Source organism: Cyprinus carpio, chromosome B23 (genome assembly GCF_018340385.1).
Source record: "Cyprinus carpio isolate SPL01 chromosome B23, ASM1834038v1, whole genome shotgun sequence".
Taxonomy (NCBI): Eukaryota; Metazoa; Chordata; class Actinopteri; order Cypriniformes; family Cyprinidae; genus Cyprinus; species Cyprinus carpio.
Window position 1 is genome coordinate 8,917,183 of NC_056619.1, and position 72,089 is coordinate 8,989,271.

Consider the following 72,089-nt stretch of genomic DNA (forward strand, 5'->3'; position numbering starts at 1 on the left):
TGACCAATCAGAATCAAGTATTCCACAGAGCCGTTTAATAATTGTACTTGATATATTTTTATGTTAGATATGCAATAGCTTATAGCTTTAGTTGAAATGATTAGTTTTGTTTTATATGCATTTTAATTTTTTTGTTCACCCTCTTTTGAAGATTTCTGATCAATACACTATTACAAAAGTATACCAATATGTATACAAAAGTATGCAAAAGCATATTGAATGGCCAAACAACCATCAAGCTAATTTGCTGTCTACTTCACTGAGTCTTGGCCAGTGTGTTTTGTATGTAGTGATCCTGATCTGCTGACTCTCTTATACATGTTTTGGTTCTTCCCAGTCAAGTGAGACGTGTTCAGGCCCATCAGGATGTGCTTTAACACTGGCTCTAATTGTAGAGGTTGTGCCCTCAAAACCACTGTGTGTCTTTTAATTGGTGTGCCGCTGCATTGTGGAGATGCAAGGTACAAGGTCAAAGGTCATAAGGCACTCTCCTTAAGAACGTGTGTCAGCTTATTACTAAGGAAAAATCTTTATCCACAACTCCTTTACTGGAAGCAGTTTACCTGGATTTCTGATGCATACTTCCAAGTTGTGCTGGTATCACAAACTGCTAAATGCTAATAATGAAAAAAAATCTCTACTATATAGAGCCAAAATGTTTCTATAAACTGAAAAATGTTTCGATAACTTATTTAAAAGTCATTTTTATTGCCCTGTGTGTTTCTGTGGTGAACACTGAAATCTTTTAGGTTCATTGTAGCAAAATGTGTTGTAATAGTCAACATTTCATTGTATTGTGCATGACAAATATAGCAAAACATAGCAAATGTGGGAGTAAACATTTTTTCAGGTCTGAAGATACAAGGACGAACATTTTGCACAGAATGTTCTGTAACAAAACCTCCTGAGTCTTTAGCATAAGCAATTTTTCAGGCAGAATGAAATGCAAAAAGAAAAACTTACAAAAAATATTATCTACAGATATATATATATATATACAGGGCAAGGACAGAAAAGCATTTTAAAAATAAAACAGTCTCTACAGTGGATCTCTCAACTAAATATTTCTAAAAATAGAAAAAAGAACTTACAAAAAAAATTGCATGTCATATATCAGCAGAAGGGTTCTCGCTCTCAGTAATAATAAATATGTTAGCAGGATATCAAGCTGGATTGACATTACATTGGATTGCGGCCCGGACATAATACATTATTAGGAACATGGATTTTGGAGGCAAAACAGAATTACAAAATGTAAAAGATTTGCTGAAGACACCAAAAGTATATTGAAGGACTTGATCATACTCGAGTCTCATAGTTTAAAGAAGCTAAGGCAATCTTAGTACATTATTGATAACATAATCCCCCTTATGGTGGTAGCTTGCACTAGAACATATTTTTGCATATTAGTGCAAGTAGAAAATTATGGGATCTAACCATTTAGTGTTGACCTTTCTCGCCGATTTCTTTCCCATGGCAGTGCCAATGTCAGTTATAATCAAATATGTGGTTAAACAGAAATATGTTTTTTTTTTAGATATATTGAAGAGTCAGAACATAATTGTTTTGTTTCATTGTGTCAGTATCTTGCTGAGAGGCGTGCAGAGAGGTTACGTGATTGCCCACACAAGAGAACATGTAACCGAAAATTGTGCTGTCAAGATATCAGTTTTGTGACAGGCTATGAATTATTTATTTCTTCTTCAGCAGGAATAGTGAAAACGTTACCTAATCTAACCACAACCGTGCAATCCGCATTAATTCTAAGGTGCACAAACCTGATTATTATAAATAATGTTTCATAAAACCAAAAATTATGTTAAAATGATTTGCTTATCCAACAATGTATATTCTGTCTTCATTTACTCACTGTCAAGTAAAACTGTATGACTTATTTTTTCTTCCATCATTGATATAAAACTTGATACACAAATATGAAGTGAGATTTGAGAGTTGCAGCAGATAATCAGTGAGCAATGACTTAAATTTCATATTGTATGGAAGACTTTGTATACCCTTGTGAAAAAGAAATGTGCTTAATTGTAATTGTAAAAGTACATTTTAAAATATTTGATTTTCTTTAAAATTACATTTAAAGTTAATATGTTTTAATTGCAACTTTATCATTACAAATGTGTAATTACAAATATATTGATATACATGACAAACAAGTTTCAAAAGAAATGATGCTAAAGTATATTTTAGTTTACCATAAATGCTTGTCAGTATTTTCAACAGTACACTTTAACCATATTTCAAAGAAAACAGAATTCTGAAATTACATATAAAGATGTACTACTTAAGTGGGTCAAGAAACCCTCTTAAATTTAAATAGATTTAATATAAATTTAAACTAAAACACATTTTATTTCATTGCAAAGAACATATGTGTCCATTACAGTTAGTTTGCACTTAAGTATTCTTTTAAAGTATATACAGTATATTATTTCCATAGTAAGTTCTTTTTTAAAGTATGCTAAAGTGTACTTCTCTTTCACAAGGGTATACACATATTTTTGTCCTTTTTTAGGGCTTTGCAGTCCTTGGTAACCATTTATTTTTACTGTAAGAAAAGAGCACCATGAACATTCTACTAAATGTCTTAAAAAGTCAGTCGTATCAGTTTGAAACAGTACGATGAGTAAATGATGGCATAATATTCATGTTGCCGAAACTATAACCTGTCATCACCCTTCAAATGAATACTGTAAAGAAGTGGCCATTCACACAAAAGCAAAACATAGGCACATTCATGGCACATCTTACAAACAAACTTCTCGTTCTCCCTGTAAAATAGTTTCAATGTTCCTCAGGTTGAACCAGCATTACGAAGTCACCGGGGCATGTCCGTTCACCTCTGTGGACACCCTACGCTTATACCCCGAGTACTCGCCGATGAATGACCCGTCTTCGTTGAACTCGCAGTCGTCGTCCTCTGACATCACAGAGCTGTCCTCACTGCTATCATCCGCTTTGATGTCTGTGAACAATTGATGGCTGCTCTTCAGCGGCTTCTCGTCATTGTCACTGTCAAACAGCAAGAAAAATGAGTCAAATTCAGCTCAGAGCGACTAGGATGATGATACTAGTTGAGGCTGGCAGACAGAGCGGGTGAAGAAGGGTGCAAGGGAAGGATGCAATCACTGCTTTTTGCTAATTACTAATAGCAAAGACTTCAAGGCCTGATGGCAATTCTCAAAACTAGATAGAGGGAGAAAATTGCAGAGTGCCGGTCATGCCAGCCAATGAGAGAACCGACTTAAGAGAAGCTTTGTGTGCCTGTAGACAAACAGCCTGTCAGGTTACTTTAGTCCCTAAGGAATGATGGTACAAACCAAAATTAGCTGCCAATTTGAGAGCAGGCACACTGCCAGCAAGCAGATGTCTGTAAGGAGACAGGGGGTCACCTCGTAAGCTCCCGGTCACATCTCAGACAGCGATAAAATAAATCCAGACAGAACATTTATTAGGATAAACTGACATTTGTCCTCTTTTAATTTTGGAAATAATAGTCCTGCTGACCACAGGAGAACAATTCACAGTAGGGAATGTATTGCATCATCTCTCCAAAATATTTAGAGTTAACAATGTGTAGAAATAAGATGCTTTTGCTGATTAATTGGTGCAGATTAAAACAAAAATAATTTTAGCAGAACCAGCATTTATTTGATCAAGAATTACAGCAAAAATAGTAATATTGTGAAATATTACTATAATTTAAAATAACTACAATTTAAAATAAGTAAAACAATATGCTCATAATATGCTGATTCGCTGCTCATGAAAATTTTCTTCTTATTAATGTTGAAAACTGCTTTATATTTTTGTGAAAACCATGATACAGTTACAGTACTATTCAAAAGTTTAGGGTAATCAATATTTATTTATTTATTTTTGAAACCAATACTTGTATTCAGCAACATTAATAATAATAAAAACCTTTATTAATAACTAAGCACCAAATCAGCATATCAGAATGATTTCTGAAGACTGGAATAATGATACTGAAAATTCAGCTTTACCATCACAGAAATAAATTACCTTTTAATTTTATTTTCATTTGTGTATATGTGTGTGTTCAGACTAATCTCAATTTCTTATCTCAGTTTAGTTATCAGTATTTGCAAAATCCTTTATCAGTCATCCTGTAATATCTCTAATATCTTAGGATCCTAGAATTCAATGTACTATATCATATTTCAGTGCATCAAATGAATATCACCAATGGTGTAACACGATAAACCCGCACTTCTATTCCCAAAAGTGTAATAAATCAGTAGCCTCCTTGTGTAAGCCAGAGTAAAGCAGTTCTGAAAGCCTCTGAGGCTACCGTCATACTCCACAGCTGGTACGGGACACACTTCCCTATCTGGTTTCTTCAGTTAGCAGATGTTTGAGTGTGTCTGGAGCTGTAACTCCCCAAACAAGGGTAGCGTACAGATCAGACTCAGAGCCTCTGCTGAAGCTGCATTTCTTTCCTGAAGGAGGAATAAAACGGGCATCTCTGTGTCTAAATGTAATGAGATGGAAACACATTTATGGATTCAAGCTAGTCCATCTGCAAAAATACAAGTTAACTGCGCACAGCCCCCTTTTGCTCGCCCCTGGTCTGTTTTCCACACAGATTTTTAATGTGCTACTTGTCACTTCGCACCTGGTCTTAACAGTTTCAGGGCCGTGACTGGTTGTTGTTTTTCAACATTAACTACAAATATAAGAAAGAAGTCTCTTATGCTCACCAAGGCTTATTTAATTGAAAATACAGTTAAAAACAGTAATATTGTGAAAAAACTATTACAATTCCAAATAACTGTTTTCTGTTGTTATATCTTTTAAAATGTAATTTATGTCTGTCTTCAGTGTCATGTGATACTTCAGAAATCATTCTAATATGCTGATTTGATACTCAAGAAACATTTATTATTTTTATTATTATCAGTGTTGAAAACTGCTGTGCAGTTAATATTTTTGTGGAAACTGTTTTTTTTTCCAGGGTTATTTGATGAATAAAAGATCAAAAGAACAACATTTATTTGAAACAGATTATTATTATTGTTTTCTAATAAAGCAAGTCTTATAACTTTTGGTCAATTTAATGTGTCCTTGCTAAATCAAAGTATTTATTTCTTCCTAAAAAATACTGGCTCAATTTTTTTTTAATATATCAACGGATTTCAATTTGTATGTCAGATAGTAATCGTTTAAAATAATAGCAATTAGCAAATCAACAGATTCTGACTTAAAAACTCTCAAAGAGCAAAATTTTGCATATGCAGTATTTACATTTATCTAGTCCATGAAGAAAAACATATTTACATATTCACTAGAAAGTTTCATTAATTTGTCTCGACTTTTGTATTTACTTCCATAACATTTCCATACCTGGAAAACCATCTTAAAGGTTTACTTTTGAAAATTGCCAGATATTTTCAGGTAACTCTATGACTGAGGAACTCTTTTAAATTTGTACTACTGGCTAAACACAATATAACAACTATCAACATACACCGCTACACTAAAAATCTGACTTTTGTGCTAAACAAAGCTGCTGTTTACTACCTGTGTGCTGGCTAGTGAACACAGAGTCAGTTCAAGCTTGCAGAGCAATGCTTTCCATGTGGCTCCCCAAGTAAATGGCATACATGTAGGGTTTATTTGCAGGAGATAAAGGCATTAAGAAATGATTTTTTCAGGAACTCAGTGATATGAAGAACTTGTGTCGCTATCTAGAACAGAACTAGTGTGGCTCTCTGACCTGTACTCGCAAGGCGATTCTTCCCCCATGGCGTAAGCTTCGGGATCAGCGGGAGTTTCCTCCTTTTCCTTCACTGCAAAGAAAAAATGTAAAGATAATATTTATCATAAAATATTATACTAATCTGGGAGATTTGACTGCAGTGAAATTACAACATTCAAAGAGAGTGCATTGTGTACCATTTTCTCAGTTGCTTTTGAAATATCTTGTCTTAATATCATTTCAAAAATAACATTATTGTTATTCATAAGAGATAATATGTTATCCACTTGTTTTGCAATTGCTGAGCAAACATTCAATACATCATATTCTCCAAATTTGGGAGAATGTTTTCTATTTTGCTTTGTGGAAGCACATCAAGGACACTGACTGCCTTTTAGATAAACTAATGTGTGCTAAACTTGAATGTAAAGACATGGCCATACTGGATAAAACATTAATTCTTTTCAGCTTGGTAAGTCGTTAATAACCTATATGTAAAGCATAGCTAACAGCCACAGTGATGTAAGAACAAAGTGTTCAAAATGGTCTAGAAATGCCATAGGCTTTTTTCCATAAGCTCCATAAGGGCTCTTATGCATTTTAATTCATGCAAGTGTCTGTTGCAATAATCCAGTCAGGACATAATTTGTTCTTAAATCCATTAAAAGCATTTCATATTGGTTAAATATACTGTACATTGAATATACATGAAGAACAAAGGGAGACCAGTAGGAGCAGGTGAGGACAGGCCAATAAAGCTCACTGATCTCAGGTTATCCATCTGACACTGCTAGTAATAAGTCTATGGGTCGGTGTGACAGAGCCTCACAACACAAAGCTAACAAAAGCACCAAGCTAAGGTGTAAATGCTTTGACTACAGATAACTGAGAGCTTGAAAAGCGGTCTGTGTGACCTCTGAAGCTGTTTGTGTCTTACCTGCGTACTTGCCGCCTTTGTTCTTGAGCACAAAACAGCCGATAAGGACAAGCAGCGTTAGTAATGCCACCGTGCACATCATCACCACAAACCACTCCTGGGATGCCGTGAGTTGTTTACTAGGCACTGCAAGGACAAGAGAGAGTTTGTTTTTGGGTTAGAACAACAAATTTCAAATGACGTTTTTAAATACGGTTCCTGTGCCAAATTCTGTTCTGGTCTGTCAAATAAGAACAATTACAGCACAAAGACTATTTAAATGGATCATAAACATTTTTAATTACTTGAAGTTTACTCTTTATAGCCAAAATAGTTCACTTCTGAACATTTGATAAATTGAACACATTTTCCACCCATTCTCTGGCATAAATTGCTCTTCTGAGGCTGTGGATATGCTGACAAAATGAAATGATCAGGAACCCAGTTGCAAATAAATTTCAGTCACTTGTCCATCAGAAGCATATGCAGAGCAGTAGGTGCTACATCTAGCAGTCATACATAATTCATTGGCCTTATCATTAGCTCTTCTGGTGTTTATGAATAACTTTATCTACCCTGCTTCCTCTGTTACCTCACACTGAATAGATGGGCCAAGTTTCTGTCAAATACAGAGTAGGCATCGTTGCCATGTAGTTGTTGGCCGTCCAAAGGTCTGTCTGTCTGTCTGATATTAGATAAGTTGCAGGTAACAAGCTGTTCCCTTTCAGTCGGTCACTCTCGATGTCACATCAGTGACCGACGAATTGGGATTTCATCAGAGAGACCAATCCACTTTGAGTGTAACTAAATAAGCCAATGGACATTGGCATGCGGAATTTCGCATCTGGCTGCCACACCCCGCAGGGCAGGTTTACGAGGCAGCAGGTGCACTACATTCATTCATCTTTTCACTTCAAAGCTGAGCGGTGGTACATCACTACTGCTCTTCTCTTCGAGTGATTGCAGAAAGCGAGTGTGGGCGTTACATCAGACAGCAGCGGTGGTCATGGTCTCAAGGGAATCATCCTGCGTGCAGACAGCCACACCAGGATAGTGCTTCCAAAAAAAGAGCAACAGGGGTGATCACTTCTTTTTGAAGATGTCTTATTACCCGTGCGTTTCTGGATGTGGTCGTTACCTGGCGCCTCAAGACGGTCACGATCGCTGCAGGACAGAGTGTTCCACCCGTATCTTTTTGTGCTCCCTCTGATGACCAGATGTCGATTACTGCATCGGAGGGCTCTCCCTCCGGGATGATGACTAGGCTGCGTTGCCCCTTTCGGGGAGAGTGGCATTGCACGAGTCACACCCAGAGATGATGGCTATGCTTTCCAAGGCTGCAGAGAATGTCGGGTTCATGTTGAATCCTCCATCCCATCCTGGTCCTTCGAGGCTGGATGAGTGGTTCGTCAGTGGGGCTCCGGTGCCATTCTTCCCGGAAGTTGCATGAGGAGCTCATGAGATTGAGGAAGGCACCTTTTACTGCCAGAAACAAATCATGCAGCTCCTCCTCCCTCACCACCCTCGATGGTGGGGCCGCTTTGGGGTACATGGGCATTTCCTCAGTGGAGCGGTCTGTGGCCATGCAACTGTGTCCCACAGCCGCTACCACTCTGCGGGGTGACCCGTGTCTCATAAAAACACAGCTTAAATTTAATTAAATTTGAGTTGAAACTGATGTCACATGGATTATTTCAGTGATGTCCTTACTATCTTGCTGGGCCTTGAACATGTCAGTTGCATTGCTGTCTCTGCAGGGTCAGAAAGCTCTCGGATTTTATCAAAAATATCTTAATTTGTGTTCTGAAGATGAAAAAAGGTCTTACGGGTTTGGAACGACATGAGGGTGAGTAGTTAATGACAGAATTTTCATCTCCAGTGAACTACACCGTTAACATTATATCAGTTATTAAAATATACAGTTTTTGTTACCATGATGTACTGTTGCAACTATTTTTTGAGGAAAAATTCTGGCAACCACCTCTGCTGTTTTTCCTCCTTTATTTCACAGCTTTATTTTTAACAGCACATTCTATAAACCTATAATTGTTAAGTATGATATTAACAAAACTGCTTGCTCAATGGAATGGGAGACCTTTTTTATATACCCCTAGTGCTAATGAACCCACAGAAAGACTATCACATACTATACTATGTTAGTGATACCTCTAATGCTGTTCTACAGGCTAAATTCTCTAACTTCTCACCTTTCCTGGTCTTGAAAACCTCTTCAAAAATGCTAGGGACATCAACCCTGTGTGAAGCCTGCAGCCGGACTGTGTACACAGTTCCTGGGCTGAGCCCTTCAACGAGATGGAAACCTTTAGATGTATTTAAAGCCTCTGAAAGCTGCCAGATACCATCACCTGAAGGAATAACCGCATAACCAGATAGTGTTAGCCCACAACCCAGCAGAAAGAGGTGATATCTATGATAGTGAAAAGCCACACTTTGAAAGGTTAGAAAAGTTGACAGAGTAAGATTGATGAAAGGGCTGCAAATAAAGATCCACAATGAGAATAGCAGTGAATGAATTTCATTATCAGTTGGTCTGGATTTTTGTAACCTTTATATTTACATGTTTGCATACAATATATACAGTATATTATGCATATTTAAATTTGCACATTGATTAAAATGTTGAAAAGCCAATTAATGTAAGAAATCATCAGATTAATCAATTTAAAATAGTTCAAATAGTTTTTAGTTGCAGCCCTCAAACTATGCTACAAATATGTCTACAATTTACACAATGCTACAAACATTGGATCCTGACAGATCAGGTCAAAGAGTAAGATCCTTACTGTGATTCATTATGGCAACATAGAGTTGTGAATCAGAATGTTCTCCTCTGGTTCTCCAGCTGATTCTTGCATAGGTGTCAGTTACAAAGGTGGATATGTTGAGCACAACTGAGAGAAATACATAGAGAAGAAGATATAGAACAAAAGACAGGAAAGACTCTCAAAGGTTAGTTCCCGCAAAAGAATACAAGTCCACCCGTAACCACAAGAATGTGTTACAGAAATAACACAGTGATATAGAAATCTGAATGAAAACATTGTTAAAGTCAACATGAAATAGCTCTTCTGTAACATTTCAGAGTGAAAGAGGATATTTATTTTAGACAAAATCATAAGGCAAGTTTTCATGTTGACTCTAAATGTCCATTTCACTTAAGTATGGAGTTATGAAAATTATTATTTAGGTAGATGAATGGATGAATACCTAAGGTATGAAAGGTGGTATTGACAGAAGGAGTGTCTGTATTAGATGAGGTGAAAGAGAAAGGTTGCCCTGCAAGAGAGAGAGAGTTCAGGCCACATTCATTTCCCTGTAGAATTGACTGCAGCAGTGGACAATTTTAATGTCCCTATCCAGACTGTCCAGAAAAAGAAGCTTTTGCATATCATGAAATCCTTATTTATAGTGTCAAAACAACATAAATAGGAACTATTTAAATAATTTATGTCAGTTTATATCAACCAGTGGGACTCAAAAATGACCCATGTTTCTAATAGGGTCAAGGACAGCAGAGGAAAAAACAATGCTAAATGCAAATACTAAAATGCAGCTAATCATTGGCGGGACAGCAAAAAAAAAAAAAAAAATGGGCCTAACAAGGGAAAAGTACTGTCAAGGCTTGACAGTTACTAAATGTTTTTTTGCATTTGTACTATGAGTATACAGCTGGTCTTTACAAAATGAACACCGTTGAGTGATGTGTTCCTGTCAGCAGCAAGACTGGTTTTGTCAACCCTGATAAAGACAGCTTGTATTTGCTGTCTTTAGCAGGGGTTCAGGGACAGTACTACTGCCTCACAGAGGAGCTCTTAAAAGACAAAAGCAAACGCCAACAGCAATCAAGCTTAAGTAAACTTGAACCAGCTGCCACTATGTGGATTTTTGATGGAAGACTATGCTCATTTTGCAGAAGGTACATAATTATCTCCTTCACTGAATATAGAGTTATGCTGGGCCTTTTGAATTTCAACAACGATAACTGATGCTATTTGTGTGACTAAAATTAATGCTACAACTACTGACATTATTACTAATCTGACTAATGTTAAGACCTACATGTTTTCCCATGCCGTTATGAGTTTATGTAACTAATAACTTCATCTGGAGTTATTTTAGACAGTAATGTAGGAGTTAATATACTAATTCGTTTTTCGTTTTACAGAAATAGCTACAAATCTGCTGGTACATACTCAGCTCAAAAGATGTCACCTCAGATGTTGACAGATCATCTTAAAAAGACAATAGAGATGCATATAAAACAAATATAATAATAAGATAAATCACTTCAGGTTTTATGTCCATACGTTGACATATTTTACTGATAAATTAGCTTTAAATTGCATTTATCTGACTGAAAATGGCAGATGGCATTCGAAATGCTTCAAAATGTTACATTTTTGAAATAGAAACTACAACTATGTAAGCTGCAAAATGCTATATACTACATTATGTGATACATACAGTTCTCTGTTGAAGTTTCAGCTGAGACTGTAGAAACTTCAGGAAATGAATGTTCGGGCATTGCAACTAGTTCATGGGAAACAGAGTTGGTTGATAAGAAGACAGATCCGTTTAAACAAACCCATGGAGTATGAGAATATGAGCATAACTGAAAGAAATAGGCAATTCGTAACAAAATTGTGGCCTAGAGAAAAACTGTAACGATGATGCAAAATCAGTTATCCAGTAAGTAAAAACACATCAGTAGGCAATTGTTTTTACTAAGGCACCTCATTGATTGGTCAAAGTATTGGTCATTACACCCTTTTGTTTGTCACATCACTGTGAGTTTTGCATTTTAGCAATAATCTAATCATTCTCCTTTATGCAACAAGATCTTGCCAACAGCAACTTAGAGTTCCATAACTGCTGCTTAATCACTTTCGAACACCTTGCGGCTGTGCTAATTAGAACACAACTAACTTTGCTTGTATCAGATGTTTGTGTCTCAGCATGGGCACTTCAATTTAGATTCTGATACCAGATCCATTATAGCTCTTGGGACTCTGCTTATGGTTGCTGCCAGGCACACTTACACGCCTCAGAGACGGTGCCTCCTTCCTCACTGATGGCTGACCCGCAGCCCACCTGTGTGCATGCACTCAGGTAGAACTTATACCAGTTGTCCTCCTGCAGATCACGCAAGACCCACTGTGTTGTATCTGGTGCACTGATGTTCACAGATTTCAGCTCACCCAGAGTCTCATTACCTACAAGAAAAACAAGAAAATTGAGTTTTAAAAGATTTAAAACATTCAAAAGTGTGGGGTCAGTAAGAAGTTTTTAAAGAAAGTGATATTTTTATCCAGCAAGGATGCATTAAGTTAATCAAAAATGACAGAATGATTTCTATTTCAAATAAATGCACAGTTCAGTCAAGAAATTCTTCTGAGTAGCTGACTTGCAAAATCTGCCAGTCGATCTCTATTTTCTGTATACGCAACCTTATATATTACCGTCCAGCACGGTGATAATTTTCTTTAGCCTTCCTCCTCCCCAGCACCACTTGTCTAGATCTGTCATGGGGTTCTCCTTACTTTACGTAATTAAAAATTATGGATTAACTATCATATTTAGTAAAAACAAAAACTTACGTACTCCCTATCCTTATCAAAAAAAAAAAAAAAAGCTGTTAATTGGAGATTCAAGAAAACATTGTCATGCTTGAAACAATGTTCTTTAAACTTTATGCTCATCATGGAAATCTAAATAAAGACACTGTAGTACGTTTCCACTTTCTTTAAGCTTTAATTATAGTTAGAAATCAACAAATCAGAGTATTAGAATGATTTCTGAAAGATCGTGTTACACTGAAGACTGGAGTAATAATGCTGAAAATTCAGCTTTGCCATCACAGGATTTTTTTGAAGTATTATTGCACAATATTGCAATAATTTTTTACTGTATTTTTGTAATATATATATGCGACCTTGGTGAACATAAAACTCTTCAAAAAACATAAAAACATCTATAAAAACAAAACATAATGTTATTGACCCCAAACTTGAAGTATATACAGCGAAATATAGTACAGTTAAACACTGATTATATAAAATTCACTGAGATAGATGATGTAACATGAGATATATCTATGAAAGTCATACCTGTCTGATATTGCAGCAAGTATCCCGTGAGAAAGCCATTGGTTTCATGCGGAGGGGCCCACACCAGCGTGATGGAGTCTTTCTGAAAGTTTGTGGCTCTCAGGATGGGAGGTTGCTCGGGAACTGTGAGAAGATGTCAAGCGCTACTGGTCAGTATGTACCTTAAATTAGGAAAAACTGTTTGGCGTGCAAGAGTCTTAATTTAATAACCACCTAGAGTAACCTTAGTTCAACTGCTGAAATAGCATCGCATTGTATTTCAATTAAGTCAATGTCATTCTTTTCACACCTTCTGTCTAAATTAGTCTATGTTCAGCAGTACATTTGGGTGAACAACAAACTGTAAAATTCAACTGAATCTACACAAGAACTTAGCAAATGCCCAAACCGCTGAATTTCGAAACGTTTCTACTGTCAAAGCATTCTTGCCTCCCTGTGGAGTTGTGAAAGAGATGGGACTGCTGCTGGGCCCATTCCCTCTCCGGTTAAAGACGTTGACAGTCAGGCTATATTCAGAGAATGGCTTCAGTCCCGGCACCATGGTGTGACTCCTGTTTCCAGAGATGGTGAGAGACTGTCTCTCTGAGGGAATTCTCTTAGAGGTCAACAGACTTTGAGTTTGCCACCAGTGCACCTGGGAGCAAGAGATGGAAGAAAGAGAAAGAGGGTGTTGATGAGGAGATATATATATTTATGGAAAAGAAACCAAAAGTGAAAATAGAGGCAGAGAGAAAAAAAAGGCAATAAGGAAACACACAGTGGAGTTTATTAAATGGTACAAACAGCTTGTTTGTTGCTGAATGACCCATTTGCTTTTGTCCAGAACCACAGGACCTTTGAACTGGAGGGGTTGGGAACTCACAGTGTATCCACCAAGATGGCCCCTCAAGGTGGATTGGGGCACCGGTGACCAGCTGACCCTCAGCATCGTACAGTTCAACACCTCCACAGATACGTCTTCAGGAGCAGCCAAGGGCACTGGAAAGGGCAACAGATTTGTTTAAGGCTAAGCTCTCCCAACTGATTCAAGAGGGTAACAGCTCACAAATACACAAATACACACATACACAACCATTTCCTCAAGCATCTAGAGCTACCGAGAAAAGAAATGGAGTCTAATTTAATGAAACACTGACTGTTTCCAGGAAAAGTGCACATGCTAACATGACGCTATCCACAGGGACATGTGGGTACATGGGGAAGGCTCTTTCAGGGATGCAAACTCATTGGGCATAAAAAGTGACAAAGGTGCAACCCCCTTTAGCTTTTATAATGTGGATTTACAGATATATTGGGATATAGTGGTTATAGGATATAGTAAAAAACTCAACCTAGACTCTCTTTTACTTAAGTTGTCTTGTGTTTATTTAAGCCATTTAATATTACTATACCATAATAATAATAATAATAATAATAATAATAATAATAATAATAATAATAATAATAAATCTTATTAAATTATTATTAATAATAATAAAATTAAAACAATAAATAAATGTATTACTACTGTATTGAAAAATTACAAAAATAGTATTTATTATTATTATTATTGTTGTTGTAATACTAAATTACAGTAATAATTTATGTAAGACTTAATTTATTTGCTTTTAAACAATAACACAAAGAGCTTTTGTTTTGACAGAAACCGCAGAGAGAACTTTTTGTTGATTTATAAACAGATTTATAAACAATTTTAATTACAAATTTAGGAATATGGTAACGTGTTGCATTTTAAAATACATGTTATAACCGATACACTCACTCACTTGCATAGATGTGGGGCAACTCAAAAGTAGTGTTTCTCATTTTTATCCCAATTTCAAAAAACTTGTCAGATTTACATGAATCACACAAAGGACCTACACTGGATGGATGAAAAAGTGCAAAAAATTTTCCCTTTAGGAATACAACTGCTTGATACTGGGTCAGTACCCTCAAAGGGACACTTTTGCACCTTCTTTACCCATAAAGGGTTGTATGTTGTATGCTGTATGCTCCCTTTAGGGGTAAAGAAGGTGCTCCTTTAGTGGGTAATATGCACCCTTTAGGGGTAAAGAAGGTGCTCCTTTAGTGGGTAATATGCACCCTTTAGGGGTAAAGAAGGTGCTCCTTTAGTGGGTAATATGCACCCTTTAGGGGTAAAGAGGGTACCAAGCTGTCCCTTTGTGGGTACTGCCCCAGTGACAAACTGTTATACCCCTAAAGGTACAATTTTTGCACATTGTTTCTGAGAATATTTTGGATGCAAAACAGCAATTATCACTGAAAAGTGTCAAGTTTGCATCCCTGCTCTTTGCAACAACTGCATGAAAACTGTCAAGATCTACCTACAGCTAAAGCAACCATGCTTCTGTGTATCTACAGTGATGCAGAAATAGCAGGGACAAAAGCAGCCCAACCTGTTGCATCATCCTCAAGACAATGCCAAATGTAGACTAGAGACAAGGGCATGAAATGTGAAAAATATGAAAATGGAATAAAACAAAATAATCACATAAGTGCTTGGCAAAGAATGTGTCTGATCCCTAAAAGCACAATGTAAAAGCTCAGCAGAAATGGCTGATTCTGGTAGAGAGTGGATTAATCCACTCTCCCAACTAATCTTCTAATCTTAAGTGTTTATTTTTTTTTGCTAATCGCGGCAGTGTCACACGATTGTGAGATGAATGCATTAACATGCTGTTTGACTCACAGTCTTCTCCGGAATAACCAGTCACTACTCTGGGCTCTGGTGCCCACCCGTGACGGTTGAAAGCCTGGATCTTGACCTCATAGGGGACGAATGTTGGGGTGTCTCGCACCACAAATGAGTGTCTCTTCACCATCTGTTCTTTCCAACTGTCCTCGACACCCAGGAGCCTGTAGCTCAGTTTGTATTCCAGACTGGGTCCGTTGTGCTCCACAGGCAAGAGCGGCTGGTGATTAAAGGGAAAAGTGGGTCAGGGCACAGCAAACATTAGTGAGCATTTGGAAAGAATGGAAGAGTTTGAGAGACATTTGCTGATGGGTTTGTGAAATCTGGCATGGGAACCTAGTTTCTGGGCTGCTTCGCTTGGCTTTCTTTCAGACTTGCAATCTGAAGGAATTTTGACTCATAAATAGAGCATAAATTGGCTCATGAAAGGAGATTTGCTCATATACTTGACTGCCAGTGCAAATTTAGTTGTTACTGCTTTAAAACTACAAGACACCAGACTTCATAGGAGCTCCAGGAGCTCTTAGTTCCCAAGCCTCCTTGCGTGAGAGTATTTGCCTTTTTTTGCTTCTAAGCCATGCGTATATACATATGCATTAAGGTTGTTTGACAATGCTATGTGCATTTTATTACCTCCCAGCTGATGTCCATCTGATGTGGCAGGTGACCCTCAATCTTAATGTTTTCTGGGTTCCTGTCGGGAGCTGTACAAATGTGAATATGAATTATTTAACATCTGTCTCAGTCAATAATACCATTGCCCTCTAACATTGCCAATGTGTATAACACATAATGATGAGCATGCATTCATTGATAGTCTGAGGCAGCGCTTGCTTAAAAGAGCATTAAAATTTATGGAGCTTTTACAGACATCTGTATAATTATCTCAGGGTAAATCCCCACAAAGGCACGCTTCAAAAAAGTCCAAGGTGAACCAAGGACAGACTAAACATTGGATGGTAACACGTTACGAAAGCAAGTCTTCAAGGATCACAGGTATCCCTACCACAGGGAGGTGTCTTATATCTTTCGGAGGGCATGCTGGGACGGCTTCTCCCAATGGCATTAACAGCGATGACTCTGAACTGGTAGTTAATATGGCCGTAGAGCGTCAAGGGGGCAGAGAACTGGCTGCCTGCGACTCGTAGAATCTCCTTCCACTTCTCTGGCTCCCAGTGGTTCTCTTCATACTGGATGATGAACTCTAGTCATAGGAACAGAGCACAGCGGTCATTGAATATGCAGAGCGCACACTCTCAATACACTGTGGTTTGGCCCCAGTGGGAGCCCTCTTGAAATATTGTAGAGCAATGTTTTAGTACGAGCAACGTCCATGAAAATGACTTCAGAGGAATCTGCTTAAAGCAAAAGCCAGCTTCAGAAGCACTGAAAATGGGTACCATTACATATGAAGGGAACGCTAATGGAAGCGTTTTGCATTTGTTCTGTAACCCTGACAGTACAATACATTTGTAGGAGGAGTTTTACCTGTTATGGGACTGTTATGATCGCTGGCAGCCACCCATTGGAGCCTCACACTGCGGTCTTTGAGATCAGTGAGTTTCAGTTGAACTGGTGGATCTGGGACATCTGTGTCACATTTAGAACACAAACACTTTAAACTAGCCTTATATTATAACTTTTCAAAGGGATAGTTCACACAACATGTTGAACATGAAAGAAGATTTTTTTGAAGAATGCTGGTAATCAAACAGTTGATGGTCCCCATTGACTTAGTATAGTATTTCTTTCTTTCTTTGCTATGGAAGTCAATGGGAACCAACAACTGTTCGTTCTTTAAAATTCTTCAAAATATCTTATTTTGTGTTCAACATAAGAAAGAAACTTGGAACAACTTGAGGGTGAGTAAATGATGACAACATTTTCACAGTTTTGCATGAACTATTCCTTTAAGACAATTCAAAAGAGAATTAGTAAAGAAATACCTGGTGCAATAATGATCACAAAGTTTTTTTTGCAGCCCAACTTGTTGCATCATTGAGATTGCTACACTATTATTTGAATATGTTTTCCAAGCAGGTCTATTATTGTGGTATTAAAGTAATATCTAAACATAACACAATCTAGATGATATTCATTCTTGGCTCAAAAGGTGATTCAATCGTACCTAACACAGTTATGAATGCAGAAGCTGTATCTTGGTCCAGTGATGTTCGAACAACACAGGTGTAATTCCCTTGATCACTGTGGCTCACATTGACAATCTGGAGAATTCCATCATCTGTGAAATATCTGCAAATAACCCAAAATAGGTACAATATAAAATAACTGTTAGTTGGTAGTTGATTGACAAAATGTTGTCAAATTAAAATTCATGAATTCCTAAATGAGACATCGGACTCACAAATACTTTGTTCATGTAGTAGTTTCAAAGAATCTTACATTGGTTTAGATCTTGAATGAAACAAGCAATGTGCATTCCAGGAATATTTATTGTAACTTTCTATGTTGGCAGCAATAGTCAATGGTAAAACAAGGCAAGAAACAATGAGTCATTGACAAATAAGAGTGTCCAGGATGAAGAAAAAAAGTTGAATAATATGTGCCAAGTTCTTAGAAATGTATTCTTCATCTTTAACGTGGTTCTAAAAATGTTTACACCATTTTCAACTATATTTAAACGGAATGCCTATAAAATGTGATGTAATAAAGTATTAATTGAAGTATAAATTATTAAAATATTTTCCTTACACCCTGAATGTGAGTGTACAATCAGTGTTTTCAATGTAATCAGTATTTTTTTTAATAAATATTATGAATGATTAATTAACAAATAATCAGTAGGTTCTGTGGGAGTCGCACCACATGATTTTCATCATAAAATGTCAAATGACCTGATATTTTATAAGTCTTATTGACTATGAATCACAGATGAACTTCAAAGCAAAATTCAAAGCAATCAATTCCAAAATTTCTAGGCAGACCGGAAAAATAAAGTGGTTGAAGTCGCTATGCAGCCTTACAAAAATAGAAACCAGGCATCCGTCGAATGAAGCCGCCACTTATAGTGCAGACAGCTCCATTGATTATAATGGAAGTGATCTAGTTTGTCGCAGGACAGTATAGACACATCGTCACAGGCGGATCTGTGGCTTTTATTGTGTTTGAAATGCCAAATACGAGCTGCGTTAAATGTTGTCATGACAGTCAATGCACATCTCTTTTATGTTCACTAAGTGTTTATCTCCAGTTTTTTTAATTAATAAAAAATGATTTGTGGTTCGACTGGAACTAATCTGCAGCACAGAACTGAATCGTGGTCTGCTAATTGGTGACCTGAGGTAGAGATGCAAACATAATTTGTCTGGAAGCAAATAACTAACAGTCACAACAACAAAACGCACTGCATTTACACAAAAGATCCTGTTGGGCATCATGCTCCAGCCAATAGAAACGAGGTTAAAGCTCCTGCTCATTAGCTGGAGTACCTTTTGATTTTCAAGAGAGACATTTCGCCCCCTAAAGAGCTTACTATTAATGATAAAAGCTTACAATTACATCTAGCTCGGCTCTGTTACATTACTACAAAGTGTACTGTAAGTACTTAACCCATGATTCCAGCACTGGTAAAACTATGTACTTCAAAAATGTCATAGCTCGCGCTAATCCTTCCTGTTTTGACAGCACAACCTTTCTAAAACAAGGATTTACTTAAATGGCTTCAATGAATTCAAAGTTGAACCATTAGGGACAATCTATCTCATCCTACTACTTAGGGAAAACAGGTCACACACCCTTCAGAGAAGTTTGAAAGGATATTCATCCCATCTTTCATCCACAAGATCTCCAGCTCTCTTCTGAGGGTGGGATCGCACTCCACCTGGCACTCCAGCTCTGCTATTGATCCTCTTTTGACCTTCATGTCTTGAGGAGGTTTGACGATCCTCGTTGAATCTATCAACAGAAGACGCTTTGGTTTCAGTAATAAGCAGGAAGCAGAAAGCTTTTTGATTGAGGAAGGTGGCTAACCTTTAATGAAAAGTTCAGTGGTGAGGCTCATGGTGCCTTCGGAGTTGTTTGCCAAACATTTGTACTGGCCCATATCTTCCATCTCGACTTTGTGAATCTGCAGGGAGCCATTCTTCAGGAGAGAATATCTCTCTCCATCTAGAGAGCCCTCTGGGTCTTCTCTTCTCCTACAAAACAAACATTGAACCCTTCAGAGTTCTTCTGAAATAGAGGCCCATGGGAAGGGCCTTTACTGAAATGACTACAGATGCTCTGTTGATAAAACCGAATCAATGTAGCCTAGTTTATTTTATTATTTTTTTTTTTTTTGGTTTCGGTTTTTGAAAGGCAACTTTTCAAAGAAGAAAAGAGTATAAATACGAGTGCAAAAGGAAGATCCCCTGGAGAGAACAGACATTTAAAAAGGCCTATAGTTCTTGCAGTGTCTTTTCTCAATGTTTTGTCCCTTTTCCTTCACTTCATTCACTTGACCCTAGTGTACTCTGTACTGCTGTTATCAGGCACTCTGTGCCCAACAACTACCATTCACCAATAATCTGAAGACCAGCTACAGTAATACCCTGTCAGAATCATTTAGCATACTTCTAATAAAATATTGATTAAAATGTAATTTATGAAATATATTTTAAGGGTGTTTAGCTAGATTTACTGGACAATAATACAGACAACACAAATTTTATTTTTTGTTTTGTTTTGCAGTGAAGACCAATTTAGGCCAGCAATTATATAGCAATTTATAAAAAATATATATTTATTAAAAAAAAAATTATAGGCAATTATATAAAAATAATTACAATTATTGAAACAGATTGGATATGAAAAATCATGGTAATCATTCTGTACATATTATTTGAAATATTTTGTACATTCTGTGATAATCACTATTATTAAGTCATAAAAACACTAGCCCCTCCTATAGATTTTGGTAGATGTTTCTCATGCCTTATCCCACATTCTTCCAATTGTTTTACACCCATCCCTCAAACAATAAATCATGGCAAAGTTTATTATTATTATTATTATTATTGTTGTTCAAATATTCATATTTTCAAAAAATAGTTATTATAATTCCTTAGAATCATCATTAATCTATGTGAAAACTATAAGTGTGAAAACCTTTGAAATGAATTACATTTATTAAATAATGTATTAATTTATTTACTTTTAAACATGACCATGGTTTAAATATGGTTAGCTGTGGAACAAGCAAGACTCAGTTTACATTTATGTACTTAGTTTACATGTACATTTTTATTCATGATTTGTCAATGATAAATGAATAAACCTGGTTACTGTGCATTTAAAACACAGTTTATTTCATTTATATATAACTGGCAGATATGCATGACAATATGTTTATTAGCTTAAGTTAAAATGGAATGGAAATTTTATATGCAATTAAAACACATAAATCTTAAATATAAGCCTATTTTTATTTTGGATGGATGGATGGATAGGTTACATAAATTAACACACAATTAACACTCATACACCGTGTCCTAACCAGGCGTGATGTGACAAGACTCCTGTGACAAGAAACTGAACGTGAAAATGGTGCATGACGCAACACAACCAAGCACAAAACAGCCAATTAGAGGCGTTATCTCTGTTTCACATGCACAACACACTGGGCAAAGAGCGTAAAACTACATTCAGTATCTTGTATTTTTCATGACTATTTCAGACAGCTTGCTTTTAATCGTTTACCTTTCATTTGCTTATAATCTCTGACTTATTTTACAATCAGTCTCTCATTGTCCAAGTTTAATGTTTAATATACATGAATCAGAGATTTCAGTGTGTAGGCCTACAAATAAAGCAACCAAGCGACTGACAAAATATAGTGTCGCTCGTTACTTGTAGCGGAGACCAAAACTCTGATTAACAGAAAAGAGACACTTCACTTGTGACTTATAATGTTGCGTCTGGTTATGACACGGTGTTAAAATCACAACACTTGTTAGCAAACTCACCAGTTAATGGTGGCAGGTGGTGAACTAAAGACTTTGCAGTCCATAATCACACTCTTGTCTAACATGGTCGCGTACTCCAGATAATTCGGCGTCAGAATCAAAGGGGGATGATCTGTGAGAAAGCCAGACCATTAGTCAAAACATCCGTGCACACAGACAAACATCAAACAGCCAGCGCGCCATGTGGCTCACTTTCTGCGCTTTAGTTTGAAACCGAGGCACACTCCTGAAATCACAATTAAACTGTAAAAAAGCTATTAGCATATAAAAGAGCTCTCTTCTTCTGCCAGCTACAAACAGGAAACAGTGACCGAAGTAGGTCATACACACACACACACTCATGCACACGTTTCATGTTTTTCTTCTACGTCAATTATGAAGCAACAGCTGTTGAAACCCTTAAGCCATTACATGTCAGCAAGAGCATCATATCATAATCAAAGGCAAGAAAACTTCAATGAGGACCACAAGCCTCTCTTCTGGTGCTATGATTAATTGATACATGTAAATTAGGTGGGTTGTGCATCAGTATTACTGTGCTCTGAAAATCACAATATGATATTCATCTTCTATCTTCAATCTTCCAGTTTACACAGGTAAGTGAAGTACTCACTCATGACAAGCACGTTAGTGTTGACAAGCAGGGTCCCGTGCTTGTTGGAGGCCTCACACTGGTACACTGCAGTGTCTTTCTGCTCTGCTCTGAGGATGATTATTCTGTCATCGAGCATTTTGTAATTGGTAGAAGGAAAATCTGGGGAGAAAACAAACTTGAATTGGCACCCAAAGTGTTTAGGAGAGGCTGGGGTTGGTTGTCACATGGGCTTATACAGTACACTACCGGTCAAAAGTTTGGGGTCAGTTGATCCAAAATACAGTAATATTGTGAAATATTTTTGCAATTTAAAACAACTCTTTTCTATTTGAATATATTTTGAAATGTAGTTTATTCCTGTGATGCAAAGCTGTATTTTCAGCATCATTACTCCAGTCTTGATTCTTCAGAAATCATTCTAATATGATGATGTGCTGCTTGAGAGACATTTCTTAATATTATCAGTGAAACATTTGAAATAGAAATCTTTTGTACCAATATAAATGTTTTATTGTCACTTTTGATCAATTTAATGCATCCTTGCTGATTTAATTTAAATAAAATCTTACTGTTCAAGGGAAACCACAGAAATGTAAGAATTTTTTTTTTTTTTTGAGGGGCAATAACTGTGGAAATGTTCAACAGCTAAGACTATAAATTATCAATCTAAACACAAATTGACTTTTAAAAATAAACCCACTCTGAGAAATACAGCTAGTGTTGTCTACAGTATATTGTAATATTTCACATCATTATAGAATGCAATGAACTTTTGAGATACATATTTAGAAGATACATCATTGACTTTTTTCATCTGTTGCTGATATATAATTTTACCAGAGCATGTAAATTGTGCATAAATAAAGAGGTGGCCACATATTCACTGCTGTTTACAAAGTATAACAGAAAGGAACAACAGACTGTGATTGTACATTTGGCAGTGGCTTTGAGCCGACAAATTCAGTCAAATGGGCATGATAAGAGTGAGAGTGGAAGGGGTTTAACACACCATCAAGAGGCTGGCCATTCCTCTTCCAGGTGATTGTGGGTTGTGGTTTTCCTTTAGCAGAACACTTGATGTGGATGTCAGATCCAATCTCTGCTAACTGACTCTTCACTGGCTCCTCCTGCCAGCTGGGTGGCTCTGAGACACACAACATATGAACTGAATATGGATTAAAGCAACTTCCTAACTAGGGCAATACTGCCCCCCTGTGTTTTTAAGTGACATGACTTAAAATTGTGTAAAATATGGTCATGCAGAATAAGGCATTCATTTGTGCTTTGTAAGTGCTAACAAACAACCAATATGCTAGAAAAATGCATGCTAGTGAGAATTATAAATATGCTATATATAAAAGTAGTTCAGTTAAGAAACTTTAATTAATGCATTAACTATACCATAATTATCTAACAGTGAGCAACATGTTTGTCACTGTATTTATAATTTGTTGTAATGTTAGTTATTATACAATACAATTGTTTTTTGTTAGCCAATGTTATCTCAGGTCATTAAATAATACTGATGTACAACTTTTGATTTTAATAATCATTAGTAAATGCTGAAATTAATTATATTGTTTCATTGTTAGTAGTATGTGTAAATAATGTTAACAAATGCAACCTTGAAGTGTTACCAATTATTCTTGTCAAACTAATTGACTAACTAGAATAAATGGGAATCGTCAAATACCCAAATAAAATTCAGGCTTAAGACTTTGTAAATGTTTGCATACCCTCCACAATAACGTGAAAATGATGCACAGCTTCACCAAGATCATTCTTGGCTTTGCACATGTATTTCCCTTCATCCTGATCTGTGAGGTTTGGTATAGTCAGAAGCTTTCCATAGTTCTTGATTTGTGTACGCTTCGGTAAGCTGTCCAACATCTTGATCCATTCTACCACCGGTGTAGGCCTGAGAAAAGACCAAAACAAACCACTGTCACTCTCTCTGTCAGTGGAAATGCTTCGCCACCGTGTAGCATTTGTGAACCCAACATGGCCATAGAGAAGTGAACTCACAGTCCTTCTGCGATACACTCCAGCTCCAGCTCTTCTCCTTTTTTTAGGTATGTCGTTGAATGACTGGAGGGCACCAAAATGTTCGGCTTTCTCTTCTGAACTGAAGGGGGAATGAACAAGAATGGACCAAAGTCTGAATAAAAATTTAAGATAAATACTCAGAGAACAGGCCATTATAGCACACAATTTTGTAAAGTGACAGTAAGAAGTTATTTTGTCACATTTTAATGATTCTTATATAATTCTTATAACACAGCTCAAACCGAAAATCTCACAGTCTGAACCCCAGAAATAGCTGACAAACTAGCAAGTGCTGAAACCCAACAAAGCTTTATCTTAAATTTTATTTATTTATTTATTTTTTGAAGAAAAGCCCTTAGATAATAATCATTGTAACAAAAGCCAAAAAAAAAAAGTATAAATCAAGGTTTTTAGTTATTTTACAAGATATGTTACTCTTTGCCATCTGACTCACCACCAGTGATGTCATCATCCCCCTGGCCTGGATATAAAAAAAGAAAGAAAATGGTTTGAATTTTCAGCACATTTAAATAGTAATAAATATCATATATACAGTGCATACATAGTACATGCACACACACACACACACACACACACACTCTAAAACTGCTGGGTTCCGCCTGTTGGGTGATTTTATTAGGTCCTTTTTAATATTTTTATCCAGTTTTTCTGTAACTAATTTGCTGGGTCATCCTTAATGCTGGGTTGTTCTTTTTTCTACCTAACTGCTGGGTTGAGCCCGTCTCTAATGAAACAACCCAGCTGCTGAGTTACAGTCAGAGCACAGGATTTTTGCGTCCGAGACAGCAGTTCTCAGCACTGCCGCCGCCAATTTGGTGCACTTCTTCAGCTAAATAAAGGTTTGTATACATTGAATTGTATTTATAAAGTCATTTCTGTGCTGTAAATTATATTGGTTTAAGCAATGCAACATACAAGGACAACATGTCAGTCAGTTGCGTCAGCAGCAGTCATGATAGAGACACCTTTTGCTTGCATTGGGGAAGTCGTGGCCTAATGGTTAGAGAGTTTGACTCCTAACCCTAAGGTTGTGGGTTCGAGTCTCGGGGTGGCAATACCACGACTGAGGTGCCCTTGAGCAAGGCACCCAAACCCCCAACTGCTCTCCGGGCGCCGCAGCATAAATGGCTGCCCACTGCTCCGGGTGTGTGTTCACGGTGTGTGTGTGTGTGTTCACTGCTGTGTGTGTGCACTTTGGATGGGTTACATGCAGAGCACCAATTCTGAGTACGGGTCACCATACTTGGCTGTATGTCACGTCACTTCACTTTTTTTTTTTTTTTACTCACATTACATAAACTGACTTTATTAGTTATAGAACTGAGTTGAATTCATCTTTCAGCTACGAGTGAAACGCAAGGTCGCGGTCTAAATTTCGCTGTTCCCCCGCGAACAGCAGCCCTTCACCGGCTCAGATTTCGGCGACACACCAGCACAAGAATTGGTGATGAATGTACAGAGAACGGTTAAATACATTTCAATTAAAATGATACCTTTAAATGTTTTAATTTTATTTCTAAAATGCTTGTTAAATAAGTTTAAATGTATTTAATATTGTAAACTATGTTGTATTCACCCAAATAAATTCAATTTGTCTTGTATTTTGTCCATGTGTCATGCTTAATTATAAATGTTTATCTTCTTGCTGTTGCCTCTAGTAATTTTGTGTGTGATTTTTTTTTTTTTCAGACAGCAATATAATGATTTTTAAACAAAAGTTGACATAAATAAACAACCCAGCATTTTGGGTAGAAACATTTAATGTGTTCTCTCCAATATTTACCCAGCGCTGGGTTGCCAAATAACCCAAGTTGGGTTGTTTTTAACCCAGCATTTTTTAGAGTTTTTATACTGTATATGAAGAGTTCAGATACAAAATGAACAGTTTGTAATTTTCTTTTAAAATTAGCATTTTTATCAGGCTCCTATAGGTTCAGTAATTTCACATTAATGGTGATGAATAGGTTCTTTTCATTGCTTTTAAAGTGAAAAATCTGAACATAATCATAGGAACATGTAAAAAATGCTAATTTTAGAAGAAAATTATAGACAGCACCTAGAGGCTTTTGCATCTGAACACACACACACACACACACACACACATATATATATATACATATATATATATATATATATATATATATATATATATATATATATATACTATATATATATATATATATATATTATATCATATATATATATATAGATATATATTATGTAACTGTACTAAGGATAAAAATACTTTATTTAATTTTTTTTAAATAACATGAAACGGTTAATCACAATGTTCCAGACCAGGAATGTTTAAGAAAGTAAACAGAGTCCATTTTAATGACATGTTGACTTTAAAGAGGATTACATTAAAGATATTTACTGTTAAATTATTAGAACGCTGACAATACACTAAAACCAGATCACATCTATAAATTACATCCACTTCAATGAATCGCCACTACAGCCGTTTGAGCATTGCTTTTAGAAAGTCATCTAATACGTTCAGCAATATATTTACACAATTACAAAAAAAAAAAAAAAAATTAGAAAAATTGTTAAACTATGTATACTTTGTTTAGCCATTTTTGTGCATCTCACAGTTTTTTTTTTTCAGTATTAAAGAGATGCATTTTCATGACATTGTGTCAAGCTGAAAATACTTTTAAAAACAATCTTGCCATATTCTGCTGAGCTTTTGTCCAGCTGTTCATGAGAGCAAGAATGTGTCCTAGGTCATCCAAAACCAGCATAACAGGTCTTCACTGATATGATGATTAGTAGGTTAGTTGTGAAAATATGTATACACACACACAAACTACAGACTACAATTAATTTTGCACTGTTTGGGGTCAGTAAGATTGTTTTAAGAAATGAATACTTTTATTTAGAAAGGATGCAATAAATTGATCAAAAGTGATAGTAAATAATTTTTATGATGCTGTATGAATGCTGCTCTTTTAAATCCAGAAATATCTTTCCACAGAAATATTAAGCAGCACAACTGTTTTCAGCATTGATAATAATAAATGTTTCTTGAGCATCAAATGATCATATCAGAATGATTTCTGAAGGATCATGTGACACTGAAGACTGGAGCAATGATACTGAACATTCAGCTTTGATCACAGGAATAAATTACTTGTTTAAATATATTTCAATAGAAAACAGTTATTTTAAATTATTTTAATATTTCATAATATTACAGTTATTACTGTATTTTTGATCAAATAAATAAAGCCTTGGTAAGCATAAGAGACTAATTCAAAAACACTGAAAGATATTACCGACCCCAAACCTTTGAAGGTTAGTGCAAAAAAAAAAAAAAAAAAAAAAAAAAATTCTGTTTCATTTGCTTTATATGCTATCATGTTTATGAGATTCTTGCCACATACTTGGCTTGACCCTCAGGGCCATGGGGGGTTTCTGAACGATTGTGCGTATCCTGGAAAAGGAGGCAAAACAGCAGTAGTCATCGTGGCTATCTGTCACCAGTGTATTAGAGAAGTACAGATTCCCATTGAGGCCCATGGACACCCTCTCATTCTGCTCAATGTGTCGAAGATCTGAACAATACAGAGAGGAGGGTTAGATTAACATGAGCAACAGGACATCGGAGAGGGCAACCATCCAAACCGCCCAGAAACAGTCCCATCTGACAGACTGCACAGCAGATAACAGGCATCATGGGTAGAGCTTTGAATGCTCAGGGATTCATGTTTTTCTCAAGAAGTGTAGGTGGCTCAACGCGATTAAGCCGCCTCTTCAGCTCAAGAAGTGAAGACATGTACAATAATAACCCTCATTGCTTTTTTAATCAACTGTCTTCTTGCTTTCCAAGATAAATAACTAAAACAAGGTACATTTACTTGAAAAGAAAATTTACATACAGTAAGTCTTTCCTTTACAGAAGGTTAATGAAATTTAGAGAGGTTCATGCTTATAATAAGGAAAAAATATATTTGCCAATGGGGGTTAAAAAATTAATTCAAACTGATAATTCAAGTTTATTTGTCCTACCCTCACTAAACCCAAACCTGATTATATTTCATTAGATTACTCTGAAATCTAATATTTCTTTTCTTTTCATGAAAATAATCTTCTTTTAAGGAAGTTTATATTTATTTATTTGGAACAACATAAGTGAGTAAATGATGATAGAATTTTCATTTTTGGGTGAATTATGCCATTAATAATAATATATTCCAAATTCAATTAAAAAAAAAACAAAATTCTCACTTTTATTATTGGGCCTATATGCGTATCATGGCATTTCAAATAAATTGTAATGTTTGGTTTTAATGGCATTTTGTTTACTTTTGAAGTTTTGTTCTGTTGTCAGGTGTGAGCGTTTGAGGTTGACTGATTTATTGTTTTACTGGCTTGAAAGAAAGAATCAAATTCTTCAAATGTCACATATTCCCAGCATTCTATATAAATTGCGACATGTAACATTTATTATCGAAAGCCTGTTATTAGCAGAGGCGGTAGAACTCCAGTCTGGCGCCAGAAAAGATAGTTACTGTATATACAGCTGGTTGTAATATATGCATGCATCTGTTTACCCGTTTAGCCAAAAACAAGGAGATGACGGATATATCACAAACAACAACGTTTGCTGTAACAGCCGAGGAAATCAGAAGCAGTGTTATTTTTAGTTTTGTAGTTTTGTTAATTTTGTTGTATGTTTCAGTAACTTTTTTATGGTTTTAATTTTAGTTTTGGTTAACAATAATAACCCAGATCTGAAAGAGTGATATTCAAACTAAAAAGAAATCCACAGCATTAAAATGATCTGCTTGGCATTGGCAAATGTTATGTGCAGTAAATGGATTTAAAGTGTCTTGAACTACCATTGGTCATCCAGTACATCTGCCAAGGTGGCGTTCCTTGTGGCGGGTCACACTCCAAAACCACCGAATCGCCTTCTGTGACCACCACTGGCTCTGTCTTCTCCTTGGGAAACTTGGGTACCACTGTGAGCGAGCACAAAAACATTACAAATAAACTCCTTTAAATTCATAGCAGTCACTTTCTTATTAAAGCACAAGACAGATAGCCTACCAGTGAAACTGTCAGTAAGACATTATCAAGATTAAAAACCAGTTGAGCAGCATCACGTTGGATGTGCTTAAGAGGTTACATGGAATATGCAAATTTCTTGGAACAGATCTGAGGAAACACAAGAATTTCTAGAATTCTGCTACTGTACATTCATTTCATGATCAGCAGCCGAGATAACGTGTAACAACGGATATATGAACTGTGATTTACCAGGCACGATAAATTCTGATTCCTCTGATATTGCAGTTCCGAGCTTGTTTGAAGCATAACATCTGTATTTTCCCTGGTATTTCACTTTCCCTTTAGTGTTGGGTATCATAAAGGTACCACTACTTTCTTCTTTAATGACGCGAGGGTCTTTATGCGGGTCAAAATCCATTCCATCTTTTGTCCAGCGGTATCTGTTCAATTACAAACACACAACAGGCACTTATTAGGCATGCACACATAAAAAAAAAAAAAAAAAAAAAAAATTAATAGATGTTCTAGGTTCTTCATGGAACCATCAATGCCCGTACAAAAACTATATTTAACTATTTTCAAGAGTTAGTGTATATGTTATTTGTCTTCTACTTTTCTTACTTACTGACACTTATCAAATAAAAAAAAGGAGAAAAAATAAATATATACTGTAATAAAAAGTTGGAATCTTAAACCAAAAAATAATTTAATATACTTTATTTATACATAAATTCATGTGATCTGCAATGTCTGTTTTACTCTTCAGAGAAGGAAAAATGAATATTTACAGTGACAGGAAAAAAGCATATTTTCATTTTGAATTTTCACATGTTGCACAAAGAAATGGCTAAGCTTCTTTCAGCCCATTAAAGGCAATTTCATTTGGATATTTCTTAAGTTTTTCTGACATCCTTAAGTGCCAGACATCTCACTCACGTAGGTCTTGGGTTGCCTTTGGCTTCACACTTGAACAGGAAGTTCTCATCAAATGGCAAGGCAATGAAAGAGCCTGAGGTCTGAGCGGTGATGGTCGGCAGCTGCTCCACTACAGGAAACATATCACAGGATAAAAGAGCTGTTGAGATGGTCATCTGTGCTAAAGAGGATGCTTGTTTCTGGAAGTGTTTACTGGATATTACCATGTAATACTGTTGTATAATGATCATAGCCTCAAGTTGAAGTTGCATTGATAAGAACAAACACCTGAGAGCAATTTAAGTGTCCTGGTACTTACCGTGAGGAGGGAAATAAAGACCAAAGGCAGTGGAGAAGAAGGCCGACAGGAGCCCGACAATAAGGCTCCTAAGCCCCCTCATCCCAGCCAGCAGATAAGGACAAGTGAAGGAAAAGCAGAAAACACCCTCACAAAGTTGTTCTTTTAGCAAGAGCTCTTCACTGACTCCTCCAAGGAAAAGATCTTAAGAGACAAAAAATAAAAAAAGAGTACAAGAGTAAGAACAGAGAACAAATTGTAATAAATCATTTTAGAGAAAAACTGAGAGGGGATTTGAAGTGCTGTTTGCGTTGAACCGGTAGTCTTAGGTGTTTTACAACATTTTGGATTTATAGCAGGTGAGATGCTTTTAAAACATGTTTAACTCAGGCAAAAGCAAGATTATATTGATGCAAATCATCAACGCAGTCTGCAATAAAATATAGGAACTGGGTCAATGACATGACACTATTTTCCCCCTAGCTATTAAATACATTAAACTTGCAATTCATACATAAAGTGACTTGAGTACACCTTATCTATGATGAATTTTTTCTGCATTAAAACTGATTTTGATATATTTTGGGGATACATAAAGCCATTTTTTTTATAGAATTTATTTTTAACAAAACTGTTTCACTGTTAGTCACTGTTATTTATTAATATTTAAATGAATTTGTCTGCAAAATCATGCAAAATCAAGTAATGTGATGCAAAAAAAAAAAAAAAAAAAGCACAAACTTAGAAAAAACATAAGCAGGAAATCATCTCAAAAGGACCCATTCAGACCCTCATTACTCATTAGCATCAACAAGTTCCTAAAATATCAGAAAATTTGACCTTTTTAGGACAGGATGAGGTTAGTTCAGGTTATGAAATGTCATATGGTGCAGACAGTCATTTGCTTCATTTCTAAATGAATCAGCCTATTGAACGAATCGGCTAAATTAATGACTAAGTGACTCACTCTTGACTGACTGACTTACTCAAGACAGTTACTTGCTGCTAGCTACTGTCCGTTTTCTTTTCATGTTTAAAACACAATTTCATTTTTTAGCATTTCACATATACATATTAAAAATGTTATTTTTAAAACATTATTCTTATAGCATGTTATGCAATTGATTGCAGTGTAAATGCATTAACGCATTAGACAGTCTGCCAGTGTACCCAAAAAAACAATTCAGATGCAACCTCTATGCCACTTTGGCAGTGCAAAAATTCATTAAGCTGATACTAATTTCATTTGATTTGTAATAGCTCTATAATGCTTTATTACTAAAATTGAATTGATTGAAAAAAAAATGATAAAAAGTTTAGAAAAATACCTTTATAATGGAAAAAATTCCCCTGAAAATCCATTCAAGGTTGCAAATATCAGGCTTTAAAGTTATCTTACTGGTGTTAACCAGCAATTATGCAGAATATAAAGAATATGAAAAGCTCTGGGTGTCAGCTGTCCATGACATGCCTAAACCAGCCAAGGTACGAGCTCAAACACAAACTCAACAAAATACTGCCTACTTATCATCATCAACAATGAAAATCCCAGAAAATAGCTAGATGTAATTTATTCATAGTCTTACGTAATCAAGGTGTATGGAAAATATGGTAGAAAGTCTGCAGCATGTAAAAAAGTCAGAAAGTATGTGCAGCTTCAAAATAAGAAAAAAAAAGAAAAAAGCTTCAGAAAAACATTTAGCATGTGCAAAGTCAAGACACAAAGGTTGCAAGGCTAAAATAAAAGCCATCAGCTGAGAAAAGAATTTGACGTTGTTTATTTCTCCGACTCGTGTGCGTTGTATGCCTTCACGCCTCCATGAAGGCTGATGAACCGTGAGCACGTTCATGCTGCAGGCTAATTCCACACATAATCGTTTACACTCACAAGCTGCAAAGAGTCAAGCCGTCTCCACAAATTACGAGCATCAACCTCAGATTAACTTTCATCATCCCGGAGTGGCCAGAGGTGACAGACTGTCTCACTCTCGCCCCTGGCTCATAATTTGGAGGCTGGGTGTATAAGTCTTCTCCTGTCTCACGAAGAGCAATCAAAACACCTGGATGCACTTGAGGAAACAGCACACTAACTGCACTGACAACAGTGATGCCCTGAGATGCTGAGATTTTGCAGAAGAGGAAAATGTGTCTTAAGAATAATAGTGGTTCTGTTGAAAAAATGTAAAACGGGCAAGTGAAACTATATAAAACGGTAATGTTTGATATCGAGATGAATGAGAATGATAGTCAAAGTCATTTATCTGGTGCATGTTTACATAGAAAAACAAGCAAACAAAAAATGAAGAGAGACTAGGACTAGGTTTTGTGTGAATGGCCCTTATAAGATCAGTTGAATATTTATAAAATGCTGTAATAGATTACTATGCAGTAATAAAAATTCCTCTAAAATTATTTCAGAATATGTATAAATTGACAGATAACAAAAACATATACAGTAATTAATACAATTTGAATGTAGATGATAAAGATGCAGAACATGGAGACTCATTTGCAAAATTAATAAAATAGCTCCAAGATGTGTATTGTACATGATGTTTTATAAAATCCTTAAGGTTATGAAATGGCAAACAGGATTATATTAGTGCACTATTTCCTCATATAGTTATTTTGAATAAGTACACTACCATGCAAAAGGTTGGAAAGATTTTTACTTTTGAGAGAAGTCCCTCATGCTAATCAAGGGTACATTAATATGATCGAAAATACAGCAATACTACAATTTTTTTATTTAATTTTGTTATATATTTTAATTGTAATTTATACCATGATGGCAAAGCTGAATTTCCTGCATCATTACTCCAGTCTTCAGTGTCACACAATCCTTCAGAAATCATTCTAATATTACGCTGCTCAGGAAACATTTCTTATTATTATCAAGATCGAAAACAGTTGTGCTGCTTAATATTTTGGTGGAAACCATTATATTTTTAGATGAACAAAATGTCAAATGAACAGTAGTGTTGAATGGTAGTGTATATACTTTAGTGTTGCTGAAAATTAGGCCTATGTATTGCTATAATTAAAAGTATTTGCCTCTGCAAGGTGCCTTTATATTTACATAATTTAATCAAAACAAACTTATTTTACAGTTTCTTTTTGCACACAAAATGTGATATATCAATCTTCTGAAAAAATAATAAAATATCATAAAATATACTCAATATATTTAAAGAGCCTCAATTGAATCTGTATCCTAAAGATTGCAGATCCTCACAATAGTCTGATGCTTCTCATAACAACATAGAGTAAACTTCTGACACCATTCACAAACACAATACCACTGAGATCTTTAATTCTGGCTAACAAATGTCACATTTATAAACTGCAACCACATAACTGAACCAAATACTTCCACTTCAGATCATACTGTAATTATTTACAGATCTATTTCATATGAACAAATTAAAAACAACAAGTTAATCAAACAATGAGCCAGAGGAAGACAAACTCACTGAAGCACATGACTGCATATCTCATCCATTAATCCTAGAGGATGAATACAGAAAGATACCACAGACTAACATCAGAGAAAACTGCCGAGGCTTACAGGTACACCTTTCTCATTTGCTTCACTGTCACCACAAACTCTAACCGTTACACAACTAAACAGAACAAGGAAACTCTGCTTACTTACAAGTACACACTCACACACATGCAGTCAAGACAGTTATTCCCAGAGGTGGCAGTGATAGTATTAAACAGCATTCAGACTGAGCATCCAAACTCTCAGCATGCTCTTCAAATTCCTACAGAGAGAGAGACAGAGAGAGAAAGAGAGAGAGAGAGTCTGAAAACATGCCCCAGCACTCCAGCAAAGCACTAAAGGGGATCCAGTGAGGAGACATATGTCGGCAAAGCCTCTCACCGGGATAGGAGGCTCCCTAAACCTTTGAAAAGATTCAAATAAAGCCTGATCCGCCGAGCTATTCACAAACCATTAAAGAATAGTCCGGAAAGTGCTGGAATTCCTGCCTATACAACTCAACTCATCAGAACAACCTTGACATGAAAACACAGCAGTCTGGAGAGACTTTGCCACTGAGCTATGTGACTGAAAAACAAACCTTGAAATCATTTTATCCTCCTATAATCATCTGTAAACAGAAAAGTGTGGTTTGATGAGCAGTCAAGTAGGAAACTGCTTTGATAAGTGATAGTAGCATGCAGTGTGTCAACAGTGAAAATCCTCTTAGTATAATGAAGACTATTGTCTTAATTCCGTAATGCTGTCTTATAGGGTCGGAGGATGCACGCCGATTGTGCCGAGACACAACACACAACTGCTTGTTGATAAAACACAGCTTGTGTTGAAATCACAATCACACAAGGCAATTTATATGTTTATGCTCAATTTGATAATTAACTGGTGGAGTATATTAATGATTGTTTTAGTGCTTTGTGTCATTTTGTGGTCTGCTCGACCTGCCTATTGTACTTAATGCTTTCTACCACCATATGGCATGTAGAAAGTACAAACAAAGCCTTAATAACAGAGTGAGGGACACACTGACTTTACAGTATGTCTCTGTACAGCTGAACATACAATACATAAAGCAACAACACATGATTCCAGCCTGAGACATATACACACAAAGCAAGCAAATATAGACAGTGGACACAAAGTTCTATACTTTTTGCATATAATGTGTACACCGCAATGTAAACATTATAAAGAAATGCACTTTACAACTAGCATTGCTAACATAAGCTGTTTGAGTAACAAGGAGGGGAAACGATTGTCTGGTATTGCTTTTATACAACAGTTCTATAAACAAAAAGGTTATAATGGATACAAATGTTTTAGATACAAAATTGACAGTTACTTTGTTTATGCATCACTGACATTACTTAATAATGAGCAGATGCTCAAGATCATTAAATAATGAGTCATACGTTCCTAAATTAAGCCATGTCTCTCATTAAGTGGCCAGAAAGCCTATATTTTACCAAGACACTGCCCCTGAATTCCAAAGATTTGTCAACTTCAGCATGTCCATAACATGCCAGTGTCACTGCAAACAAAACACAGCCTGCTGTGACAGCTGCATTTTGACCTTTGTCTGGAGCAAACACTCATTAATTCATCATGATCCACGTTACCACAAACATAACTTTTTGTCATTACACCGGAGGTTTTACAACATCATTCAAATATTTAGACATCACTAACAAACCTTTAAAAATACCACAGAGGAAGTAAAGACAATGCAAGTGGCCTAAAAAGACAACTAATAAGCCCTGAGACAGTAACATTCATTCACGCTAGATGCCACAACATAAAAGCACCTGTAATTAGAAGCATGTATGTCGGCCCACAGATGACCTGTATGTACTGTAAGTCTTACAACCGTAGTGTTAGAGTTACATTAGGACACCTGTCACATATGAAACCAATTTTGTGAGATTCGTCATGTTGTGGTGTTTTGTGTTGGCTGGTTTCGCATGTGAAAAATTTGAGGCTTTTGAACAAGTCACAACTCATACACAAATTCCCACTCTCTCTCTCTCTTCCATTTCCTTTCTTTCTATGTCTCTCTAATATACAGTATATGAACAAGCTACAATTAAAAATGTACACTACTGTTCAAAAGCCGGGGTCAGTTTTTTAAAGTTTGCTCACCAAGGCTGCATTTATTTGATCAAAAACACAGTAAAAACTGTAAGAATGTGAAATATTGTTACAATTTAAAATAACTGTTTTGTATTTTAATATATTTTAAAAATGTAATTTATTCCTGTGATGCAATGTATGTATGCATGTATGTGTATATATATATATAGATATATAGATATATATATATATATATATATATATATATATATATATATATATACATACATACATACATACATATTCACATATATATAATACTCTAACAGAGTATATAATACTCTAACATTTTCCAGATGTGAATCCATTGGTGGATCATGTTATTATATGCCTTACATATTAAAATACTTGTAGGCTACTGAATGCACACAAATGCAAACAAATCAAAACTAAATATCAGACCTTACAGGTACTGTCATCAAATGTCAAAGCAGATCAGTCACGAATCATGCAGCTCAAAATTTAACAGCATTTCTTCGGAGACAGAACAGTGTTGAAACGCACACATGTGTGTATGTGCATGAATCATGTGATTTTCATGTTTAAACATGCAAATGACTTTTATGTCAGCTTCCAAGTATTTTTTAAGTTTATAGTTTTTCCATTCTTTCCTCATTAATATAATCGGCATGTTCTTGTTTGCTACCAAAATTCCAAATTTCCACTGTCATACCATAAGTTTTATAGCATGCTCATCATAAAGGAAGAAATTACACCAAAAAATACACTTTCTGTATAGTAAGCAGTAAAATACAGTAAAATAACAGTTCCACAAAATGCATAAGATGCAAAACAGACAGATACAATTACCTTCAGATATCCTTGTTCTCTCACTATTGTCCCTCTGACCTGCACCAATACAGTCAGACCAAACAAGCATGAACTCCACTCGCTGGAGCACAAACACTCATGTGCATTATAACAAACCTCTGACAGCTCACAGAAAGCTAGAACCAGTAATACCAGAAGAAGGGAGGTGACTCCAGGGCTAAACAAACACAGAGACATGGCAAGTCAATGGGAAGCGTGTGGCTACCTATCCTGTTTCTTGTAAACCCATTTCAAAAGAATACCACTGAATCACGATATGCTATAGTGGCTTACATAATAGGGAAGCATCTGGACTACAAGTCCATTTAATTCAGTCTGACATGACCAATGTGATCTTATACAAAGACATTAATGTCTTTCCTCATCTTATAATGGAGTTAATGTTTTAAATGTTGGGATAGGAGACCAGACATCCCCGTTTCATGAGGTGTGTCCCATTATCCAGTCAATTCGCTAAATCCATTCATTATTAAACATTTTCCAGATGTTAGACTCCCTAACCTACTCGTTGTCCTTATAAATATAATAATATTGCAGAGAACACAGCAAAGTAATAAATAAACAATACATGAAAGTTCCATAAAATTGCAGAAATATTTAACTAAAATGTTTAAATTAAACTTTAGTTAAAAAAATATTAAAAGTAATTCAATAATAATATATTAAAATAATTTAATCAAGTATATTTGTATTATTATATAAGGAAATAGTTGTTATAAGTTAAAATAACTGTGCAATTTATGCCTAATATAAGAAAAATAAATACATAAACATCAATAAAGATGGACACTAGAACCTGTGATACTCACATGAGCACCACAGCGGAATGTGTTTTAATCATATGAAAGGAGGAAAAAAATATGCAAATGCCAGCACAGTTGAGTGTCATTTATTCATACTCATAAACCATGAACAAAACAACAAAAGACATGAAGTATGATCTTACAGTAAATGCGGGTTCACTTGAATGATAAACACAGCTTGTAACTATCACAGTGTGTTTTGTGTTGAATTACTGGCTGCTGAGAGCCAACAGATATTAACAAATTTAGAAACCATTTGCGAATGCATTTATTAATTATGCATTTTTTAAAATTAATTTTATATTTTTTTATTCAGTCTATGTAATTGCAATTTAATAAATACATTAATAAAAAAAAATCCTATATCATAATTGAAAATAGATATTGAATTAAAATGCAATCAAATAAATTAATAAATAATCAAATAAAAAAATATAAATGTAATAATCATATATAATACTATTTAATAAATTAAAAAAGTCTATGTTTCATTTTAAGGCCTTTTTTCTACAATAACTTATTCTAAATACCATTAAGTACTGTGTTGTTCACCGATTCATGTCCAATTTAAATTTGGATACTAAAGCAAAACCTTTTGAAAACCGCTACATCGCAATCCCAACAGCACAATTAAAACCTCCTGTAATGGTCTTTATTACTTTGCTAGTTCATGTGTTATTTCTCCCGAATGGCCAGACCCGCTGCCATTTTTGCACATCTAACCATTCACATAGAATTTAGTCAGGACAGCATTTTTAATGCCAACTGCAACATTTTGTAAAATGCATCAAGCGTTTCTATCAGCAAGCAGTCATTTAGGATGGCAGGATGGAGAGAGGTGATGGGGGCGAGAAAGAGGGAGAGAGGAGGGGAAGGAGCTCTTAATCTGTGCCTCACAGCAACACAGAGAAAGTCTGGAAGTATCTGGGACAGACAGGAAGAGAGTGACGGAACCTCCCATTCATCTCGCTACCATTCAGAAGCATCCTGGGATGTCAGCACTCCTGCACAGCACCTTGTCTGCTTTAATCATTTTAATAACACACAGCCAGAGAAGAGAAGACTCTCTTATGCAACTACTGCCACATTTCCATACTATTGTACGCAAGTGCACATTAAGATGCAGAGATATTGTAATCTCAGTCTTGGTAGAGGAAAAAAGACACCTGAAAATGAGATACTACCCTGAGGAATGGCAAAGCTTAGTCTGATTAAATTATATTAGTTTATTAAATGTGTGGTAATATAAAAACCTTATTGCAAAATACATGTAATTCATTGAAAGTATAGACCTTTCCCAAATGCACAAAACTGCACAAAACTAAGGTTTGCTTTAAGAGATCTGGAAGGACTATTTAAAGGAATAGTTCACCCCAAACTTTTAACTTCAAACAATTGCTTCTGGACAAAATATGAGTCCATAATACATAATAATTCTTCTTACAGTGGAAAGTCCATGCACTGTTGTCCTCTCACATCAAAATCCACCAAAATATTAGTTTAGAACTGATTTAGGCTGTTTTTGCTTTTAAATGGTGCTTGATTTGTGCATACGTCTCTCCTGATTCAGATGAGATGACTTTTTCATTGGAGAAACCAATATTATGGACAGGCGTGTTTCTTACAAACAGTGCTTTTCAACTTCACAAGATTACTTGTGGATTATTGTGATGTTTTTATCAGCTGTTAGATCTCTCATTCTGACGGCACCCATTCACTGCAGAGCATCCATTAGTAAACAAGTGACGCAATGCTAAATTTCTCCAAATCTGTTCCCATGAAGAAACAAACACATCTACATTTTGGTCTAAGAGTGAGTAAATTTTCATCAAGTTTTCATTTTTGGGTGAACTATCCTTTAAAAAAAACAACAACAGCAACTTAATTTATGATGTACTGTAAATACAAATATATTAATGACAAGCACTTTTCACATTCCTGAGGATACATTCACTACAAGATGGAAGTCATCCAGATATAATATTTTTCAATCTGATATAATTAGTATCAGATTTAGTGCCATGCAACATCATCAGATTAAATATGTAAATAAATAAACAGAAGAAGAGTACTGTTTGAATTTAGTACAAGTAGCTTCTAAAAAAACAATGAGTATGTGAAGACCACATGAAAGGAACTACAAACAAGGAAAGGATACTTTGAATTGATGATAGACACACGTTACTTATAAACAACAATGCAAATTGTGAAAGCAGAAATATCAGATCTGGCTTGAGGTTATGAAACCTTAGTTTTATTTCTTTATTTGATTGGTCTGCATTGTCTGTGTACACAAAACAAGACTATGACTGAGAAATGAATGTTTTGTCTATATCAGGAGGCCAGATTTACATCTCATAAACATTTGGTTCAAATGTAAAGAAGTATGGGTGATAAGAATGGGCCTTTCAAAGGATTCTTCAGCACTGAGTTCCAGAGACGCTGTTCAGTGCTGCCCAATAGATGTTTAGGTACTGCTGTGTTTCAGATAAGAGTGCTGTATACATAGCTAGAGAACAAAAAGAACCTGATGGTAGCATTGACCTCAAAGCTCCTTGTTTAACGATGGAATTAAGATCATCAGCTGTAAAAATCTGGATGCCAGCATTCTGCCCCAACTTGCTGAGCATTTCGTTGTTGATTAATCCCAATCATTTTTTAAAAATTATTATCTTCACAACATGTTATGACAGAACACCGCAGCAGATTAACAGGAAACCACTGCCTATGAATCAAATTCACACAAGACTCAAGAGTTAAAACCAGATGTGTCTCCACAACACTTACTGTAAGAAAACGATAAATTCAGTGCATAAAATATTTTAATATGGTATGCATTATGTTCTTCTAACCAGGAAATATCCACTTTTTTATTTTAAATAGTTCCAATAACAAAAATAAAAGCCTTATCAAAGTAGAAATATGATAATGTAGAAAAAAGAATGGGGAATGAAGCAAAGATTACTGAAGTAGGGTTTCAAAATTTCCCTTCAGAATTGAATGTTTAATTCGATGTGTTACTTGCTGTGTCTTTATAATGCTCACATTACTACACAGAGTACTTTAAATAATAATAATAATTCCTGCTCTAATTAAAGAATGATTATTTATTATTTATTTATATATATATATATATATTATATATATATATATATATATATCATCATAATATATATACAATAATCATAATGCTATTATATCATATAATTCTATAAACATAATGTCATAACTATTCATCACAATAATTAAAATAATCATAATGCATAATTATATATAATTCTATAAACACTTGGAAATTAATAAATAACTGCATTAATATAGTTTTGGAATTTAAATTTGAGTTTTTTATGTATAGTAATTAGGTGCCTTAAAAATACCTATAATGACCAAAAAAATAACATATTAGTGTAGCCCTTCCAACAATGCAGTGTGGTGTACTTTCTCTGACTAGCCAGGAAGAGAAGGAATTTGTGTGTTACAACCTAACATAAAGGGTTAATGCTGATTAACCGCAAGATTAACATTTAGTGATTCTCTACTAAAAGCAACTACTAAAACCCCTTGCACCAATATAACCTTTAAGCACTTAAGAAATAGAGCTGCATTTCCTTGTCTCTGCCAAAGGTCGTTTAGATTCCTGTTTACCAGGGGCCACTAGAGCCAGTCTATGTTAGGGCCTTGTTGGCCACTGGCTGGTTGCACTAATGGCTGCCTATGTGAGGAATTACACCATGCCATGACATGGGAACTCCTTGAAAATGTGTCAGGAACCAGCCGCATTAGCATTTTGGAAACCATGAATGAGTGTGTTTGTTCTAGTCTGGCTGAAAGACCCCATTAACAGCAGGTCTAGAAGGACTGCAGTGTGTCAGGTCAGACCCAAAGTGAAAGAGAGAGAAGGACAGAAAAGAAAGAAAACAAAGCAAGTAAGCAAGATGAATAGAGAAGGAGATGCTGATGAAGGTGTTAAGTTTAAACAATCACTTAAAATAGAGCCATAAAAGTTAGTAGCCAAATTTACCCCATCTATTCGGTAATAAAGTGGTAAAATGGTACTCACAAGTAGAGGTGGGCGATATGACCAAAATCTTAAAACACAATATAAGTCATTTTATTTATATATATCGGCACGATATTAATGCGACTCCCCGTCTTTTGTGATGGTTGTTTAATCTTGGTTTTATTTTATCATGCATCCCTAGTAATTATTAAATATGGTCAGAAATTATAATATGGACCAAACCAGAAATCCTCTTAATTAGCATGAGAATGAAGCTTAAACTGTAGTTCACCACTACACCTGGAATCTTCCTTTCATTGTACACAGAAACTTGCCTTTGAACAGCATAGTTCAGTGACAATTCTGCTTAGACAACAGAAGAATATGTGTTACACACTCCAACTCAAAAGGTATTTCTATACCTTTGTCTCAAAATATATTCTAAACACACGTGTGTGTATCTGCATGCATTGTAAATGTGAAGGGTGTGTGTCTGCGTGCGTGAATGAGACACTGTGGGAGAGAATGAGAGTGGTGAGTAATCAGAAATCCCTGAGGCTTCACACAGTGTTATCTTTTTTTGCCACATGTAACAGCTTGTCAAGGAAAACACCCAGCCCAGCAACTGCATTCCCAAACAACATCAACTCTTCACCTACCTAATCTTTCGATGGGCAAGTTCTGTGCAAAAACAAATCTACACTTATTGTGTAATGTTGTTCCCATAAGTGCAGCAGTATGCTATTTCAAAAACAAATATGCAGTGTTTATTAGGAAGGTTTAATTGATTGGAATAATTATAATAGTAAATGGAATGGAATAATTATAATACCAAATAAATGAATGCTAAATTAAAAAGGTTTAAATGATTTATTGAGCAGCTAAACTATGAAAAGGCCAATGTTGTGATGAGTCCAGTCTTTCATCTAAATCTATACCTTCAGGATATACTTATTTTAATGGCTGAAAAGAGCTTTAGACAGCTGTTTTTAACATTTTGTGGTATAAGGTAAGATGTACTGATCATTTGAAGTTGATTGAATTTCATCTTCTTTTTCGAGTACAGAATTAAGCATGTGAATTTCATGCATATTAGCATATTGAAATATCTGTATTCAAAAGGTCAAAAGTATCAGCTTAGATGAGCCATGTTTGTGAAATAGGCTACATTATTCAGAAGTGTTTGGGGTTTCTTATGTTCTTGAAAGAAAAGCATCTTATGCTGCATTTATTTGATGAAATACGAAGAAAAATACGATAAAATCAGTAATAATGTGAAATATTATCATTTAAAATAATTGATTTCTATTTGAATACATTTTAAAATGCAATTAGATATAGATGGCAAAGCTGAATTTTCAAAAATAGATTTGCTGTCTAATATTTGTGTGGAAACTTTGATAGCATTTTTAGATTATTTGATAAATAGAAAGTAAAAAAAAAACAGCATTTACTTGAAACAGAAATATTTTGTAACATTATGATTCTCTTTACTTTCACTTTAATTTAATGCATCCTTGCTCAATTAAATTCTAGCTTAAAAATCTTACCATATCTTTGTTTGCATATCACCTGAATTCTATTTTAATGTGGCTTGCTCATGTATTTATTTATTCGCTTACTTACTTACTTATTTATTTGCATTGTGCCATAGAACAGCACTTAACCATCGTAAAATGACTCCTGCTTCATTTGAAAAATTTAGGCATTTTAATCAATAGAACACATAAAAAAGTTTATCCAAACATTTCTGTTGAATTGTTTTTTAACACTACTAGGTATAAATTTGCTCTAACTGACTTTTCTCATCACATAATAAGTCTGTTATGCGGCGGGAAAGTGAATACAGGTGTTAAGGGGCTGTGAGCGACACACACTTCAGGAGGTGCTGGTGAGATTAGATTGAGAAGAGGGACCCCAAGAGAGGGGCCTCATTAGCATATGAATATTATTCAGCTCGATATAAAAGAAACAGATCTGGGGAACAGACCTGAAATGATAAAAAATTCACGAAAGAAAAAAAAAGTAAGTCAGAAATCTAAGCAACATTTGGCTCCTTTCACACACTAAAACAACAATGCGATGTGAAGTTTTTTTGATCTAATATAAACCATGCAGGTCACACCTAACATAACCTCCAGTGACCTGTAAAAATGTCTTTTGGTAGCAGCCATGTTCTTTACTTTCCTATTCTGTGATGACTGACATCTTTTGTTGCTCCCGTCGGCAATATGTGAGATAACTAGCATCTGAATCCACAGTTTTTCATTTGAACCAGAGTGTTGACTATCAAATTATCATCTCTGTACCCTCAATGGATTCGACTGAGTCATATGAATCACGCCAAAAGAGAAGGATGTCTTGGGGACGAACCGAAAACTTATCAACTTCATGTTCCAGCGTAAGAGTAACACTGTCAATATGGGGAGGTGGGCAGTCAGGGGAAAAAGTGGTATTATTTTGAGACTGTCATGTGAGGCCTCAGAGGGAAGTGTGAGCGAGAAAGGTTATTCTATATCAGGACACACAGTGAGAGCTTCTTGTTGAGCTATGTGAGTCAGACTGAATTGGTATGAAGTACACTAGAAGTGCCAGCAAACCATGTCCATACGCACTTAGGAGGAATGTGGGCCATTGTGCCTGTCAATAGGGAGGACGTTATCCAAGTGCGTTGCAAAGAGTGTACAGGACATTGGGAGTGGGTGTCTTTTGTACTTGCATGTGTGTTTGGAGACAGAGCAGCCCAGATCTTGCTCAATGGGTGGCATCGTTATAGAATATTGTTTCCTCTCCTCAGAAGTGCCATGGAAAGCAGTGGAAACCATGTGAGATGGTAATTACATTAGCTACGGCCAGCGGGAGAAGTCATGACCCCATTTCCATTTACTTACTTTGATGACAGAAAATCAGTATAATGCTTACGCCAAAGAGATTCATATAGCAAAAATTGCTGTTGGTATATAATAAATGAAATGCTATTAGTAGTCGTAGGAATTTATATGTAATGTTTACATGCATATTGATGTACCTTAGGATAGACAATGAAAACTATATGATTAGGTTGTGATGGTTGACTAGTCATTGACTAGTATAGGTTTTATCTTCCATATTGTATTTAAAAGCTATTTTTGAGTGTCCTGTCAAGTTAAAAAAAAAAAAAAAAAAAAAAAAATATATATATATATATATATATATATATATATATATATATATATAATATATATATATATATATATAATATATATATATATCTGTCAATCCCCTTGATAGGCCAATATTGCAACTACTGTACTGACATTGACCAATAACCGACTAACAGAAGTGTTTATCTCCCTACCCTGTTGAAAAAAAAAAACTGCATATGCTGGTTAGGTATTTTTTGAAGCATGGGAGCTGGTTTAGAGCTAATAGGACCAGCTCATGACCAGCTAAGGACCAACTAAGGACCAGCTTAAACCAGCTAAACCAGCTGCCATGCTTCAAAATATACCTACCTATCCAGCATATGCTGTTTTTTTTTGGTTTTTTTCAACAGAGTGCTTCTTGGCAAGTTCTGCTGACAATGGATAGTAAACAATAGATAGTTTCACAACACTTTCAAAGTGCACGCAACATTTTATTATGTTCCAAGTTTATTCATGCTGCAGTTTGGCAATTAAATGTCCGGTAAGCGGCACTAAAAGATTATTTAAGGTGAAAATAATATATCACCTGAATTAAATCCTACCCTAAATCTAATCAGTAGTGTTAACAGAAGCAAACATGAGATAAAAACACATTTACTGAAGAAATCATGTCATTTTAGCTTTTATTGTGACTTGTGTTTCACAGGACACATGCCCATGCGTTTCAAACTGCTGTACCAGGTGAGCTACTGAGCATATTTACTACATTAGAAAAGCCATACATATAGAAATGATTACGTGAAGCAAACATCAAAATGTTGCAGTCTATAAATCATGCACTATGGTAAAAGTGTTTTGAGGTCATGCAATGTACACAATACATTAATATCAATACTTTATTTAGTCTTTATTCATCAATAATCAACAAAATTATATTTAAATTTACTTTTATTGATGTTGAAGTTAATGAAGATGTATGCTTCTGATTATGAGAAGAAATGCAAAAAGGGACTATAAGCCAATTTTAAGACATAATCATTAGCCAAACACTAGTCAAAAGACTCCTGCTTTCTGTTACATTCCAATGTGTTTGAATAGAAGAATAAATCTTATGTGTAGAAATATGTCCCCTACATATCAACCCATGAATGCGGTATTCCATGAAGCTCAAGGATTCATTAACATTTGTACATCTCTAATGCTATTCATATTCACAAATACTAATGGAGATTGTGTGGATACATCAAGCTGCACACGGAGGTTAGAGTCAGTTTAGAAAGAAAACATGTTTTATGGCCTCAGATGTGAAGAGAGAATGCTGCAAAACCAGTCTTCAGAACGCCCAACAGTAGCCAGAAAATATAACTGACATTCAAAGCATCCAAAATTTCAAAAGCCGAGATCGACAGTACATGCAGACCACGCCAAATCGCTAGTTCCACCAGATCTAAGATAACAAACCCTTTCACAAACAGTTTGTTAGAGAGGCTCAATGATGATTCATATTCATCTGAAGAATGAAAAACACAGAACCTCTTTATTGTTACTCACTGTCCTGTGGGGAAGAGTTCCCTAATAGGCCCCAGCGGACACAGAGCTCTGACTGTGAACCCCACAGCAGGACACTGTCAGCACTATATACAGACCTGTCTCAGAGAAAGCCTGAGAAAGTGAGCTTTTGCTTGAAAATCCTAAAAAGACTCCCTCTTTTTACCAACTTTGGAATACTAACAAGATAGAATATTTGCACTGTCAAACTAGGACTTTCCTTTGTTAATGTGTGTCATCACAAAACATATACAGTAGCTAAGAGGAAACTCTTTTGGTTTATACAAATCAAGGACATTTTGAGCTTTATCTAACAAACAACTTGAAACTTGAAATTTTTACCTTTATTGTGTAGAAGTTAAGGAGACCAGATTTCTAAAATGGAAATAGGGGACATTTCCTAGTTCACTGGTCATGATGCAATTGAAATGTAGCGCTGTATGTTATTGTAGAATAAACCTTGACAGCACCAAAACGATCCCACTTATTATACGAGTACTTTCCACATAAGTAACAAACTATTGGTTTGAGTTGAAATATTTTAGCAGCATAATGTATGGGATAATGTCATACCAAATATTACACCGTTTTTCACCAAATAAATAATTATGTGGATAGAAAAATTTATCTGTTTTACCTGTTTATAATGTTACAGTCCCTCACAAAACAATTCAATTGAACTTTGAACCTCACAACAATTGTATATTTGCAGGCTGTTTTAGACGAAAACTTAGACTGTCCTCAGAAAACGGAGCCATCTGGTCACTACAGTATAAGTGACCAGGGGTTTATACCATGATGGTGGCTGAACAAACTCGAATTTACTTTAGAGTTGAAAAAAATCAAACCAATCCAATCATGTTTTGTTGGCGATATGACATTCATCCTCAACTTTGCATGACATCAGTAGTAACCAGCCAATCACATGCCTTAAAACAATAGAGGAACTATGATTCATTTCTTGTGAAAGTTATCACGATTCACTTCTCTCCTCTGCAGAAGACTGGAAGAGATTGGAAAATGTGAAGAATTTAAATGCACTAACATAGCAAGAAGAAAAGACTTGTCAAGGAAAGTGAGTGTATGTTTTTTTTTTTTGATTTTATTTTTTTATGTTTTCTATGTTGTTTTGGTTAATTTGGAGGAATATGGTGTGGTTTAATTTTGTGTTGAATTGAGCTTATTTTATTTTATACTGAAACTTACCTGGCTAGCCAGTTAAACCGGCTACATGGCATAGGCCTCAGAAGACTTGGTGGTGGGCTCTTTTGACTGGGCCATTAAGCAACCACCTAACATCCACTAACACCCTCAAAACGTCCCTGAACCCCCTAACAATTTCATAATAATGTGCTAAAAAAACTAAAACATCTTAGCAATTGCATAGCAAAGCTCTGTCAACCCAGATGTCACAAAAAGTTCAATTCGAGATTCTTATTCAAGTTTTGTTGTCATAAACATAGGTTGGAATTGCTTAAAAAAGTGAAAAACAAAAAGATGTATTTATCAATGTTCTTAAAGACTGTTAGGTCTATAATGAACAGCCTGTGTACTTGGAGACTGGCTAAATGTTAAATGGCCATTAAGTGGGCACTCAGCCCTAGTGCCTCATGGGATTAACTCCGTGTTTACTGAGAACAGCACAGTCTCCACTGCCCACTGACTTTTAGAAAATCACCCCAAATCCATTCTCACCACAGCAGGAATCACACAAAAGAAGTTTATCCCTAAGACGGTGCAAGAATCCAAACACAGACATTACCTAGGAGAAAATCTGCCAGCGGCGGCAGACGTAGAGAGATGTGTGGAGTTCAGATAGATGTTGATAAATTGGATTACAGGTTTATATGGTATTTATGTGCATCAGACTCAAGTATAGAGCAGCTGAAAGGCTTCCGGACAAAATGATAGAGATTAATCATGACTGAACCCGATGTACCTCTTTAAAGGGATAGTTCACACAAAAATGAAAATTCTGTCATCATTTACTTGCCCTCTTGTCATTCCAAACCTGTATGAGTTGCTTTCTTATGTTGAACATAAAAGAAGATATTTTGAAGATTGCTGGTAATCAAACAGTTGGTGGTTGCCATTGACTTCCATAGTAGGAAAAAAATACTATGGAAATCAGTTGTCTTTAGAGGGTTATTCTGTTAAAGGGTTAGTTCACCCAAAATGGAAATTCAGTCATCATTTTCTCATCCTTGCATTGCTCCAAAACTATTTTTTTATTATTATTTTTATTTTATTTTTTATTTTTGGTGCACTGTAAAATTCCCAGCATGACTTCATATCATGAACATATCATTTGAAATAATGTCACACATTACAGGTCGGTCTCAATAAGTTAGAATGCCGTGGAAATGTTCATTTATTTCAGTAATTCAACTCAAATTGTGATACACACAGACTGAAGTAGTTTAAGTCTTTGGTTCTTTTAATTGTGATGATTTTGGCTCACATTTAACAAAATCCCACCAATTCACTGTCTCAACAAATTAGAATATGGTGACATGCCAATCAGCTAATCAACTCAAAACACCTGCAAACGTTTCCTGAGCCTTCAAAATGGTCTCTCAGTTTGGTTCACTAGGCTACACAATCATGGGGAAGACTGCTGATCTGACAGTTGTCCAGAAGACAATCATTGACACCCTTCACAAGGAGGGTAAGCCACAAACATTCATTGCCAAAGAAGCTGGCTGTTCACAGAGTGCTGTATCCAAGCATGTTAACAGAGAGTTGAGTGGAAGGAAAAAGTGTGGAAGAAAAAGATGCACAACCAACCGAGAGAACCGCAGCCTTATGAGGATTGTCAAGCAAAATCGATTCAAGAATTTGAGTGACTTCACAAGGAATTGACTGAGGCTGGGGTCAAAGAATCAAGAGCCACCACACACAGATGTGTCAAGGAATTTGGCTACAGTTGTCGTATTCCTCTTGTTAAGTCACTCCTGAACCACAGACAACGTCAGAGGGGTCTTACCTGGGCTAAGGAGAAGAAGAATTAGGCTGTTGCCCAGTGGTCCAAAGCCCTCTTTTCAGATGATAGCAAGTTTTGTATTTCATTTGGAAACCAAGGTCCTAGAGTCTGGAGGAAGGGTGGAGAAGCTCATAGCCCAAGTTGCTTGAAGTTTAGTGTTAAGTTTCCACAGTCTGTGATGATTTGGGGTGCAATGTCATCTGCTGGTGTGGGTCCACTGTGTTTTTTGAAAACCAAAGTCACTGCACCCGTTTACCAAGAAATTTTGGAGCATTTCATGCTTCCTTCTGCTGATCAGCTTTTTCAAGATGCTGATTTCATTTTCCAGCAGGATTTGGCACCTGCCCACACTGCCAAAAGCACCAAAAGTTAAGTTGGTTAAATGACCATGGTGTTGGTGTGCTTGACTGGCCAGCAAACTCACCAGACCTGAGCCCCATAGTGAATCTATGGAGTATTGTGAAGTGGAGGATGAGAATCAAGAGACCAAAAAATGCAGATGAGCTGAAGGCCACTGTCAAAGAAACCAGGGCATCCATACCACCTCAGAAGTGCCACAAACTGATCACCTCCATGCCACGCCGAATTGAGGCAGTAATTAAAGCAAAAGGAGATAGTGAATTAGTGGCTTTTTGTTATATGTGAGCCAAATCATTACAATTTAAAGAACCAAAGACTTAAACTACTTCAGTCTGTGTGCACTGAATTTATTTAATACACAAGTTTCACAATTTGAGTTGAATTACTTAAATGAACATTTCCACGACATTCTAATTTATTGAGATGCACCTGTAAAATATCGAAATAACATATTTTCACAAATGAATCACATTAAATATTTAGAAAATCCTATCATACACAGATGATAGATAGATAGATAGATAGATAGATAGATAGATAGATAGATAGATAGATAGATAGATAGATAGATAGATAGATAGATTTAATAAAGTTTTACTACCTGAAGCACATTTTAGCAGTGACGACACTACACCGAGTCTAGGGGGGCTATAGCCCTGTCAGAATTTTTAATAGCCCCGGTTTAAGAGCCATTTTTTTGCTGAATTTATTTTTGAGTTATCATTTTAATTTATTTTTTTAGTTTATTTTCTTATTGTTCTAGCATATTGGTCTAGTTCTCCAATGTTATATAGAGGTTTGGTGTACTGCCACATTAAAAGAACTGATACATTTGTATTTCAGCATGTTTGTGGTGTTGATGTAAAGCTTGTGTCTGATACTAGGCTCTCATCTGAGTATTTGAGTCTTTATGGATTTGCCAATTATCCGTTCCCAGTCAAGTTGGGTCACAATGAAGGAGGTCCGACCTATTTCTCTGTGAAAAGCTGCAGCAGCCTGAATAGACAGACTTCAGAGTTTTTTATTTGTGAGTTGCTGGTGAAGTTTGGTTAGAATGAATTAGTAAAAGGGCAACCCCTCTCCTATTTTTTTATATCAGATTATTTAGTAAGCCTGCATAAAAGGAAGGAAATGGTCACATCTTCATGACAAATTCAATAACACATAATTATTTGTAGGGTCCTGTGTTTGTGGAATTGCTCTTGTGTACTCCCTCTTTTTTAAATTGCATTTATATAGAAAAAAAATACTTGACTCATACATAAACATGTTAACCAAATATACCAAATTAGCTTACAAACCCAAACAGAAACCAAAAATCTTTTTTTATTGAACTTTATGCCCTTTTTTATGAACTTTGCAAAGAAAAAAATATATATATTCTCTTTTTAGCTATTCTGTTTGGTTTTATAAGCTAATTTGTATTATTTGGTTAACATGATTATGAATGACATTGAGAAGAGGGGAAGGTGAGCAATGAGTCCAAGTATTTTTGACAACTTTTTTGAAATATAATTTAAGTAAATTATGCACAACTCAATTCCAGATTATAAGAAACTATAGCCATACCGTTACTATCACATATCCAACATGTAACATCCGCCTACCTGGCAAAAATTTGATACTGTGGTGGACCAGGGATGTTGGTCTCTTGAAGGTTTCTTATTCACTACACTTTCCCTAAAATAAGCCAGCAATGAAAAAATAAATAAAAATAGTGTGAAAAGTACAGGTTGCAGTGAAAAGCATTTCTGAAGGATCACGTGACACCTGTGAAGAGTACTGAACTGGAGTCACAAAATGATGCTGAAAATTCAGCTTTGATCACAAAAAATAAATTACATTTTAAAATATATTCAAATAGGAAAACAGTTAAAATTGTCAAAAATATAACACTATATTACTGTTTTTGCTGTATTTTGGATCAAATAAACATGAAGCCTAAAGTTGGGAATTGAATCATGAATTACATTCTGCATGATAAAATATAAAGATTTCACAGTGGTCTTCTGTAAACCATGTTTTACTACATTTTATGACATGTGTGAGGACGAGCGGAGAGAGTTACCATAACATGTATTCATCTTTTTAGCACTAAATGTTATAAATTAAGTGTATCAGCCAATCATAAATCAAAAGTAAAGAAATTTCTTATACATGTTATCTAGGTGACGAGGATCACTTGTCGCTTTGTGTAAGTTCCAGTACGAAACAGCACGGGGGGCGCACCTGTTATGATTTTCCGATGGTAAAAAAAAAAATCATATGTTGTTGTATTACTTATCAATATGATATAGTTTTTGACCAGCGAATGTTTGCGAAATTTGTTTTTTTGTCCGTCATTAAAACGGCGACGGCGCCTCACATTACATTTTCATCTAGCTACAGGTTACAAACTAGTTTTTGTAGCTTATATAGACGGAGCGCGCCAGTTTTTCCTGTGGTTGGTCAGTAAATAGAAAGTTTAGAAGAACAGCATTCCTTTGAAATGTAATTATTGTATTTACGGCAATATTAATTATATTGCGAGATTAAACTCGTTAAATTTCGAAAAAAAAGTCGAAATACAATCTTGAGAATAAACTAATTTAATTTCGAGAATAAAGTCGTTGTGTTTCGAGCGAAAAAAAGTCGAAATGAAATGTAGAGAATAACGCATTCGATCAGTGTTCATTGCATAGCCTACGATCTTTCAGTAACAAAGAAATACTATAAACTTTAGCTAATTTTGACACAATAATAATTAGCACACGAACTTTAAAGAGAATTTGCAAGCGGCTAGGTCTTTTTAGGAAGAAAAAAATCAGTCCAACTTTGCGCGATGTAGTCTGGGCTACTCGGTTTTGTCCAACATGAAATGACAACCAGAGGACAAATGCAAGGTTATCGCTGGCTTCACCCCAAATGCACTCTGGCACTTGGAACAGCTATGATAAATTAAAACCGTACGTGCATTGCCATTAATGGCATGTAATGTAATGAGTTTATTCTCAAGTTTGTATTTCGACTTTTTTTCTTGAAATTTAACGAGGTTTTTTTTCTCGAAACACAACGACTTTATTCTCGATATTTAATGAGTTTTATTCTCAAGATTGTATTTCGACTTTTTTTTTCTCGAAATGTAACGAGGTTTAATCTCGAAACACCAACGACTTTATTCTCGATATTTCATGAGTATATTCTCAAGATTGTATTTTCGCCTTTTTTTCCCTCGAAATTTAATGAGTTTAATCTCAAAACACAATGACTTTATTCTCGATATTACATGATTTATTTCTCAAGATTGTATTTCGACTTTTTTTTCTCGAAAATTTAACCGCGTTTAATCTCACAATATAATGACTTTAATCTCGAGATGGTTTTATTTTTTTTTTATTATTGCTTGGCCCTAATCCTCTTCCGAGATGGTTTTATTTTTTTTTTATTATTGCTTGGCCCTAATATGAAATGCTACTGTATGCACAGGCTATTTAAGTGTTGGCTATGTATTGGCTATGACTAGATGGCAAAATGCTAGCCCTCTCTCTCTCAGGCGAACGTCCCCACATGCTCTCAGTCAGTGAGTCAGTCAGACATCAAATAAATAAAATATGAGCCTTTTTAGACATAGTGTTTAGTAGTACTTATTTAAACAACAATATATTTATTTACCCTTCGCAAAACTTTGTTCAGCTCAGCTGGTTGTCTACTGTGCGGCTGCTGTGGAACTTCAGTTGATTCAATGAATATAGAGGGGGTGGAGTTATCAGCTTACTGACAGCTTGAGGATCGAATAAGATTTACACAAGCTCGTTTTAAGAACTTTCATGTGCTAAATATTTGTAAAACAGACAGAAAGACGTAAAGGGTGACCAATAGCATTGATTAAAAAAAAAAAAAAAAAACCACCACCAAAAAAAGGGCACTTCGGAGTGTAAGGGCAAAAAGGGCATGTGCTCTGCACAGGTTGAGCCCTACCTGTGCACGTGCCTGCTGAATGGAGGAGGTGCGTGTTATTTCTCTGTGAAAAGCTGCAGCAGCCTGAATAGACAGACTTCAGAGTACAAACTACAGCCCCTAACTGCTTTGCTCCTCCATCCAACCCATAGTTAACACACTAAATAAATGCTATTATTTTGCTATAAATTCCTACATACATAAATTAATTAAAGAATAGGCTAAATATGTAAGTCTAAGCAGGTGTTTTGCAGTTATGCACAGGCATGTTTCTTTTTGTAAAAGTGATTAATTAGAATAAACAAATGAGGTTTCTCGAGACATGACTTAACATGCCATCAGTTAACTCTGAATTAAACTCATGCCCATGTGTGACGGATGAGAGTTAGAGAAGTGACACGCGCTTTGAGATCAAGAATTGCGTAACAAATGATCGATCCTTTGCATTATTCATTCTCCCACCTGTTAATTAAAAGTGCTTTACCTGATTTCCTTCGGCGTTAAGCTCCAGCGGGCTCCTGTCACAAGAGATGAGCAGGATGACACCAACACGCGAGCCTCACAAACTTTTTCACGCACTCCGTGACTGAGCGCATCACCCTCCCCTAATGTGCGCTGCAGGAGCGCTACACCAATAACTACAACGACCGTCAACCACTAAATAAACAGACGTTTGTGAGAGGATTTTATTACTTTTTTTGAAAGGAAACCTCTAATAACTTTAACTACTGTACGTGACACATTTTACATACATACATGCATGCATACAGTACAGTACATGCATAAATAAATGAATAAATAAAAATAGATAATCATAAATAGGCTACTGTAATTCAAGACATTACGGGAGATATTTTTGCGCCAGCACATTTTACAACCCTTAACAGCATTTCATTAACTTATATAATATAATATAACAACCTACTTGAGCAAACAATAATTAAATAAAACAAAATACAATACAAAAAATACAACAAACATGTTAAATAAACTACTGACAACCAAGTGTTAAAGGGATAGTTCACCTAAAAAATAATAATAATAAAATTATGTCATCATTTACACACCCTTAAATTGTCCCAACCCCATTTCTTTCTTCTGTTAAACACAAAAGAAAACATTTTGAAGAATGTTGGTAACCAAACAATTGATGGTAGCCATTAACTTTAGTTTTTCCATACTACAGAAGTCAGTGCACCGTCAACTGTTTGGTTACCCACGTATTTTATGTAAATTGATGTGCATTTTTCAGGGAAAAAATACTATAAAAGTGCATGTATAACCTTGTTGAATGTAATATAATTTTGCTGGAAGTCAAAGTCAACTAAATTTGTTTATTTAAATGTAGCTAAAATAAATTGATTGCAACCACCTATCTTTAAAATGTTTGTATATATATATATATAATTCATGTCTTCTTGATTTTTTTTTTATTTTTATTCTATTTATTTCATATTGCTTCCTATTTTACAGCACTTTGGGTCAACTTAACATGCTTTATAAATAATCTTGGCTTGGTATGACTCGATAACCTCCAACACTGTCAATCTAAGCAGTGGATACTAAACTGAAGTGAGTTCCCGTCGTTTTCACAGCCAGTCAGGTCCCTCTGAGTGCTCACTTAAAGCTGTTTAAACTAAGTCTATTTAAACTGCAGGGTCCATGGGACACTAGCGAGTGCACGGCTGCAAAGTGCTTATCCCACTGGCTCAGAATTCAGAGGCCTTGATGTGTTTGTATGCCTATGTTAGGGATTTTCTGCTCGCTTTTGCAGGCAGGGGCTGGAGGTGCTGTTCACCATTCATGTTTTCAGAATTTTTCCTCTACCAACAGGAAGGTTATGGTCGAGAGCCTTCTAAGAGATGTGTAATTTACTTTGCTTACGCAGGCTGAACATAAACTTGCAGAGGTCAACACTATGAGTTTAAGAGGGTTTTTCTGAGTGTCCCTCTGAATTATCTTCCCTGAATTACCTTTATAAGTGAATATGAATGTCCTTAGAGTGTCAGGAACCACTAATCAGAGTTAAAATGAACTCTACTACATGTAACATGCTGTAATTGCTTTTTAATCTCAGTGCAGGAGGGCAGTTAATGTCCAGCCATGCACGTAATTGGTCCTTCTGCTTTCTCTTAGTTATTACATGCAATGGCTGGACAGCTCTGTTTGAATCCTATCGCAGAAATGTTGTCATTATTCATAATGTGCAATTATAATGCTTTAAAGGATGATCTGCTTCAATATAACCCTACCTTTATTTAAGTGCAAAGTGTTTCCTCAAATTTGGTAAGTGATTGAAAATCAAGGAAAGAAGATACATGGGTTGGTAAATTCATTCTCTTCCAAACATTTTTGTCCCCTTATTCCACCCACCACCAAAAAAAAATCTACCCCTGTAATTATGGATAATGCAAATGCGTTTCTCTCCTTTGGGGTTTAGACCCCCTCTTTGTGGATTATGGTGTGTAGAAAGCCAGTTTTGCATTAGAAGGATCAGAGTGCACACGAGGGACGTTCTGAAACCTCATTCACTGCCTAGGCCACTATTGTCCTAAAAGATGCCTTTTTTGTTGTCATGGTGATGTTGACTCTGTGGAATGCACAAAGTCACTTAATGAGCTGCACCATTCGGCTCATTCCAGTGTAAATCATGTCTGATGTGTGTATTTTAAGCTGGTACACATCATTCAGGAAAAAGGGTCTCTTCTACGTTTAACAAAACCTTTTATCTTATCTAAAGACATTTCTGCATTTGGAGTATCTCTGAGATGTTGCAGTGAGTTTAGCAAGGGCTGTTTTGCATTTCTTTGAACTGTAACCTTCAGTGCACTACTTTGCTGCTTTTTAGTAAAGCACAAAGACCAAAAATATGCAGTAAAGTTTTAATTGTTGATGAAATGGGGGGGGGGGTAGAAATTCAATTTAATTATACAATGAAAGAATGAAAGATTTGAAAGAGTATTTTATAAGCCAACAAAACAGATGTCACAGGATCGGACAGGGTAGGATTCTTTTTGAAAGATATATATAAATTGAAATTAATAAATATAGAACATTTAAAACACATTTAACATTTTGGCCAAAAAAACTTGCCCCAATCTATGGCAGCCCATTTTCACCACTGAATAAAATAGGTAATTGCAACTTTTTATATCACAATTCTGACTTTTTCACGCAAATGCATGTTTATGTCTTGCAATTCTTTTTTCTCAGAATTGTAAGATAATTTCATATTGTGATACTGTATGATTCGTCTTTTGGAACACAATTTAAGATATTTTGGATGAAAACCGGGAGGCCTGTCCCATAGACTGCCAAGTAAATTACACTGTCATGGTCCAGAAAAGTATGAAAGACATCATCAGAATACTCCATCTGCCATCAGTGGTTCAACTGTAACGTTACGAAGCAACGAGAATACTTTTTGTAAGTGAAGAAAACAAAACCAATGACTTTATTCAACAATTCCTTTGTCAACAGTCTCCTCTGTGTCTCTCCATATCACCATATGCTGCGTATGCTCTACTGTTGACAAAGAAATTGTTGAATAAAGTCGTTATTTTTGTTTTCTTCACTTACAAAAAGTATTTTCGTCGCTTTATAACGTTACGATTGAACCACTGATGGCAGATGGACTATTCTGACAATGTCTTTCATTCTTTTCTGGACCTTGACAGTGTATTTTACGAGCGAAGCTTTTACGGGTTTGGAACGACATGGGGGTAAGTGATCAATGACAAAATTTCATTTTGGGGTGGAGTATCCCTTTAAGTCAGAATAAAGGGATATAAACTCGCAGTTGCGAGAAATAAAATAAATAAGCCTAAAGAGTTTATATCTTCCAATTCTGAGGAAAAAACATCACAATTGCGAGATATAAACTCTAAATTCTGATAATAAAAAAGTCATAAGTGTGAGTTTAACACATAACACCTGTTACATCTAACTGTTTTGATAATATTTCATTTTTAGATAAGAATTTCAATATGGTGTCACTATAGAAATGTAGCAAATTGCTTTATTATGTTAGGCTTTGAACTTTATATTAACGGTTTTGAAATTAGTATGTAAGTGTGCAAATTGGCTTGTAGGTACATAGAGTTTTTGGCAGTGGTTGTCTGACTGAGAAGGAAAAGAAATCATGCAATTTGAGAGATGTAATCACTGAATATATTTTGTTCTAAAACAATGAAAATAATACAGTTTAGCACACACAGACTTCTGTTGTGCTCACTGTTTGAAGAAGAGTTTTGGAAAAAGTGTCAAAAACATTGAGATATTGGTTTAAATAAATGCCTTGCCTCCAGTAATATAGTACTGCCCTCTAGTGTAAGTGTAAGAAACAAACCACACGAGCAGCATGGGAGCACTTGAGCATGTACAGCACATCACAGACACAGCACTTACATTCAGTTTTAACAATCACACATGCCTACAACATACTAGAACTGCTCAAGGCTTTAGTAAGAGCAGGCTGCTGTTAGAGATAACACAGTCAGGAGACTCACGGTGCCTGCAGAGTCTCTGATGGCGCTTGGCATGTCTCACTCACTCATGTAGAGAAGGACGGAGAGCTGAATGTGGGTTTAGACAAGGCTGTTGAAGCTTTTCAAACCTCTGGCACTGTGATGAGACAGAGAAGTGGAAAACAGCATAGACAAGGTAATATTAAAAGTGTACTCAAGTCATTTTCCCTTTTAAATATATATATATATATATATATTATATATATAGATATATATATATATAAAATTTTTTTTTTTTATTTGTTTATTTTTTTTTTTTAATAATGTGCACTCATATGAGATGCAAGGGTCAAGTCATAAAAGAAAATACATGGAGCAATTTGAATGTTACTGGTCACTTTATTTCAAATAATATATTGATACTGTAGATTGATAAACCTTACACTTTTACAAATACAAGACCTTTTTTAGAGAAAAAAAAAATTGTAACTTTGAAAATGTGTTTATTGATAAATGCAAGCAATCAAATTCAAGTAACCAAGACAGCTTTACTCAGAGCTGTCTTTAACTGTGATCTGTCTTTATCTTTGTCTATCTTGGATCATGTCTTTGTTACTTTGATAATTGATGCAAAAGCTTCACAGCTAAATTTAATTCCAGGCAACCTGTTTATGTGAATTCCTAGCTGTCAATAACACTAAACTCAACACACAGGCAACATAAGCAAAGATACTGCACACTAGAGGGCACTCACTTCTTTGAGATGGTCTTTGACAGTCTTGTCAAATATAATGAAGCAAATACAGAACTTACCAAATATAAGAGAAAAAGGCTTTAATGAAGGTTTAATGAAGGAATAGTGCATCCTTTGGTTTCCCGTTTGTTATGTATATTAATGATATTAAACATAAATGCCCAACCTTCTCGACAAATTTGACTTGTTTTCTTGTCAATTTTGACAAGAAGTAACATCATTTGTTACTGTTCTACATACTACAGTATGGTGGGAAATACATAATATTTTTTCCATTTTCGCAATATTTAAAATTATTGTTCATAACACTCAATTATTTAATCCTGTTACTCAAGGTAGTATACAGTATAAAAATATTTATTTTTAATGCTACAAAGGTGTAAATGTACTTCTTTTTTTAATTAAACATTTTAAAGTGTTTTTGAACTGTCTCAACATTTTGTTGCAGGGTTCCTTAATGATTTCCAGGCCCTATTTTGTCTTTCTATTCATGGAATGTTTCTGCTATTGTGTGCTTAGATAAATTTGTTATTACACTGTTAAGGACTTCTTTCTGTTTTTTGTTGCATGTTTTGTCTTTCTGTTCATCATCATGAAACACTGTTGTCAAAGAAAAAGAACAAAATCTATTTGTTGTCTTATCTGAATCCCATTCTCATATTTCTATAGAGTATGTAAGTCTTTTAAGCAAAAAAGAGGAGTTGTTGTATTTATTAACAAATGTATTTAAGTATTATACATACTGTATGTGACTGTGATGGATCTCAAATTTTTTGTATAGTATGATACTTTTTCTGTCTGATAATTAAACCTCAAGCTACCATAAAAATGTTTCAAGCATCGGAGTGCTGGAAATCATCAGTAATGACTGACTGCACTCAACACTCTACATCCCCTCCAATCTTCACCTGAAATATTCTTAAAGGGATAGTTTGGTTGAAATTGGGGCATGCAAGATGTAGTTGACTTTGTTTCTTCAGTAGAGCGCAAATGAAGATTTTTAACTCAAACCATTAACTCGTGACGATTCAGTGAGGTCTTAAGGCACGAAACGATCGGTCTGTGCAAGAAACTGAACAGTATTTATATAATTTTTTACCTCTTATCCACTGCAAAGTCTGAACGCGTTCACAACAACTGGTGTGTGCGTACATGCTCTGGCATAGTAGACATAGATATACAGTATATAAGTAGATGTCTCATTAGTGACTGTTTCTATCGGCCGCAATATGTTCCAAAATGGCGGACTTTATCCGTCGTATCTGGAGTGTATACAACGTATCTGGAGCAGTCGAATAGGGCATCTATACATATCTATGATAGTAGACGCATGTGTGGAAGCAAACTGTTGCACTTATACGTCACTCATTATTTAAACAGTGCAGAGAGATTACAGATGTGTTCACTGGCACTGCGATGATCTAAAGATATTTAGAAGGACAGGTCATCACAATGGAAGATGATTTTGATATATCATCAGACAACGTGGAATTTTTTGCCCAACCGTATTTATTTGACATCACGCGCTGGATGTTGTGAACACGCTCAGGACAATTGGATATTGTGGTGGATCAGAGGCAAAAATTTTTATAAATACTGTTCAGTTTCTTGCACAGACTGATCGTTTCATGTCTTAAGACCTCAATGTATTTTCACAAGCTGCAGGGTTTAATTTGGTTTTGTCTGTGTATGTTTTTTTTTACTCTCAAAGCCGTGAAACCCACTGACTGCCATTATAAGACTGATAGACTGCAACAGTTTGAGTTAAAAATCTTCATTTGTGTTCTGCTGAAGAAACAAAGTCACCTACATCTTAGATGCCCTGGGGGTAAGCAGATAAACATCAAATTTCCATTTTTGGGTGAACTATCCCTTTAACGCTCTCTGAAACTGCAAAGAGTATGAAGAGAATGATTGTTTTACTGATGAAGTAATACTGCCATAAATCTCACTGGCACTAGTTCCGACATTGTGTATCTGCCTTGAATTATTTCCAACCTTCAGATTTGTGGCAATAAAATGTTTGATCCAGGCCATATGTTGCTTAAAAGACTTAGAATTCGGTATTTGTTTAATTCATTTCACTTAAGGGAAGAAACCATGGTAACAAGTGTTTAGGTAGCAATTATGATTATCTTTTCTGTACTGCATTTTATACTATTCACTGCATTTTTAATTTTTTTGTCTGAATCTGTCTGAATCTTGTCTGAATTTGTCTGAGAGAAATATTGCAGATTTTACAGAAATAAACAGCTTGTTACAAACAAACTCTTGACAAGTTTTCACTTCACAAGTTGTTAATTGATGGACAGGAGTGGTGTGATGTGGATTACTTGTGGATTATTGTTATGTTTTTATCATCTGTTTGGACTCTCATTCTGACTGCAACCAATCACTGCAGAGGATCCATTGAAGAGCAAGTGATTTCTCCAAATCTGTTACCACAAAGAAACAAACTCATCTACATCTTGAACGGCTTGAAGGTGGGTGCATCTTCAGCAAATTTTCATTTTTGGTTAATTATTCCTTAAATAGGTAATTTACTTTTCATTCCAAATTACAGCTGGTTTATTTAATCTCTACATGTCTTTCATAACTGATTTACATGAGGATTTGAGAATTGGTGGTGCTTGTTTGCCAGACAGGAGTATTCCAGTGACTTAACAACCAGCGGGAGAAAACAAATAACTGCACTGAGGAGGCCATTCATGATCTTATGTGGTCGTTCATTGCTGCTGTCAAAAAGCTTTTAGTGTCAACCCTTTGGTAAATATGGTGAATGAAGCCACTCTGTACTGAACATGTGTAGGCTACAAGTGTGTGGCAGGATGATTGACAGCTCTCTGGCTGCCTTGTAACCTCAATTTGATGATCAGTGATTCCAGCATGTAGAAAATAGATCCTGTTTACCCTTTTCGATATTGAGTCTTTTCAGAGGAAAACCGCTTTCATGTAAGAGTGTTGTATTAGACTTTAAAAATATAGCTTTAACAGGGGAAATAAAGAGATTTGATACATAAAGTACAGTATAATATAGATAATTACCTAATTATGGGTTTGTTTAAGAAAACTGTCATAATTCTCCTTAACCTGTACCAAAAACAGTGGAAATTTATGAGAAGTGTGACTTCCTGTGTTTAAATCCTATGTTTGTTCCTCTCCTTTTCTTTATCACATTCAAACTGAAAACAAACAAAACTAAAGACCATATCATTCTGATTTTATTTAACAGAATTGAAGTGTTTATAGAGAAATCAAGCCAATAACCAAATAAAATATATTTTTACATCCTCATTAAAAAAGGATGTGCAAAACTTGCCCTAGTAATGCTACAGTAGGGTGTTCTGGGCGGTTCCTATATGCCATTGCTTGAGCGTTTTAAAAATGCAGACACGTTAGCAAAATTTTATTTCTTTGTCTACTGTGTAGCGATTTATGAAGATTTATGAAGTCACTTTCAAACCAAACAGCTTTCTGTTGGTCAACAGAACAAATTCTCTTGATGCAGAATCTGCATCGGAAAATCTTTATTCCTCACATGCAATTTTCAAACACATGGATTCCTATTCAAGTGAGTTCATCTGCAAACATTTGCTAAGTAATGGCAAATGTGACCCAACATAAGTGGTTTCTAGTGTGCTGTAATTGCTAGGATGTTCTAAAAAGTGTAAGTTCTTTTAAGTGTACTGCTATGTGGTTACTAGAGTGTTATGAGTGATTTTTAGTGAATTGGCTTTGTGGTTGCTAGGGTGTTCATAGTGTTTTTAATGCATTGCATATGCATTTGCTAGTGTGCTTTTTAACAGCAGTTGTGGTAGTTCCCTTCCAAGGGAAATTCGAACTGCATCCTCTTGCGGTCGCTATAGGGAATGCCTTCGGTGTGACCAGTGTCTGAAGCATACATACAAACATGGCAATAACATTGGCCGGCGACAGCCAATGACGTCATTACCAGTGTGACCACAGTATAAAAGGGCCCCGGAACAACGCGTCATCCTCTTCTTCGTCTTCAAGGGACTGTTTTGTTTGATGTGTGCATTCTGGTAAGATTGATTATTCTTTCTTTACCATAACGAGCTTGTGCAAATGTTTTGGTTTATTCATTCTCTTTTTAATTGTATTATTAATTGTATTGAGTTTTTTTTTTTTTTTAAATGGCATGTTCCAATTTGGGAAGAGCAGGAAAAAAACTAGTAGTAGGGGGGATACAGAGAGCTCTTGATACAAGATTGTGGTGCTATGTAGCATGTGAAACTCCAGCCTCAATCGTAGAGGGGAGTTGGTATTGTTTTTAGTACTTGCAGTTCTAGTTTTAGACAGTTTTAATTGCAATTTTTGTTTTGAGCTCTTAAACCTATTTATTTGCACATTTTGCACATCTGCTCTAAATAAACAACCCTTTGGATCCCAACTTCGCTATTGAACCTTCTTGTGACTGCTCGGGTCGTTATTACATCTCGTTTGTCTCTCTTTTCGAGGAAAGGGGAACAGCCATCGGCTCCCCGCAGTTTAAGACCCCCCACTGCTGAGGCACAGAGGAAAATGAGCTCATGGGGTTTGCAGGTTGACCTGGCTGATGAGTTAAAAAATAGTCTTTCCCTTTCATGCTAATCGGTCAAGGACAAGAGTGAACTGCTGGATGACGATGCTATTTCTCTTACATCGTCTAATCCAGCAGCCAGTGCTCTGTTGGCTCCAAGCCAGTAAGAGCAGGAGATGCCAGATGAGGATGAACAAGTTGAGACTGAGTCCTATCATTCCTCCTGCCCTGCATATGCTGAGCTGCTTGAGGTTATGGAGTGCGCCACGACGAGGCTTGACTTTCCATGGAAGCGGGTCAGGAAGGTGGCACCTCAGGGCTGCCTCGATAAGTGTTATCTTTCTGACCATAGCCCTCCAGCTCAAGTGAGCCTTTCATTTCTTCCTGATCTCCAGGTGTCAATTTGACAAGGTTGGAAAAATCTGTTTTCATTCTGCATCCATAGGTTTCAGCACACATGTTATGTCAATATTGAGGGGATGCATGAAGACGGTTATGATAAGATGCCCCCTGTTGAAGAGAAGCTAGCCTGCTATCTATATATGGGCAAGACATATTCTCTTAAGGCTCCCTCCTTGCTATCCAAACCCCTTCAAGATGCATGCCGTTTGAATGGCAGGTCGTACGCAGCAACGGGTCAGGCTGCAGCTTCATTGCACACCATGGTGATGCTACAAGCTTACCAGGCTGACCTGCACAAGGGTTAGGGTCTATCCCCTGATGAGGTGGATGACACCACAGATCTCGCTCTCCGTGCCAATAAACAGACCACCACTGACATTGGCAGATCCATGGGGGCCACGGTGGTTATGTAGAGACATCTGTGGGTGAACCTGGTGGATATCGGGGTGAAAGAAAAGGGCTTTCTCCTTGCTGTGCCGGTTTCACCTACTGAGCTTTTCGGCACTTCCGTCAAGACGGTGGTCGAGAAGTTTAAGGAGGCGAAGAAATGCTCAGCTGACTTTAAGTCCTTCATTCCACGAAGGTCCAGGTCTGAACCCAAACAGCAAAGGGGTCCTGGCCGGTCTCAGTCTTAGGATCAGAGATGAGTGCAGAAGACTAGTGTCTTGACTCGCGGCCCTCCCCCCCTTCGGGTAGGGCCCAAAGGAGGTGTGAGTCAAAGGGTAGCAAGCAAGATTTGAGAGAGGTGATCCAGACGAGGTGTTCTCAACGCTCTCATTCAGACCAGAGTAAAACCTGAAATATCTACTCACTTCCCTCTGAGGGTTTTTAACATCTGCTCTCATCTTACTCCCCTTAATTCTCCTGAAGCCACCATCCCCCCCACCTGACCGAGGTTACATAGGAGCCTCCTGCACTTGCATTGCAGTCTCTCATGCTGGACCTATGATGTTTTTGGTTTGTTTCTGTGTTTCATAGAACTACCTACTGATGGTCTGGACTAAAGTGTTCTTCGGATTTCACCTTCAGATTATATCTGTGATCTTGAGTCATGCACAGGAGCCATGGTGAGTGAATACAATCCATTTTCATCTCTTTATTGCTAGTTTTATGTTAACTCATTAACCAGCTTTTCTCTGCAGCATTACTTTGACCTGTCTTTGTACCTCTGACTTTGTTACAGGGTTAGGACCACTGTAAGCACCTCCCCTGCTGGAGTCAGAACCTCTTGCTGTCAACCGATTGTAGTGATGGTCTCACCCGTCAATACCAGACCCAGGCTGGATGGCAAGACTTCATCTTCAGCCTCATGCTTGCTGGATCATGCAGCAAGTCACTAGGCTTCTGCTGGAGCCTCCTTGGTTATCAGTTTCCCAACATAGCGCTGCAACCTCAAGGACATGCGGGTTCTCATTTGAAGTTACTTTCAGGTTGAGCATTTTGGAGAATAATGCATTGTGACATGCTTCCTGATGTCTTAGCTGGGTGTTTGATTCAAGAAGCCGCCCCGGATCTGCTACTCATGTCTCACCCTGAGGGACTGAGTTAGAGCTCCTTTTGCTAAGGCATCGAGTGGCCTTACTCCTTAACTCCACTCAGCAGTCTCAATAGGTGTTGAAGCCCACCTGGGATTCGGGTCTGAGGAGTAGTAGCTCTTCATGCATGAATGGGTTATTGGGCCCCGTTGTTTCTACGAGTTCTTTCAGGTCTGGTTAACATGTTAACCCGCACTGGACACCAGCGCACTGAACGTTTGACGGTGTCAATATTTACGAATAGATTAAATGAAAAGGGACAAAATTAATCTTGACAAACTATATATCATTCTAAAGGTTTAAGCCTCAAGCATCAATGAAAGATTGCTGTTTTTCAACGGAAAGCTTATAAGAAATATATTTGCTGAATTTGTATAAGCAGTACACATCAAAACATGCATAATAAAAACACAATGCATACCAGATTCATTGTAATAATGAGTCACAAATGCATCCACTGCTGTAAATCCAAGTTTAGTTAGAAAGGTGAGGGTCCACTGAAAACCATCCCATAGAGCACTTTTAGTCCAACGAAACAATAACGTTGTAATATGGATGGATAAACCTTTGTTTACGTCTCATTTCTTCAGGGAGAGTCATTGTTTGTATCCGTTATGGAATAACTTACGTTCAAAAACTGTGTCTTGGTAGTAAAACACAACATGGTTTTGTAACATACAGTGTCACAAACAGAATGAGAGCATCCATAAAAAAGACACAGTCTCAGAAAAAATGGTTGCAGGAATCTCATTTTCATTTTTAATGGTTTCTTCTTCAGATTTTAAATATATACTCATGAGACATGTGACTTTCAACCCATTACTTTTCTGTATTACTCCAGGACTGATTTCATTTATTTGTACAGTTTATATGAAATAAAAAAGTAAAGTAAAAAAAAATTTCAAGGCACTTCAGTGTATATAACTTTTTAGCTTTTGAGCATTATCAACTCTGGATGATGGATAGTAAAGTCCAACAATGTCTTCTTTCCAAAGACACCAAAATTGTGTGTGTAGCACACTGTTGTCAGGAACTGTTGTCAGTTAGGTAGGTAATTTTCAGCTGTGAGTCCCAAAATGGGGGGGTGCAGGTTAACAGGTTAAACAAGATAGAAAGCATAGGACTACGTTGAGCTGTAACAGTTGACAGTCTCTCATTGGGCCCTGCCAGACTGCCTTCTAGTCTAGTGCTGCCTTCAGGCCGAGCTAGGAAGTGCTCCCCTGACTGTGAGGGCTAGCTATGAGCATATCGCTCCTAGTTTGAACTACGAGGGCCCACCTCAGTCTGAGAGCCGAGAGCGCTGCTCCCGAGAACCCTGTCTGTAACTTTACAGAGTTGCTAGGCCTGTTCCTGTCACATCCTTGGTCAGTTGTCTGTTTCTCCCTGTTGGAATGATCTCCTTCTAAGCTGGATCCCATTTCTGATGTCCCTTTTGCGGTCAATCTGCTCTCTGGGCAAATCAGTGGTCCCCTCACTCTGGGAGGATCTTCTATGATTTATCCGCTCCTGGGCAGATCCTGCAAGACCTCCTCTCTACTTGAGAGCCAGGAACTTTGCCTCTGGGCTACTGACCGCTCACTTTGGTCAAGCTGGGTTCTCTCTCTTTACTAAGGGTCGAGTCCTCTGCTCATTGAGCTCTGTGGCATCAACATCAGGTAGTTTGGCTGGGTGCTGCCTCCCTGATAAGTGGCTCCTTTTTTGGCTGAGCCTAGCAGTGCTTCCCTCACCTTAGAGAGATCTCAGGTTGCTAGGCCTCTCTCTTTGTTGGTTGAACTTCGCAGGCAACTCATTAGAGGGTCACCTATGAGCACACTGCTCCCAAACTGAGAGTCTGAGTTTTTCACCTATTTCGAGAGTTGGGCCTCTGCTCCCTAGAGCTCCAGTTAGCAGTCATGCCACGTTGTTGGGCCACCTTTTGCCTATCTGGTGGGCAGATTTTTAGTTGAGATAGCAGTGCTCCCCTCACCATAGAGGGTCACCTATGAGCACGCCGCTCCCTTCTGAGCATCTGAGTTTTTCTCTCATCTGAGAGTCGAATTTTCCTCATAGAATTCTCTACGGTACAGCATTTCCAATCCACATGTGCTCTGAGCACGCAGACTCCTGCTGAACTAAGACCTTGAGCATGCCACAGTCACAAAGGGTTCCTAGGGTTGTCTAAGCTGAGGCCTTTGGCCGAAGTGGAGAATGTCACTGACAGCCCTCAAGAAAAGTGGTGACATTTGCCAAGTATGGTAATCCATACTCGGAATTGGTGCTCTGCATTTAACCCATCAAAGTGCACACACACAGCAGTGAGAAGTGACCACACTGTGAACACACACCCGGAGCAGTGGGCAGCTATATATCCAGTGCCCGGGGAGCAACTGGGGGTTCAGTGCCTTGCTCAAGGGCACTTCAGCCATGGGTATTGAGGGTGGTAGAGAGTGCTGTTCATTCACTCCCTCCCACCTACAACTCCTGCCAGCACCGAGACTCGAACCTGTGGCCTTTAGATTACAAGCCAGCTGCCATGTTGAGGGGTAGGATACCGTTCCCCATAACGGCCGCTAGAGGGTGCAGTTCGAAGTTCCCTCATGGTTCCCAGAGAAGGGAATGAGATACTGCGTCCTCTAGAAGCCTTGCCATGCTTCGGACGCGAGCTTCAGACAAAGAAGCGGATGATGCGTTCTTCCAGCACCCTTTTATACTGTGGTCACGCCAGTAATGACGTTATAGGCTGTCACCAGCCAGTGTTATTGTCATGTTTGTATTATGCTTTAGACACCGGCCACTCCGCAGGCATTCCCCATGGTGACCACTAGAGGACACAGTATCTCGTTCCCTTCTCAGGGAACAATGGTTACATACGTAACCTGAGACGTTCTAATTTTTTTTTTAGGATGTTAAAATATGGTTGGTACTGTGTTCTGAATGGTTGTACGGTAGTGTGTTGCTATTTGGTTACTAACATGTTCTGAGTGTTTGTGTGTGTGTGTGTGTGTGTGTGTGTGTGTGTGTGTGTGTGTGTGTGTGTACTGGTATATATGGTTTATGAGGACACAAATATGTATAATGACAGGGGTACTACAACATAAACATGGTTTATGAGGACACATCATGTGTTTCCGTAAAACAAAAGGCTTAAAAAACATACAAAAACAGTGTTTTGTGAAATTCAAAAATTGCCAATAGTTTTCTATAAGGGGTAGGTTTAGGTGTAGGGCAATAGAAAATACAGTTTGTACAGTATAAAACCATTATGCCCATCGAGAGTCCCCATAAACCACAAATGCAAGTACAGTATGTGTGTGTTTGTGCATGTGTTTTACAGTGATCTGAGTGATTGTAGTGTGCTATTCATGAGCACTGAATGGCAGCTGACACCCTGGAGTTCACATCACCGAAATCGTCAAAGCAAATTTTCAAATAGGTGTAATTTTTATTAACAAAGTGCATATTTGAGTACATTCTCACCTAAAAAAAAGTTAAAACTACATTCTGTGACACAAAACAATATTATTCTTAAAATTATAGTGGACTTGGGTATCTGTCAGTGGATTTGGGTATCTGTCATGACACTCACTGTGAGAAATACCGTAAGCCAAATGTTACCAATGGTGAAAAGGTTGGAATTCTGTTATTACTAGAATATCAGGCAATCAGATTCGAGGACCATACAGAACTGTTGTATATATGAAGATAATGTACAGTCGTGGCCAAAAGTTTTGAGAATTACATAAATATTGGAAATTGGAAAAGTTGCTGCTTAAGTTTTTATAATAGCAATTTGCATATACTCCAGAATGTTATGAAGAGTGATCAGATGAATTGCATAGTCCTTCTTTGCCATGAAAATTAACTTAATCCCAAAAAAACCTTTCCACTGCATTTCATTGCTGTCATTAAAGGACCTGCTGAGATCATTTCAGTAATCATCTTGTTAACTCAGGTGAGAATGTTGACGAGCACAAGGCTGGAGATCATTATGTCAGGCTGATTGGGTTAGAATGGCAGACTTGACATGTTAAAAGGAGGGTGATGCTTGAAATCATTGTTCTTCCATTGTTAACCATGGTGACCTGCAAAGAAACGCGTGCAGCCATCATTGCGTTGCATAAAAATGGCTTCACAGGCAAGGATATTGCGGCTACTAAGATTGCACCTAAATCAACAATTTATAGGTTGATCAAGAACTTCAAGGAAAGAGGTTCATTTCTTGTAAAGAAGGCTTTAGGGCGTCCAAGAAAGTCCAGCAAGCGCCAGGATCGTCTCCTAAAGAGGATTCAGCTGCGGGATCGGAGTGCCACCAGTGCAGAGCTTGCTCAGGAATGGCAGCAGGCAGGTTGTGAGCGCATCTGCACGCACAGTGAGGCCAAGACTTTTGGAAGATGGCCTTGTGTCAAGAAGGGCAGCAAAGAAGCCACTTCTCTCCAAAAAAAACATCAGGGACAGATTGATCTTCTGCAGAAAGTATAGTGAATGGACTGCTGAGGACTGGGGCAAAGTCATATTCTCAGATGAAGCCCCTTTCCGATTGTTTGGGGCATCTGGAAAAAGGCTTGTCCGGAGTAGAAAAGGTGAGCGCTACCATCAGTCCTGTGTCATGCCAACAGTAAAGGATCCTGACACCATTCATATGTGGGGTTGCTTCTCATCCAAGGGAGTGGGCTCACTCAAAATTCTGACCAAAAACACAGCCATGAATAAAGAATGGTACCAAAACACCCTCCAACAGCAACTTCTTCCAACAACCCAACAACAGTTTGGTGAAGAACAATGCTTTTTCCAGCACGATGGAGCACGGTGCCATAAGGCAAAAGTGATAACTAAGTGGCTCGGGGACCAGAATGTTGAAATTTTGGGTCCATGGCCTGGAAACTCCCCAGATCTTAATCCCATTGAGAACTTGTGGTCAATCCTCAAGAGGCGGGGTGGACAAACAAAAACCCACTAATTCTGACAAACTCCAAGAAGTTATTATGAAAGAATGGGTTGCTATCAGTCAGGATTTGGCCCAGAAGTTGATTGAGAGCATGCCCAGTCGAATTGCAGAGGTCCTGAATAAGAAGGGCCAACACTGCAAATACTGACTCTTTACATAAATGTCATGTAATTGTTAATAAAAGCCTTTGAAACGTATGAAGTGCTTGTAATTATATTTCAGTACATCACAGAAACAACTGAAACAAAGATCTAAAAGCAGTTTAGCAGCAAACTTTTTGAAAACTAATATTTATGTAATTCTCAAAACTTTTGGCCACGACTGTATGTCTAAAACATTCCAATTAAAAATATATGATTAGGGTTAGATTATTCTTGGGTTTGTTAAAAAAAATTCTAACTATTTATATCAAATGTATTTCCAGGATGTTTCACACAATGTTAAAATGTAACAGGAAGAACTTACATTGTGACAGCAGAGTTATTGTTTTTGGAAAGCTTTCCAGAGAAGTCCACTCACCATATACTGTACAAGAAAATAATAAATCAATTTTATAGAAACAGTTGCAATACAGTATGTCCATTTTTATACAAGCCTCGAGCTCCTCAATTTTTGCACCAGTATCACAACCTTGCAGCTCTTCCTGAGCCCTGGGGTCATTTAATATGGAGATTATTCACGTAATTAAGCTCAACTAGAATTGTGTGTATCGGGTTACTCAAAGTTGCATCACACTAAAATTGCGGGCGATAGACTTTTGCACCAGACAATACACAATTTCCAGCTGTGAATGCTTTTATGAAACAAAAACTCTAAAGCTAGATTCAACTTCAGTGAATGCAGTCTGTGAGGCCCGTTTTTGTTGCAGTATATTAGCATATTGATCCTATGGTCTCAACACTTTGCGTTCTACAGCCTCATTGTTTCGCTGTTTAGAAATGCAACCACAAACATACTGCCTCAGCACCGAAGCAGAGAAAAAAGCAGTCTGGTGAAAATAAGTGCTGAAATATTTATTCGAGATGCATATTCAGCTTTTTTGGCCACAATTTGACTGTGATCCATCTCCACGAGCAGGCGGATTAATAATTGAGCCCCAGTTAAATAACTGAAAAATGAGATGGCCATGTGAACAAAGAAAACAATTATGGAGGATGAGGTGAGACAAGAGAAAGAGAAAAGCTGATTTGAAAACATGAGGAGGAATATGACTGCCAACAGTTGCATCCAAACTGAACCAGCATTTATACCACCAAAATGTGTTTTTCACACTTTTTTAATGCGACACAGAAGCACAGGAAACAATGAATCAGCTAGATGATTTCTGTTGGTCTTATCGCCCATATTGATTTCATGCTATTCAGCAGTGACTCAAATGAGAAACTCATGTTGCAATTTAAGGCTGAATAAGTTTTGTTTAATGAAAAACTTGGTTTTATATGTGTTACATATTATATTATTATATTAATTTAGCAAAATAAGGATCATACAAAATGCATGTCATTTTTTAACACTGTTCCGAATTAAATATTTTACATTAAAAAAGGTTTACATATAGTCCACAAGACAAGATGATAGCAGAATTTCTAAAAATAGCCTTGTACAAAAGTTGACTTTTCCAGCATCTTTTGCATATTTGAACCATTTCCAGCAGTGACTGTATGATTTGGAGATCCATCTTTTCACACTGACAATAACTGAGGGACTCGTATGCAACTTTTACAAAAGATTCAAACATTCACTGATGCTTCAGAAGGAAACACAACGAAGGAGGTATAAGAGCTGGGTTGTGAAAACCCTACTCTTAATGCATCTACATATAGATGTTATTATCGTTATATATTTTAAAATGTAATTTTGTACCATGATGGCACAGCTAAATTTTCAGCATCATTACTCCAGTGTTCAGTGTCACAT

General features: G+C 36.5%; 1 protein-coding gene across 7 annotated transcripts; it reads right to left on the minus strand.

Moving 5' to 3' along the window:
* Nucleotides 1-241: 241 nt before the first annotated feature.
* Nucleotides 242-54,152, minus strand: LOC109048242 (neural cell adhesion molecule L1-like protein). 7 transcript variants are annotated; one of them, XM_042750357.1, is made up of 31 exons: nucleotides 36,776-36,917; nucleotides 30,355-30,537; nucleotides 30,057-30,165; nucleotides 29,370-29,560; nucleotides 28,949-29,071; nucleotides 27,491-27,661; nucleotides 24,535-24,561; nucleotides 24,060-24,159; nucleotides 23,771-23,952; nucleotides 23,044-23,178; nucleotides 22,053-22,193; nucleotides 21,440-21,551; nucleotides 19,467-19,633; nucleotides 19,232-19,391; nucleotides 17,605-17,729; nucleotides 16,965-17,066; nucleotides 16,483-16,680; nucleotides 16,110-16,180; nucleotides 15,474-15,696; nucleotides 13,644-13,759; nucleotides 13,211-13,415; nucleotides 12,782-12,904; nucleotides 11,714-11,887; nucleotides 11,139-11,204; nucleotides 10,868-10,906; nucleotides 9,882-9,950; nucleotides 9,458-9,565; nucleotides 8,861-9,019; nucleotides 6,675-6,800; nucleotides 5,756-5,828; nucleotides 242-3,027 (listed from the first exon to the last, which is right to left on the minus strand). In XM_042750357.1, the coding sequence occupies exons 1-31, from the start codon at nucleotides 36,843-36,845 to the stop codon at nucleotides 2,826-2,828; spliced, it is 4,050 nt and encodes a 1,349-aa protein (XP_042606291.1). In that variant the 5' UTR covers nucleotides 36,846-36,917; the 3' UTR covers nucleotides 242-2,825. The 7 variants fall into 7 exon arrangements, with proteins under 7 accessions (XP_042606291.1, XP_042606288.1, XP_042606285.1 ...); XM_042750354.1 differs by lacking the exons at nucleotides 9,882-9,950; nucleotides 36,776-36,917 and adding an exon at nucleotides 54,036-54,152 and having other exon boundaries at nucleotides 244-3,027; XM_042750351.1 differs by lacking the exon at nucleotides 9,882-9,950 and having other exon boundaries at nucleotides 244-3,027.
* Nucleotides 54,153-72,089: the final 17,937 nt, after the last annotated feature.

Excerpts from the sequence above, each read along its gene's own strand:
- LOC109048242 (XM_042750357.1), bottom strand. The coding sequence starts at position 36,845 with ATGCTTGTTTGGTCTGACTGTATTGGTGCAGGTCAGAGGGACAATAGT. Across the intron at positions 9,951-10,867 it reads GGTGACATCTTTTGAGCTGA|GGCAACCTTTCTCTTTCACC; the intron begins GTATGTACCAGC and ends TCTCTCTTGCAG. Across the intron at positions 5,829-6,674 it reads CAAAGGCGGCAAGTACGCAG|TGAAGGAAAAGGAGGAAACT; the intron begins GTAAGACACAAA and ends TTTTCTTTGCAG.